The 72,089-nt window shown below is 45.7% G+C and overlaps 1 protein-coding gene across 5 annotated transcripts; it reads left to right on the top strand.

Moving 5' to 3' along the window:
* Positions 1 to 16,516: 16,516 nt before the first annotated feature.
* GOLM2 (golgi membrane protein 2) lies at positions 16,517 to 70,694 on the top strand. 5 transcript variants are annotated; one of them, XM_040414365.1, is made up of 10 exons: positions 16,517 to 16,921; positions 39,005 to 39,059; positions 40,272 to 40,374; positions 40,821 to 40,905; positions 41,420 to 41,555; positions 46,602 to 46,682; positions 46,770 to 46,865; positions 47,945 to 48,076; positions 61,709 to 61,795; positions 69,089 to 70,694. In XM_040414365.1, the coding sequence occupies exons 1-10, from the start codon at positions 16,595 to 16,597 to the stop codon at positions 69,154 to 69,156; spliced, it is 1,170 nt and encodes a 389-aa protein (XP_040270299.1). In that variant the 5' UTR covers positions 16,517 to 16,594; the 3' UTR covers positions 69,157 to 70,694. The 5 variants fall into 5 exon arrangements, with proteins under 5 accessions (XP_040270299.1, XP_040270298.1, XP_040270302.1 ...); XM_040414364.1 differs by having other exon boundaries at positions 61,709 to 61,876; XM_040414368.1 differs by lacking the exon at positions 47,945 to 48,076.
* Positions 70,695 to 72,089: the final 1,395 nt, after the last annotated feature.

The following is a 72,089-nucleotide window of genomic DNA, read 5'->3' as shown; positions in this document are numbered from 1 at the left end:
TTATAAAAGTATCTCCAAAAGCCTTGCTGTTCACCAGTCCACGGTAAGACAAATTGTCTATAAATGGAGAAAGTTCAGCACTGCTGCTACTCTCCCTAGGAGTGGCCGTCCTGTAAAGATGACTGCAAGAGCACAGCGCAGACTGCTCAATGAGGTGAAGAAGAATCCTAGAGTGTCAGCTAAAGACTTACAAAAGTCTCTGGCATATGCTCCCATTCCTGTTAGCGAATCTACGATACGTAAAACACTAAATAAGAATGGATTTCATGGGAGGATACCACAGAGGAAGTCACTGCTGTCCAAAAAAACATTGCTGCACGTTTACAGTTTGCACAAGAGCACCTGGATGCTCCACAGCAGTACTGGCAAAATATTCTGTGGACAGATGAAACCAAAGTTGAGTTGTTTGGAAGAAACATACAACACTATGTGTGGAGAAAAAGAGGTACTGCACACTAACATCAAAACCTCATCCCAACTGTGAAGTATGGTGGTGGGGGCATCATGGTTTGGGGCTGCTTTGCTGCGTCAGGGCCTGGACGGATTGCTATCATCGAATGAAAAATAAATTCCCAAGTTTATCAAGACATTTTGCAGGAGAACTTAAGGCCATCTGTCCACCAGCTGAAGCTCAACAGAAGATGGGTGTTGAAACAGGACAACGACACAAAGCATAGAAGTAAATCAACAACAGAATGGTTTCTTGAGTGGCCCAGTTAGAGTCCTGACCTCAACCCGATTGACATGCTGTGGCATGACCTCAAGAAAGCGATTCACACCAGACATCCCAAGAATATTGCTGAACTGAAACAGTTCTGTAAAGAAGAATGGTCAAGAATTACTCCTGACCATTGTGCGCGTCTGATCTGCAACTACAGGAAACGTTTGGTTGAAGTTATTGCTGTCAAATGAGGTTCAACCAGTTATTAACCCCTTAAGGACTTAGGACGTACCGGTACGCCATGTTTGCCGAGTCCTTAAGGACCCAGGGCGTACCGATACGTCCTAACTTTAAAATTACATTGCGGCGTGGCGGGGGTTAATCGGAACAGGATGTCCGCTAAAATCATTCAGTGGGCATCCTGTCACAACGCCAGGGGGGGTGCATGTGACCCCCCGCATCGGCGATCGCCGCAAACCGCAGGTCAATTCAGACCCGTGGTTTGCGGTTTTACCTTATCCGGCGGGCGGCGGTGCCATCGGGTCCCTATGCGGCTGTGGGCGGGACCCGATGGCATGGAAAGCAGCGCGATGCCTTCCTTAGGCACCTGCGCTGCCTTCCGGTGACGAGCCTGTGAGATCCAGCCCCCTGGATCTCACAGGCCGGAAGCTGTATGAGTAATACACACAGTATTACTCATACAGCCAATGCATTCCAATACAGAAGTATTGGAATGCATTGTAAAAGGGATTAGACCCCCAAAAGTTAAAGTCCCAAAGTGGGGGGAAAAAAATAAAGTAAAAAAAAAGTTTCAAAAATAAAGTTTTCCCCCCCAAAAATTAAATGTTTCAAGTAAAAATAAACAAAAACGTCATTTTCCCCAAATAAAATTTAAAAAAAAGGGAAAAAATAGGGAAAAAAAAGTTGACTTATTAGGTATCGCCGCGTCCGTATCGACCGGCTCTATAAACATATCACATGACCTAACCCCTCAGATGAACACCGTAAAAAATAAAAACTGTGCTAAATAAGGGTACTTTCACACTTGCGGCAGTGTGATCCGCCGGTCTGCCGCTGACTGAAAGCATTTGTGAGACGGATCCGGATCCGTCTCACAAATGCATTGCAAGGCTGGATCTGTCTCTCCACTTGTCATGCGGACAGACGGATCCGTCTTGTATCTTTTTTCACATTTTTACCGGTCTGCGCAGGCCAGAAGGACGGATCTGGCATTCCGGTATTTTGAATGTCGGATCCGGCACTAATACATTCCTATGGGAAAAAATGCTGGATCCGGCATTCAGGCATGTCTTCAGTTTTTTTCGCCGGAGATAAAACCGTAGCATGCTACGGTTTTATCTTTTGCCTGATCAGTCAAAACAACTGAACTGAAGACATCCTGATGCAAACTGAACTGATTACTCTCCATTCAGAATGCATGGGGATATGCCTGATCAGTTCTTTTCCGGTATAGAGCCCCTGTGACGGAGCTCTATGCCGGAAAAGAAAAACGCTAGTGTGAAAGTACCCTAAACCATTTTTTGTCACCTTACATCACAAAAAGTACAACAGCAAGCGATCAAAAAGGCGTTTGCCCACCAAAATAGTACCAATCTAACCGTCACCTCATCCCGCAAAAAATGATCCCCAACCTGAGACAATCTCCCAAAAAAGAAAAAACTATGGCTCAGAATATGGAGACACTAAAACATAATTTATTTTGTTTTAAAAAAGCTGTTATTGTGTAAAACTTACATAAATAAAAAAAAGTATTCATATTAGGTATCGCCGCGTCCGTATCGACCGGCTCTATAAAAATATCACATGACCTAACCCCTCAGATAAACACCGTAAAAAATAAAAAATAAAAACTGTGCTAAATAAACAATTTTTGGGCACCTTACATCACAAAAAGTGTAATAGCAAGCAATCAAAAAGTCATATGCACCCCAAAATAGTGCCAATCAAACCGTCATCTCATCCCGCAAAAAATGAGACCCAACCTAAGATAATCACCCAAAAACTGAAAAAACTATGGCTCTAAATATTTGGAGACACTAAAACATGATTTTTTTTTTGTTTCAAAAATGATATTATTGTGTAAAACTTGCATAAAAAAAAAGTATACATATTAGGTATCGCAGCGTCCATAATAACTTGCTCTATAAAAATATCACATGACCTAATCCCTCAGGTGAATACGGTAAAAAAATGAAAATAAAAACGGTGTAAAAAAAGCCATTTTTTGTCACCTTACATCATAAAAAGTGTAATAGCAAGCGATCAAAAAGTCACACGCACCCCAAAATAGTGCCAATAAAACCGTCATCTCATCCCGCAAAAATCATACCCTACCCAAGGTAATCACCCAAAAACTGAAAAAATTATGGCTGCAAAAACAGCTATTTCTTGTTACCCTGCCTCACAAAAAGTGTAATATAGAGCAACCAAAAATCATATGTACCCTAAACTAGTACCAACAATACTGCCACCCTATCCCGTAGTTTCTAAAATGGGGTCACTTTTTTGGAGTTTCTACTCTAGGGGCGCATCAGGGGGTCTTCAAATGGGACATGGTGTCAAAAAAAACAGTCCAGCAAAATCCAGCAAAATCTGCCTTCTAAAACCCATACGTATGGCATTCCTTTCCTTCTGCGCCCTGCTGTGTGCCCATACAGCAGTTTAAGACCACATATGGGGTGTTTCTGTAAACTACAGAATCAGGGCCATAAATATTGAGTTTGGTTTGGCTGTTAACCCTTGCTTTGTTACTGGGAAAAATTGATTAAAATGGAAAATTTGCCCAAAAATTGAAATTCTGAAATTTCATCTCCATTTGCCAATAACTCTTGTGGAACACCTAAAGGGTTAACGACGTTTGTAAAATATGTTTTGAATACCTTGAGGGGTGTAGTTTCTTAGATGGGGTCAGTTTTATGGAGTTTCTACTCTAGGGTTGCATCAGGGGGTCTTCAAATGGGACATTGTGTCAAAAAAAAACTGTCCAGCAAAATCTGCCTTCCAAAAACCGAATGGCATTCCTTTCCTTCTGCGCCCTGCCAGTGTGCCCGTACAGTAGTTTACGACCACATATGGGGTGTTTCTGTAAACTACAGAATCAGGGCCATAAATATTGAGTTTGGTTTGGCTGTTAACCCTTGCTTTGTAACTGGAAAAAAATAAAAATGGAAAATCTTCCATAAAAGTGACATTTTGAAATTGTATCTCTATTTTCCAATAATTCTTGTGGAACACCTAAAGGGTTAACGACGTTTGTAAAATCTGTTTTGAATACTATGAGGGGTGTAGTTTCTTAGATGGGGTCACTTTTATGGAGTTTCTACTCTAGGGGTGCATCAGGGGACTTCAAATGTGACATGGTATAAAAAAAAACAGTCCAGCAAAACCTGCCTTGCAAAAACCATATGGCATTCCTTTCCTTCTGCGCCCTGCCGTGTGCCCGTACAGCGGTTTACGACCACATATGGGGTGTTTCTGTAAACTACAGAATCAGGGCCATAAATATTGAGTTTGGTTTGGCTGTTAACCCTTGCTTTGTAACTGGAAAATAATTATTAAAATGGAAAATCTGCCAAAAATTTGAAATTTTGAAATTGTATCTCTATTTTCCATTAATTCTTGTGGAACAAAGTTTGTAAAATCAGTTTTGAATACTTGAGGGGTGTAGTTAATAGAATGGGGTCATTTTTGGGTGGTTTCTATTATGTAAGCCTCGCAAAGTGACTTCAGACCTGAACTGGTCCCTAAAAATTGGGTTTTTGAAAGTTTCAGAAAAATTTCAAGATTTGCTTCTAAACTTCTAAGCCTTCTAAGCCTTGTAACATCCCCAATAAAATATCATTCCCAAAATGATCCAAACCTGAAGTAGACATATGGGGAATGTAAAGTATTAACTATTTTTGAAGGTATTACTATGTAATTTAGAATTAGAGAAATTGAAACTTGGAAATTTGCATTTTATTTTACAAATTTACAAATTTTTTTAAAATTTGGTATTTTTTAAAAAATAAAAATGATATTTTTTTACTTCATTTTACGAGTGTCATGAAGTACAATATGTGACGAAAAAACAATCTCAGAATGGCCTGGATAAGTCAAAGCGTTTTAAAGTTATCAGCACTTAAAGTGACACTGGTCAGATTTGCAAAAAATGGCCAAGTCCTTAAGGTGAAATAGGGCTGAGTCCTTAAGGGGTTAAATCCTAGGGTTCACATACATTTTCCACCTGTACTGTGAATGTTTAAATGGTGTGTTCAATAAAAACATAGTAACATTTAATTCTTTGTGTGTTATTAGTTTAAGCAGACTGTGATTGTCTATTGTTGTGACTTAGATTAAGATCAGATCACATTTTATGACCAATTTGTGCAGAAATACATATCATTCCAAAGGGTTCACATACTTTTTCTTGCAACTGTATATAATACAGATAGTTAGTGGGAGATAGTCAGTGTAGGTTATATCCTGATATAGTGTAGCTGATAGGTTCCAGTGCAGGGTGTTAGGTAGTGTGATAGGTTCTGCTGTCCATACATACAGTACATTCTACAGACATAGTGCTGTGATGTCACAAGTTCACAACAATACTTAGTGCACCAATCAGTAATATGTAGTCAGACCTGCTAAAATGTGAAGTTGCACGTATTGCGCCAAAAAATGTGCTTCATTAATTGCCGATTTGCGCAATCGCAAATATATTGGGGCACTCTATCTGCATATAAAGCTATTGTAATGTTCTGCCGTGCCAACCATTTTCTCCAGTCTCAGGAAACTTCTAGCAGCTTGAAAAATGTAGCAACGGTAACCCACGCCTGTATTGCGCACGCAATACGCGCATATTACAGTGGCGAATTCTCGAATTCGCGAATTTATGACATATATTCGCCCAAATATTCGCAAAGTATGGCGAATTCAAATAATGCCCCTGACGCTCATCACTACCTGTGATCCCTGCATCTGAGGCCTGAAAACTAGGGAATGAAGATGGACACCTCCTAGTGAAAACCCTAACCAAAATCCTGACTGACTACCAGTATGGACAGACCCCAAAGGTAGGTGAGTACATACGCAGGAATACCTAGAGTCCTATCTAGCTGTCACGAGGGTGTCAAGAGCCACGCCTGACTCCGTTATACCCGGGGTCAGGAAGTCGCAGCGGGTGGCTGCGCGCTCGATGTACAAAGACAGTGCTGTTTCGTAATGGTAGCTTTCTGGGTTTGCCTTGCAACCCTTTTGGCTCACTCAGGGATCCGTAGCTTCTCCTCCTCAGCTGTTTCTTGTCCAGCAATCCCAACCTCCTTATATTCCCATCTCCCACTTCTCTGGTTGCCAGATATAGAGCTTCCTGCCTTGACTTCTATACTGACCCACTGGAGCTGTGTAGCCGTGTTCCCTGGTTGTTGTTCCAGAACATTACCCTCCGGATCCCTGTTGGGCCTTGGTGGTCTGTTGTTGTCGCCCACCTGGGATTATATGTTTGTCTGTATTGTCTGTCCTCTCCTTGGTGTTTTCCTCTTAGTGTCAGTGGTGCGAACTAGTGATCCCACCGCCCCGTTCACTACTCAGGGCTCATCCTAGGGAAAGCCAGGGTTTAGGCACGTGATCGGCGTATGGGTGAGGAACCCGTCTAGGGACGTCAGGGCAGTCAGGTGCCAGACGCAAGGTGAGTCAGGGGTCACCACCTTTCCCTCTCCCTTGGACAGGGCCTTCCCATTTCCCTCCCTTTGCGTGACGCCGGTCATTACATTATATCTGGCCCTTATTTTGTGTAGGTAAAAAAAACAAAAAACTTTTTCTTTCTACCTACTTAGAATCCAGTATGGATCCAATTGCTGCTTGTCAAAGCAATTTCAAGGCCTGTCTTTGGAGGTGGCAGGATTGAAGGCGTCGTTCCTCAGCAACAGCAGCAATTGCAACAGACCGCAAGCCCAGCGGTTGCTACAGGTAACCAGGTTGTTGCGGAACCCAAGGTTGCTCTTCCTGACAGATTTTCTGGAGGAAGGGACAAATTTGGGACGTTCCGTGAGGCCTGTAAATTATATTTTAAACTGCGCCCTTACTCCTCTGGTAATGAAGAACAGCGGGTGGGGGTTGTTATTTCCCTGCTGCAGGGGGACCTGCAATCCTGGGCGTTCTCTTTACCCACTGATTCCCAGGCTCTCCGGTCAGTGGATGAATTTTTTGGGGCCTTGGGTCTCATATATGACGACCCTGACCGAGTCGCACTGGCTGAATCAAAATTACGGAGACTCCTACGGGGAGAGCGGCCAGTAGAGGAGTATTGCGCAGAGTTCCGTAGGTGGGCTACGGATACCCAGTGGAACGACCCAGCTCTCAGGAGTCAGTTTTGCTCCGGGTTATCGAAAGGATTAAGGAATGCGCTTGCGCTGTATGAGACTCCCTTTTCCCTTGATGCGGTGATGTCCCTTTCTATAAGAATAGATGGACGTCTTAGGGACAGATTGAAAAATCCGGAGCAATTGGTAACCCCTCCCAAGCAGCAGTTAGTCTGTACGGACTTAGACGAGCCTATGCAGCTCAGGAGGAATACTCGTTCAGGTCCGTCCTCCTGAGGCTCGCCGTAGGCGTGGGGTTTGTTTTTTCTGTGGGGAGAGGGGTCATTTTATTAATGTCTGTCCTTCCTTCCTTCCTCAAAAAACAAAAGACCCGTCGGAAAATACTAACCCAGGCTGTGTGGAGGATGTCAGCCGGGGGTCCCGGGGGTATACGTTTTCCTCCATACGAACATCGCAATTTGTGTTGCCAGCGGTTGTTGTTTTTGGCGTTAAGACGGAGACTATTTCTTTTTTACTAGACAGTGGAGCAGGAGTAAATTTGATAGATGCCCATTTTGCCCACACTATGGGTTTGTCTCTCTGTACGCTACCAGAGACCTATTCCCATATTCGCTATTGATTCTGCTCCTCTGTCTCAGAGAAACCTCACTCACATTGTCCATAACTTACACCTTCGGGTAGGGGACCACCATAACGAGTTGCTTTCATGTTATGTTCTGGAGGGGCTTCCCACTCCGGTGGTGTTGGGTCTTCCCTGGTTGGTAGCACACAATCCAGTGGTGGATTGGCAGGCCAGGGAGATATTGGAGTGGAGTGAGCAGTGCAGAGAAAATTGCTTAAATAGCAATTGCTTAGTCGCCTCCATAGCTACCCTACCCACATTTGTTTCGGACTTTGAGGACGTCTTTTCTGAAAAGGGTTGTCAGAAGTTACCACCTCACCGTCCGTATGATTGCCCGGTTAACCTGATTCCTGGTGCAAAATTACCCAAGACCAGGTTTTATAATCTTTCGGATCCAGAGAGACAAGCCATGAAAGATTATATCTCCGAGAGCTTGGCTAAGGGACACATCAGACCCTGCTCTTCACCCGTGGCTGCGGGTTTTTTTTCGTTAAAAAGAAAGATGGGGGCTGCGTCCTTGCCTAGATTTTCACGAATTAAACCGATAACCATCCGAGACCCATACCCTCTTCCTCTCATTCCTGACCTGTTTAACAGATTGCGGGGTGCTAGGTGGTTCTCCAAACTTGGATCTTAGGGGGGGCCTACAATCTGATTCGTATCAAGGAAGGGGATGAGTGGAAGACAGCTTTTAACACCCCTGAGGGGCATTATGAAAATCTAGTCATGCCTTTCGATCTGACCAATGCTCCTGCTGTCTTCCAACATTTCGTTAATGACATTTTTAGTCATCTTATCGGCAGGTTTGTGGTGATATACCTAGATGATATTTTAATTTATTCGTCGGATCTGAAAACACATGAGGTGCATGTCAGACAGGTACTGCAGGTCCTACGGACGAATAAATTATATGCTAAATGAAAAGTGTGTTTTCGCCGTTCAGGAAATACAGTTCCTAGGGTATTTATTATCTGCTTCAGGTTTCCGTATGGATCCTGGGAAGGTCCAGGCAATTTAAGATTGGGATCTTCTGAGAAACTCAAAGCACTGAACGGTTCTTGGGCTTCGCAATTTCTATAGAAAATTCATTAAAATTATTCGGTGATTGTAAAACCCTTACTGACATGACTAGGAAGGGGACTGATTTTTCTAAATGGTCTGACGCCGCTAAAAAATAGCTTTTTCCTCTCTAAAAGAGAGGTTACCTCGGCAACTGTACTTATTCCAACCTGATGTCTCCCAGCCTTTATTGTTGAAGTAGATGCGTCAGAGGTGGGAGTGGGGGCTGTGCTGTCTCAGGGTCCGTCTCCTGGCAAATGGCGTCCTTGTGCTTTCTTTTCTAAAAAACTATCTGCAGCAGAGAAGAACTATGATATTGGCAATAGGAACTATAGCTATTAAACTAGCGTTTGAAGAATGGCGTCACTTTTTAGAGGGGGCAATCCACCCCGTCACTGTGATTACGGACCACAAAAACCTTCTGTACCTCGAATCAGCTAAGCGTCTCACCCCTAGACAAGCTAGGTGGTCACTATTTTTTACCAGGTTTAACTTTGTTATTACCTATCGTCCTGGGGCAAAGAACACCAAGGCTGATGCACTATCTCGTTGTTTCCCTGGAGGGGGTAATGTGAGTGATCCGGTACCCATTCTACAAAGAGGAGTGGTTGTCTCTGCGGTACACTCTGTTCTGGAGGGGAAGGTGTTAGAGGCCCAGGGGGACGCCCCGGTCTCTTGCCCCTCAGAGAAATTGTTTGTACCGTTGAACCTGCGTCTCGAATTATTAAAGGAACATCATAATTCGGCACTTGCTGGGCACCCGGGTAGTAAAGCAACCTTGTAGCTATTGTCTCGTCGTTTTTGGTGGCCAAGGTTGCGTCAGGATGTAATGGATTTTGTGTCTTCTTGTTCTACTTGTGCGCGCGCGAAAGTCTCTCATACATGTCCTGCAGGGTCTTTATTGCCACTTGTCATTCCCAATAGGCCATGGACACATCTGTCAATGGATTTTATCACTGACTTACCTTTGTCTGCGGGTAAAACAGTTATCTTGGTAGTAGTGGACAGGTTTAGCAAAATGGTACACTTCATTGCGTTACCCGCACTACCTAATGCTAAGACTCTTGCTCAGGTATTCATCAGTGAAATCGTGAGGCTTCACGGGGTCCCTTCCGATGTTGTTTCGGATCGGGGAACCCAGTTTATTTCTAAATTTTGGAAAGCTTTTTGTTCCCGTTTGGGGGTACACTTATCCTTTTCCTCAGCTTTCCATCCTCAGTCGAATGGACAGACTGAGCGTACCAACCAAAACCTTGAGACATATCTAAGATGTTTTGTGACTGAAAACCAAGAGGTGTGGTCATCATATTTACCGTTAGCCGAGTTTGCCATAAATAATCGCCATCAGGAATCTACTGGTAAGTCACCATTTCTTGGTGCATATGGTTTTCATCCCCAATTCTGTACTTTCAAAGAGGGGCAGTCTTCTGGGGTTCCCGAAGAGGAACGGTTTTCATCATCTCTTTCATCGGTATGGCAGAAGGTGCAAGCTAACTTGAAAAATATGGGAGGTAAATATAAATGCATGGCTGATAAGAGACGGTCGCCAGGTCCGGACCTAGGAGTGAATGACTATGTGTGGTTGTCTACTAGGAATATTAAATTAAAGGTTCCCTCTTGGAAACTGGGTCCTAGGTTCATTGGCCCTTACAAAATAGTAGCCATCATTAACCCCGTGGCTTTTCGCCTGGAGCTACCTCAGACTTTTAAAATCCATAACGTCTTCCATAAGTCGTTACTCAAGAAATATGTTCCACCTCTAGAACCGTCACCGCTGCCACCCCCTCCTGTTGTGGATGGTAATCTAGAGTTTTTAAATATCCAAAATTGTTGATTCTCGTCGGGTCCGCCGCTCTCTTCAATATCTGGTGCATTGGAGGGGTTACGGTCCCGAGGTAAGAATGTGGGTTCCAGCATCTGAGGTAAACGCCGACAGGTTAGTTCGGGCTTTTCATGCCTCTCATCCTGAGAGACCTAGTCCTGAGGCCCCTCGTAGAGAGGGGGGTACTGTCACGAGGGTGTCAAGAGCCACGCCTGACTCCGTTATACCCTGGGTCAGGAAGTCGCAGCGGGTGGCTGCGCGCTCGATGTACAAAGACAGTGCTGTTTCGTAATGGTAGCTTTCTGGGTTTGCCTTGCAACCCTTTTGGCTCACTCAGGGATCCGTAGCTTCTCCTCCTCAGCTGTTTCTTGTCCAGCAATCCCAACCACCTTATATTCCCATCTCCCACTTCTCTGGTTGCCAGATATAGAGCTTCCTGCCTGGACTTCTATACTGACCCACTGGAGCTGTGTAGTTGTGTTCCCTGGTTGTTGTTCCAGAACATTACCCTCCGGATCCCTGTTGGGCCTTGGTGGTCTGTTGTTGTCGCCCACCTGGGAATTCTATGTTTGTCTGTATTGTCTGTCCTCTCCTTGGTGTTTTCCTCTTAGTGTCAGTGGTGCAGACTAGTGATCCCACCGCCCCGTTCACTACTCAGGGCTCATCCTATGGAAAGCCAGGGTTTAGGCACGTGATCGGCGTACGGGTGAGGAACCCGTCTAGAGACGTCAGGGCAGTCAGGTGCCAGACGCAAGGTGAGTCAGGGGTCACCACCTTTCCCTCTCCCTTGGACAGGGCCTTCCCATTTCCCTCCCTTTGCGTGACGCCGGTCATTACACTAGCCCTATAGGACCCTGATACTAATGGCAGGGACGAGACTACCTGTTCCTCCAAAAGGAAGGACGAACAAGAGTCTCCTTCAGGCCTAATACAAACAATAGGGAAATGCAACACACAGAACCCAAAACAAAATACAAAAGGGAAAGGAAAGACTTAACTTCAAAGAGGCTATGGAAGCACCAGGAACTCAGCCGAAATCCAACCACAAACAATCCACGGGCACAGAAGCTATAAACCACACAGCATAGTGGGAGACGCAACTATAAATAAGTAAGGTTAAATGACCACATTAGCAACACCTGGAGGCAAGGGGTGTGGCCATTACCAGAAACAACACGGACGCCTATTGATCCACAAGGAAAATCTGTTAGATCAAACCACGTGTTGCCAATCTCACAGATCTCCTGCCACTCACTGTCGCCGGGACATCCGTATGTCTCGGTACGTCCGTGACACATGCCCACTTTTTTTTACCTGGCGTGAGTGGGGAGAAGTCGCAGATTGTGGCGCAAAGCACCTTTGCGCCGCAATCTCGATCAGAAATATGCCTAATTTAAGCTTTTTTTTGTTTAATAAATGACCCCCAATGTGCGAAGGGAGGCAGTAGATTTAGGTCTCTTTCACACTTGCGTTGTTATGTTCCGGCATAGAGTTCCGTCGTCGGGGCTCTATGCCGGAAGAATCCTGATCAGGATTATCCCAATGTATTCTGAATGGAGAGAAATCCGTTCAGGATGCATCAGGATGTCTTCAGTTCCGGAACGGAACGTTTTTTGGCCGGAGAAAATACCGCAGCATGCTGCGCTTTTTGCTCCAGTCAAAAATCCTGAACACTTGCCGCAAGGCCGGATCCGGAATTAATGCCCATTGAAAGGCATTAATCCGGATCCGGCCTTAAGCTAAACGTCGTTTTGGCGCATTATCGGATCCGAAGTTTAGCTTTTTCTGAATGGTTACCATGGCTGCCAGGACGCTAAAGTCCTGGTTGCCATGGTAAAGTGTAGTGGGGAGCGGGGGAGCAGTATACTTACTGTCCGTGCGGCTCCCGGGGCGCTTCAGAGTGACGTCAGGGCGCCCCACGCGCATGGAGGATGTGTCGCATGGATCACGTCATCCATGCACATGGGGCGCTCTGACGTCATTCTGGAGCGCCCCGGGAGCCGCACGGACGGTAAGTATACTGCTCCCCCGCTCCCCGCTACTACTATGGCAACCAGGACTTTAATAGCGTCCTGGGTGCCATAGTAACACTGAACGCATTTTGAAGACGGATCCGTCTTCAAATGCTTTCAGTTCACTTGCGGTGTTACGGATCCGGCGGGCACCTCCGGCAAATGGAGTGCACGACGGATCCGGACAACGCAAGTGTGAAAGAGGCCTTAGGGGAGATTTCTCAGGGTATTTATGCCAGTTGTATTTATACAGTATATTTATGAAGTGCATGTTTTCTACTTTTTCCAACACAGAAGTTAGATAAAGTTGGTGAGGTGGTGGGCAATTTTTATTTTATTTATTCCACTTCAAAAACTCTTAAAGGAGTTTTCTGGTAAAAATGATTTTGGCAGTCTGCTCCCTGAAACAGAAGATTCATGCTTACCTGCCCCTTGCCGCTCCAGTCCTCCACTCTCTCCATCTTCCCGTCCCCGCACTGTTTGTATCTGGCGTTACATGGGAATGGTCACATGCACCACTTCAGCCAATGACTGGCTTTAGCGGTGCCAGTCATTGGCTGGAGCGGTGCATGTGACCATTCCCATGCATCACCCAGTTGTAAACAGGGCGAGGACCGGAAGATGGAGACAGCGGAGGACTGGAGCGGCAAGGGGCAGGTAAGTATGCATCTTCCTTTTCAGGGCGTTGGCTGTAGGCACTTGCTTAAAGAGGACCTTTCACCTTGAAAAACATTGTGAACTAAGTATGCTGCCATGGAGAGCGGCGCCCGGGGATCTCACTGCACTTACTATTACCCCTGGGCGCCGCTCCGTTCTCCCATTCTCCCCTCCGGTATCTTCACTCACTAAGTTATAGTAGGCGGTGTCTGCCCTTGTCCTGTGGGCGTCTCCTTCTCCTAGGCTGCAGCGCTGGCCAATCGCAGCGCACAGCTCACAGCCTGGGAGGTTTTTTTCTCCCAGGCTGTGAGCTGTGCGCTGCGATTGGCCAGCACTCCAGCCTAGGAGAAGGAGACGCCCACAGGACAAGGGCAGACACCGCCTACTATAACTTAGTGAGTGAAGATACCGGAGGGCATAGCGGGAGAACGGAGCGGCGCCCGAGGGTAATAGTAAGTGCAGTGAGATCCCCGGGCGCCGCTCTCCATGGCAGCATACTTAGTTCACAATGTTTTTCAAGGTGAAAGGTCCTCTTTAAGGGGCTGTCCTATCTTGGACATTGGGGGCATATCGCTAGGATATGCCCCCAGTGTCTGACAGGTGCAGTTCCCACCTCCGGAATCCGCACCTGTCTCTATAACGGAGCCCTCAAAGTGATAAAGGTTGCGCCGCGTATGCGCCGCCGCCATCCATTCATTTCTATTGGAGTCCCGAAAATAGCCGAGCGCTGGCTCAGCTATTTCTGCCAGCCTCATAGAATTTAATGAAGGCTGCGCTTGTGTGGTGCACTTCCAATTCATTTCAATGGGACTTCTGAAAAGTGCCCCCATAGAAATAAATGGAGGGCGGCCGCTCCTGCGTGGTCCAATGTCCTTCACTTTGAGGTGGGACTCGCACCTATCAGACATTGGGGGCATATCATTGCAATATACTCCCAATATCCAAGATGGGAATACCCCTTTTAATGATCATTATTACTGGAAAACCCATTTAAATTTGTCAGAAATCTTGGGAGTGGCGCTTTGTGTTCTGGGAGTGTGTGGCACAGTAAGGCCTCTTTCACACGGGCGTCGCGTGTGAGGGCCGGATAGGATGCGGGTGCGTCGCGGGAAAATCGTGCGAGTAGGTACGCAATTGCAGTCAGTTTTGACTGCGATTGCGTTCCGATGTTCAAGTTTAAAAAACTGACTGTGGTTCTTCACTGAAGTTCGGGTTTGGAATCGGTGTTGTGTAGATTTTATTATTTTCCATTATAAAATGGTTATAAGGGAAAATAATAGCATTCTATAATACAGAATGCTAAGTAAGGGTACTTTCACACTTGCGGCAGAGAGATCCGGCAAGCAGTTCCGTCGCCGGAACTGCCTGCCGGATCAGGCAAAACGTATGCCAACTGATGGCATTAGTAAGACTGATCAGCATCCTGATCAGTCTTAAAACTGCCTGATCAGTCAAAAAAATGCATTGAAATGTCGGATCCGTCTTTCCGGTGTTATCCGGCAAAACGGATCCGGCATTTATTTTTTTCACCTTTTCTTCAGTCTGCGCATGCGCAGACCGGAAGGACGGATCCGGCATTCTGAATGCCGGATCTGGCACTACTACATTCCTATGGGAAAAAATGCCGGATCCGGCATTCAGGCAAGTCTTCAGTTTTTTTTGCCGGAGATAAAACCGTAGCATGCTGCGGTTTTCTCTTTTGCCTGATCAGTCAAAACGACTGAACTGAAGACATCCTGAACGGATTACTCTCCATTCAGAATGCATGGGGATAAAACTGATCAGTTCTTTTTTGGTATAGAGCCCCTGTGACGGAACTATATGCCGGAAAAGAAAAACGCTAGTGTGAAAGTACCCTAAAAGGTCCATTGTGGGGTTAAAAAAATAAATAAAATGTAACTCACCTTATCCACTTGATCGCGCAACTGGGCTCATCTTCTTTCTTCTTCTTCTTGCAGGACCTGGCTGGAAAAGGACCTTCGGTGACGTAATTGCGCTCACCAATTTTATTATATATTTTTTAACACCTCAATCTACAATTTAGGCTACTTTCACACCTGCGTTTAGGTGCGGATCCGTCTGGTATCTGCCCAGATGGATCCGCACCTATAATGCAAACGCTGGTATCCGTTCAGGACGGATCCGTCTGCATTACTCTGTTAAAAAAAATCTAAGTCTAAGTGTAAGTCAAACGGATCCGTCCCCATTGCACCATATTGTGTCAATGTAAACGGATCCGTCCCCATTGACTTACATTGTAAGTCAGGACTGATCCGTTTGGCTCCGCATCGCCAGGCGGACACCAAAACGCTGCAAGCTGCGTTTGGTGTCCGCCTCCAGAGCGGAATGGAGGCTGAACGCTGCCAGACTGATGCATTCTGAATGGATCCTTATCCATTCAGAATGCATTGGGGCTGAACTGATCCGTTTTGGGCCGCTTGTGAGAGCTCTGAAACGGATCTCACAGGCGGACCCAGAAACGGCAGTGTGAAAGTAGCCTTAGTGAGCATTCTGTATTCAGAATGCTATTATTTTCCCTTATAACCATGTTATAAGGGAAAATAATACAGTGAATAGACTTTAATGGGGTCTGGAGTTGCTCATCCGTATCATGTCCTAGCAACCATGCGTGAAAATCACACTGCATCCGCACTTGCTGATTTTCACGCAGCCCCATTCATTTCTATGAGGCCTGCATTGTGTGAAAAACGCTGAATATTTTCACACAACGCACAAGTGACTGGTGAAAATCACCGCTCATGTGCACAGCCCCATTGAAATGAATGGGTCCGGATTCAGTGCGGGTGCTATGCGTTCACGTCACGCATTGCACCCGCGCGGAATTCTCGCCCGTGTGAAAGAGGCCTAAGTCTTGCTATGTGGTCCTATGAAAACAGTGTACCCTCAGGACTTCACTGTCTCCAAAAATCCAAACCTGAAGTTTTTTTTTTCTACACCCAAACTACACCTGTAAAAGAGTCACGTGACAGACCACCAGGTGTTTGGTCCTACAACCATGGAGCCCTTGACGGAGTGTCAGAACACAGCAACAGGGAATGACAATGATGAATACACCTGCTGACACCCATCTCCTGGAGCTGCCAAAAACTTTTCGTAACATCCCCATAGTAACCGGATGGACGACCACGCCCCCCGGAGACATGCAACGCGGCCATGACAACGAATGCGGAACTGTACTGCGCATGCGTGCATTGGTGATGCTCTTTCCCAAACACTTAGTTCCCTTTCAGTTCAACCCAACAGTGTGGGCGGGGTCTCTACAACCTCTTCGGCCAATCACTGCTTCCCTGAAGCTGGGCTCCTCTCACCCTATTGGAGCATTGTCTTTCGTTCACCCCTTGAGCTGTCACAGCAGGTTTGGCAGCGGCGGAGAAGGGAGAAAGACGGTGTGAGATCGGACAGGGCTAGGCCGAGGGGGCGATCATGGTGGGCTTTGGAGCCCCGCGGCGTACAGGCCGGCTGCCCCCCTTTGTGTTGGTGGCGTTGTTAGTGGTAATCGCCCTCCTGGCTTTTAACTACTGGAGTGTGTCCGCCCGCCAGGCCGCCTTGCAGGGGGATCTGGCGGCTCTGCAGGAGCAGGTTCAGCGCACGGAGGTAGCCCGGAGCCGGCTGGAGAAGCGCCATTCTGAGCTGATGGTGCAGTCGGAGGGCAACCGGCGGCAGCTGGAGCAACGGCTGGGCGAATTTCAGAACATAGGGGATCGACTGCAGGCCCGGGACCTGGAGGCCCAGCGCTGCGAGACGGACAGGGTGAGTGCCGGGGGCTGACGGGGTGAGCGAGGGGAGGCCGGGGGCAGACGGGGCGAGCGAGGGGAGGCCGGGGGCAGACGGGGCGAGCGAGGGGAGGCCGGGGGCAGACGGGGCGAGCGAGGGGAGGCCGGGGGCAGACGGGGCGAGCGAGGGGAGGCCGGGGGCGAGCGAGGGGAGGCCGGGGGCAGACGGGGCGAGCGAGGGGAGGCCGGGGGCGAGCGAGGGGAGGCCGGGGGCAGACGGGGCGAGCGAGGGGAGGCCGGGGGCAGACGGGACGAGCGAGGGGAGGCCGGGGGCAGACGGGACGAGCGAGGGGAGGCCGGGGGCAGACGGGGCGAGCGAGGGGAGGCCGGGGGCAGACGGGGCGAGCGAGGGGAGGCCGGGGGCAGACGGGGCGAGCGAGGGGAGGCCGGGGGCAGACGGGGCGAGCGAGGGGAGGCCGGGGGCAGACGGGGCGAGCGAGGGGAGGCCGGGGGCAGACGGGGCGAGCGAGGGGAGGCCGGGGGCAGACGGGGCGAGCGAGGGGAGGCCGGGGGCAGACGGGGCGAGCGAGGGGAGGCCGGGGGCAGACGGGGCGAGCGAGGGGAGGCCGGGGGCAGACGGGGCGAGTGCGGGGAGGCCGGGGCAGCACCCTCACTAGGTCTTTGTGCTGATGATGACACCCCCTGGGCCACAACGGGTTATTGATGGGAGCTATGACATCAGAATCCACCTGTCTGACTGCTATGTGACCTCATAAGTTCACACTAACCTCTGGAGCTTTACATGAGATTTATCTATTATCCACCTTATATGCACTGTGACCCCCAGCTTCTCACTCATCAGAAATTGCCAGAAGGGTGCCAATATACAAAAAATTTTGTTGTCTTTTTTTTTTTTTTTTTTGTCAGCTCCCTAAAAAAAAAAAGAGATTTATTTTTTTGTACCAGTTTCTGGGATGTCTTTGCTTTTTCGCCTTGGTGTGTTTTACCACCTGGCGTTTTCTCACGCTGCAGGAAAGTCCCAAACTCCCCTTCCTCCCCCGTGATATCACTTCCTCTGTAAGGCTACTTTCACACTTGCGGCAGAGAGATCCGGCAAGCAGTTCCGTCGCCGACACTGCCTGCCGGATCAGGCAAAATGTATGCTAACTGATGGCATTAGTAAGACTGATCAGGATCCTGATCAGTCTTAAAAATGCCTGATCAGTCGAAAAAATGCATTGAAATGCCGGATCCGTCTTTCCAGTGTCATCCGGCAAAAACGGATCCGGCATTTATTTTTTCACCTTTTTTTCAGTCTGCGCATGCGCATACCGGAAGGACGGATCCGGCATTCCGGTATTCTGAATGCCGGATCCGGCACTAATACATTCCTATGGGAAAAAATGCCTGATCCGGCATTCAGGCAAGTCTTCAGTTTTTTTAGCCGGAGATAAAACCGTAGCATGCTACGGTTTTCTCTTTTGCCTGATCAGTCAAAACGACTGAACTGAAGACGTCCTGATGCAAACTGAACGGATTACTCTCCATTCAGAATGCATGGGGACATACCTGATCAGTTCTTTTCCGGTATAGAGCCCCTGTGACGGAACTCTATGCCGGAAAAGAACAACGCAAGTGTGAAAGTAGCCTAAAGCAGTATGGGGAAACACTTTGGTACACAGAACACTAGCGCACATTGTACCTGTGTTTTTTTTTTTTTTTTTTAAGCTACAAAAAATGCCAATGGAGGTGTAAGGGAGAAAACCGCCAGAGCATGCCGCAAATAAAAATAAATAAATAACATTGGCCCCAAAAAACGCACCTCAAGAGAGGGAAAACAAAATTGCTGCTTTGTCTTGTTCGATATTTCCCATGTAACTGGAGCTAAAAAAAGCTGAAAAACACACCAGCCAAAAAAATTCACAAAAGCCACAAAACCCGTCAGACCGACTGCGGCTCCCCTGACCTGAACTGACGGCATCATGGTGATATATGATATATTCTGTTCCTATCTGATTGCGGCTCTATTGTGCTGACAGACCTGCGATCAGACTGGAACTGACTGTATCATAAATCACTATGATGGAGTCAAGTCAGATCAGGGAAGCCGCTGGTGGTCCGAGAGATGACACGTGGATTGTGAGCGCGGTCATGTGTCGATTTTGCGTCAACCTTTGGGGCATTTGATCCCATTCTTATGTGTGGGCTTGGGTTTCCCTGCTTAGTTCCTATGGGACCTGATACCGTTCTTGGCTCTTACAAGGTAGAACTTGCAGGCACCAGTGAAAGAGGTTTTCCAGGGCTAGAATATTGATGACCTATCCTCAAGATAGGCTCCGGTGAGCGCTGCAGTCCAGGCCATTTATTGGTCACGTGGCCTATGTGCAGCTCCATCCCATTCAAGTGGATGGACTGCAATACTGAGCACAGCCACTATACAATCTGCGGCGCTGTGAGGAGGTCGCGGGGCTCACCAGAGCACAGCAGCCTCTTCAAACAGCTGATCGGCAGGGGTGGCGGGAGTTGGACCCCCGCCGATCAGATATCTGGCTGTGAGGAGAGGCATCCTGTGTGTCAGTTCTCGACTCAACTCTCATTATCTCACCGACAAACGGGCAAAAAATATTTTAGGTGGAAACCCCTTTATTAGGGGGAGGCCCGTGTCAATGAATGCAGTTTCCGCTATTCATTCTATGAAATGCGTCGTGTACCAAAAACCTATCCGCCATCCGCATGTCAAGTATCTAATTGCTGGGACCCTCTCTGATCAGGAGTATAGGGGTCCCATGCCTACTTCTGCATGGAGCTGCCGCCCTGTTCACACTGGGACTGCCAGAGATGGCTGACACGTTTCTCAGTTTTATGCCTTTAAAGCAGGGGTGCACAACCTTTTTCTGGTTGGGGGCCACATCAGACTGAAGGAATCCCAAGGGCCGAAGATAAAAGTTAGAGGTGTTACCAACTGACATACTGTATTTATGGCGTGTTGTACACACAGTATATATCATAAATGTCTGGTTACACCTCCAGGATTCCCATTGTAACGCATACAAGGGAATGCTCCGAGCTCCGAACGGAACCTCACGAATAGCTGCTAGCAGACGAATAGGAAACGCACCCAAGCGGCTTACACTCCTAGCAATCAGTCTCTAACCGCATACAGTGAATCCCCCCCAAGAACGAGACGAGGCTCCGTGTTGAGGGTCAAGCAGTGGTCAGCCAGAGCTGTGTGTTTATTGTTCTTATATAACATTGGTACACATCAGTACCACCCACAGGGTTTTGTAAAAACAACCAATAAACACGTACAATACAGTAAAACGCTCCCACACAAAATCCTCCCCTCTGCCTGTGATACAATTACCTTACACAATGGGTTGATGTAATTATCACAGGCAGGAGAATACACAATGTCTTCTGTCCTGGAGACAACCGAGGAGTAATTCAATTATCTCTCAGGACAAAGGGAAATCGCCAATACACACGTGGGGACAATAGGACAGACATCACTATTTAAATATACAATGTCCCAACCATTACAGTAACATAGACATTTAACATATCTCCAGATGGCTTGGATCTAAGCGCTCAAAATATCCAAACAGTGCTCAGATGCCACAAACACAGTCAAATCGCCATGGGGTTTTTGTTTAGCATGGGCTGATGAGAGGGCCCATAATCCTGGGGCAAGAGGCTGGCAACCAGGCCCCTCCAAAAGCCAGTGGCGGGTTTAGTTTCGCCACACCTATCTAATGGGAGAATACATGTGAGCAGCCACAGGACATACATGTCTGGTACCAGATGGTTGGGGGCCGCACAGAATGATATCGAGGGCTGTATGTGGCTCCCAGGCCGCAGGTTGTGCACCCCTGCTTTAAAAGAAACCTATCATCAGTTTCTTGCTACCCTAACCACAGGCAAAATAAAATGGCGATTGTACTCCTCTTTTAAAGGGGTTTTCCAGGCTCCTGATATTGATGACAGATCCTCAGGATAGGTCATTAATATCCAATCAGTGAGGGTCCGACACCCCGCACCGATCTGCTGATCCCTGCCGCCTCCAATGCTGGAACTAGTGAAGTGGACAGAACAGGAAGCACAGCTCCGCTCACAGTGTAGTGGCCGTGCAGAGTACTGCAGCTCAGCTCCCATTGAAGTGAATGTAACTCTGCATGACCTCTACACTGTGAGCGGAGCTGTGCTTCCTGCTCCACTCACAGCTCTAGTTCCAGCATCAGAAGCTGCAGCAATCAGCTGATCATGGGGGTGCGAGGTGTCGGACCCTCCTGAGGATAGGTCATCAATATCAGAAGCCTGGTAAACCCCTTTAAATATAACTACATTGTGCTGATGGGGCAGCTTTCTCTGTCTTCTCACCACCCCGCTGAGGCTACTTTCACACTTGAGTTTTGGTTTCCATAATGGTTGTTTGATTTAAATCATCAGGACTCATCCGTTCTGTTAGGATGCAGTTGTATTAAATCGAAAGGGAACAAACCGGATCCGTCACTAAAAACAATGTAAGTCAGTGGGTGACAGATCCGTTTTCTTTACATTAGGATCTGTAAAAAAAAAAACGGACCTGGCACCATTGTTTTTCTGACCGGTCACAAAACAGAATGCTACCTGAACGGAGCGTACCCCATTCACAATACATTGGTCCTTAATGGAACTGTTTTCGCCCGGTTTTTAGATCCTCTGCCAGATCTCAGAACCAGAATGCCAAAACGCTGATGTGACAGTAGCCTCAACTTGATTGATGTCTCTGCCTGTTTGTGTATCGGCAGAGATCTGTCAGTCTACTGAGCTTGCTGGGGAGGAGGAGGAGGAGGGATCCACCGTGGACACTTCACTTTTTCCATTTTTCCTCCTTCCAGTAGATGTCTGTAATTGTGTCTTCAGATTCCCAGGAGGGAGGTAAAGCGGTGATAATAGGTTATTACACTGCAATTAGTTTCTCTCCTGCCCTAATTGACTAATAACAGGGAATTATAGATCGTATGTAACTGCCCCGCCCAGGGAGATGAGATTTATTTTCCTTTACCTATACCAACTTTAGAATAAGAATGTACTTTCACACTAGCGTTATTCTTTTCCGGCACTGAGTTCTGTCCTAGGGGTTAAATACCGGAAAAGAACTGATCAGTTTTATCCCCATGCATTCTGAATGGAGAGCATTCTGTTCAGGATGCACACGGTTTTATCTCCTTCCAAAAATCCAGAACACTTGCCGGAATTTTTTCCCATTGACATGCATTAATTCCAGATCCGGCCCCGAGTGTTCCGTCAAAACGGATCCGGCATTGCAGTCTGCGCATGCTCAGACTGAAAAAAATAAATGCTGGATCCGTTTTTTCCGGATTACACCACAGAGACGGATCCGGCATTTCAATGCATTTGTCAGACGGATCAGGATCCTGATCAGTCTTACAAATGCCATCAGTTTGCGTCCGTATTGCCGGATCCAGCGGGCTGCCTGCCGGAATCCTCTGCCGCGAGTGTGAAACTACCCTGAGTCTTATCTACAGAAACCATGAGAAAGTTTCTCCTGAGCTTAATTAGTTACATCCTGGAAAGTTTTGTATCTATTCTGTGCCTGACCACAATTCTGCGATGTGAAAGTGGCCTTATGCACAGATGTAGCAAACGTTAACTTGACACTTAAAGAGGACCTTTCACTAGAATAAAGCATCTAAACTAACTATACAGACATGTAGAGCGGCGCCCAGGGATCCCCCTGCACTTACTGTTATCCCCTAGGAATGAATGGGGCCGAGCTGTAATACCAAGCACGGCGCTATACAATGTACGGCGTTGTGCTTGGTGAGCAGCGAGAAGGCCGCAGTGCTCACGGGAGCGCCAGTGCCTTCTAAAAACAGCTGATCGGCCGGGGTCCCTGGTGTCTGATACCTACTGATAAGATACTGATGACCTATCATTTCATATCTGATCCATGTGGGGCCGACACCCAGCATAGCCCACCTGTTCGAAGAAGCCATGGAGCTCAGGTGAGGATAAGTTTTCAATATTCTGCTCCTGGAAAAACCCGTAAGTTGCAAACAAAAGCCGTGGACAAAGTCACATGCTGTATGTGTGCATTTAATGTGTTAAGAGTCAAGTTACTGTTTGCTGCTTCTGTACCATTCTTACCCAGAGCTGGAATCACAATTCTGTAGAGGTAGATTCTGGTAGCCACAATTTTTTTTTTTTTACTAAAGTGAATGCACCTGGGTTTGGCGTAAATAGGTTTAGCAAAATTATGTGCACTTAGCTCAACGTGATTTAACGGAAAAGAGGTGTGGTGTCATGGGAAAGGGGCAGGGCCTAATATGCAACATTTTGCACGACAATTGTAACGTCAAATTCTGTCTCATAGTAAGCCAAGCAATAGTGGGTATAGAGTCAGAGAAAAGTGTCTCTCCCTGAGAATCACAAAAAATCCAACCTTGCTGGGGTGGCAGTCGCTGCAAACGTGCAAATCGCACTGTGATTCATTTCTACGGATGCCCTGCATCCTTGGGTGTGACAGGTGCTCTGAGACCAAGATCGCCGGGTAGCCGAACCATAACACACAAGACGTATTGTTCACTTGTACACCTTTTAATTATACAGGGTGAGTCGAAAGTCCCAGGACACCCTTTTATTGCAGAAACGAAAAATAAAATCTCTGAATACCCCAGCAAGTAATGTGTAAGGGGGGCCATCTTTTAGGCTATGTCTGGAAAATGGTTGCCATATTGGATCAAGGGCAAATTTTTCCAATGGGAAGGGAGTCATGTAGCATATTAAAGAAGACCAGAATTTTCTCAGAAATCGATTGCAGCAATCAGATTGTGGTTCAAAAGTTAACAACCGGGAACGTTCCCTGTGATGCACAGCTATTTGACATGTTCAGTGTATTGTCCATGGTGCTGAACACAGAACATTTCACTTTGGGCTTGTTCACACAACCGTATGGCTTTTTCAGTGTTTTGCGAGCCGTTTTTAACGGATCAGTTTTTCTGTTTTTTGTTTCAGTAGTGTTTCCGGTTCCGTTCCATTTTTCCGTATGGCGTATACAGTAATTACATAGAAAAAAATTGGGCTGGGCATAAAATTTTATAATAGATGGTTCCACACAAACAGAACAGATACGGAAGACATATGGCGTACATTCCGTATGTGTTCTATTTTTTTATTTTTTTTGCGGCCCATTGACTTGAATGGAGCCACTATCTTCGAACGGAAATATGGAAACGGAATGCATATGGAGTGAATTCCGTTTTTTTTTTTTTGTTTTTTTTTTGTGGAACCATTTAAATGAATGGTTCTGTATATGGACCGTATACAGATTGCAAAAAATGTTCATGTGAACGAGCCCTTTCTGCGCTGATAACTTTTGAAGTACACTGCTCAAAAAAATAAAGGGAACACTTAAACAACACAATGTAACTCCAAGTCAATCACACTTCTGTGAAATCAAACTGTCCACTTAGGAAGCAACACTGAGTGACAATCAATTTCACATGCTGTTGTGCAAATGGGATAGACAACAGGTGGAAATTATAGGCAATTAGCAAGACCCCCCAATAAAGGAGTGGTTCTGCAGGTGGTGCCCACAGACCACTTCTCAGTTCCTATGCTTCCTGGCTGATGTTTTGGTCACTTTTGAATGCTGGCGGTGCTTTCACTCTAGTGGTAGCATGAGACGAAGTCTACAACCCACACAAGTGGCTCAGGTAGTGCAGCTTATTCAGGATGGCACATCAATGCGAGCGGTGGCAAGAAGGTTTGCTGTGTCTGTCAGCGTAGTGTCCAGAGCATGGAGGCACTACCAGGAGGAAGGCCAGTACATCAGGAGACGTGAAGGAGGCCGTAGGAGGGCAACAACCCAGCAGCAGGACCGCTACCTCTGCCTTTGTGCAAGGAGGAACAGGAGGAGCACTGCCAGAACCCTGCAAAATGACCTCCAGCAGGCCACAAATGTGCATGTGTCTGCTCAAACGGTCAGAAACCGACTCCATAAGGGTGATATGAGGGCCCGACGTCCACAGGTGGGGGTTGTGCTTACAGCCCAACACCGTGCAGGATGTTTGGCATTTGCCAGAGAACACCAAGATTGGCAAATTCGTCACTGGCGCCCTGTGCTCTTCACAGATGAAAACAGGTTCACACTGAGCACATGTGACAGAGTCTGGAGACTCCGTGGAGAACGTTCTGCTGCCTGCAACATCCTCCAGCATGACCGGTTTGGCATTGGGTCAGTAATGGTGTGGGGTGGCATTTCTTTGGAGGGCCGCACAGCCCTCCATGTTCTCGCCAGAGGTAGCCTGACTGCCATTAGGTACCGAGATGAGATCCTCGGACCCCTTGTGAGACCATATGCTGGTGCGGTTGGCCCTGGGTTCCTCCTAATGCAAGACAATGCTAGACCTCATGTGGCTGGAGTGTGTCAGCAGTTCCTGCAAGACGAAGGCATTGATGCTATGGACTGGCCCGCCCGTTCCCCAGACCTGAATCCAATTCAGCACATCTGGGACATCATGTCTCGCTCTGTCCACCAACGTCACGTTGCACCACAGACTGTCCAGGAGTTGGCAGATGCTTTAGTCCAGGTCTGGGAGGAGATCCCTCAGGAGACCGTCCGCCACCTCATCAGGAGCATGCACAGGCGTTGTAGGGAGGTCATACAGGCACGTGGAGGCCACACACACTACTGAGCCTCATTTTGACATGTTTTAAGGACATTACATCAAAGTTGGATCAGCCTGTAGTGTGTTTTTCCACTTTAATTTTAAGGGTGACTCTAAATCCAGACCTCCATGGGTTAAAAAATTTGATTTCCATTTTTTTATTTTTGTGTGATTTTGTTGTCAGCACATTCAACTATGTAAAGAACAAAGTATTTCAGAAGAATATTTAATTAACTCAGATCTAGGATGTGTTATTTTTGTGTTCCCTTTATTTTTTTGAGCAGTGTATTACAAATCTGATTGCTGCAATCGATTTCTGAGAGTTTTCTATGATATGCTACATGACCCCCCTTCGCATTGAAAAAAATTTGCCCTTGATCCAATATGGCGGCCTTGAATTTGGAGGCCATGTTCCGGACATAGCTTACGATAAGCACCTGTTACTTGCTGGGGTATTTCAGATATTTAATTCTCCCTTTCATTTTTTAAATAAAAGGGTGTCCTGGGAGTTTTGACTCACCGTGTGAAAAGAATAAACTGAAGTCAGAGTATCCCTTTAAGCTCCTGAACTCAGCTCTCCGAGTATCACCAGTCGGTTCACGCTGCACAGAACTTGTTTGTAAAACTCCTTAGGGGGCATTTATCAAAGACTGGCATTTTACATCAGTCTTTAATAGCTGCTGCGCTGCCACAGCATGAGCCTAATTTATGAGGAGGCGCGTCTCTTTTTAAATTGGGCACATCCTCGGGCAGTCTGTGTACCTAGTTTAAAGGGAACCTGTCATCAACTTTATGCTGACCTCACAGAAATGGCAAGAATGCTGATTTCGGCGGTATGTCACTCATGAGCTAAAAGTAAGTGGTTGCTGAGAACCAGCATCATAATCATTTCAGCCCAGGCCTTGAAAAGAGTCAAATCTACCTGAGAAGAGTCCTGGTTATTATAATCTGCTGCTGATTGGCAGATCTCTCCTAGAGAGAAAGCGAGAAAACTAGGTAGAAGACTGTCAGCCATCAGCAGGTGGGCGGGAGAGCAGGAATTCATGAATAACCAGGACTCTTCTCAGGTGGCTGTGACTCTTTTCCAGCCCCAGTCTGTAATGATTGTCATGTTGGTTCTCGGCAACCACTTACTTTTAAATGACAGACCTCTGAAATCAACTCACCTGTCTCTACTTTATGCTGCCGTTAGTATGGGTAGCGTAAAGTTGATGACCGGTTCCCTTTAAAATCTACTCCAGTCAGGAGCTGGAGTCTCAGATGTCATTTACACCTGTAAACAGTGATTTTGCCGGGGTTGATGGCACGGGCAATAGAAAAAATCACAAAAGGTGGTCTTGTGACTTTTATTTATACCAAAACTGGTCTTAGTAAATGACCCCCAGTGTGTGTAGTCTTTCCATTAATAGCTGTGCATCTGAATGCAGTACAGTACGCATTATTGTAATTTAGGAACACCGCTAACAGATAGCGGTGTATCTGTCAACAAAATCTCGAATGGGTCTGAGCGCGATACCAAGCACAGCCGCTATACAATGTACGACGAGAGAAGGCAGCGGCTCTACTGCGAGCAGCGGTGCCTTCTGAAACAGCTGATCGGTGGGGGACCTGGGTGTCGGACTCTCACCGATCTGATACTGATGACCTATAGAACGGGCTGCGAAAATGAAGCAGAAATGATGCATGAAAAACGACACTCATGTACACAGATGTACTGAAATGAATGGGTCAGGACGGAAAACTCGCTCGTGTGAACGAGCCCTAGCACAGGCTGCTACTTGGGATCAGCTTGGGAAGAGCAAATCAAAGTACAAGGTACAAAATAGCTCCATATACTATAAAGCGTTTCTGCGTTGATCACGAGCTTTCGTGGGAGGGATGTTGTGTCATAAAGACATATTCCTGCACTAGTCACGTTTAATTGTCGATATCCAGAACACGCCTTAGGAATAGGTAAGTGCCCCAGTAATTGGACCTCCAGTGATGTAGCTGTTACAGCAGGCAGTAAAGTGAGTCACGGGAGATGACCTATAGGCTCGTAGCCAACAATTTGATTTTAATTGCCACCTGAATAGACGTTCTGTTCTTCAATCAAAGAGGATTTCCTGCGGTAAATGTGGATGACCTGTCCTTAGGGTAGACATCAGTGTCACATCAGTAAGAGCTCTTATGCTTGTGATAGACTTCAGGTACCTGACTGCTGAGTGCTCGTTATGCTGACGGCTATCTCTCCTGACCCCCCCCCCCCCCCCCTATATGAGTGCTGCCTTCTCTTCAAACAGTTGATTGGTGGGGGTGCCGATCTGATATTGATGACCTATCTTGAGGATAAGTGATCAATATAAAAAAAAGTGGATTATCCCTTTAAAACGCCCTATCTGCAGGGTAGGCTCTAAGTGTCAGACCGCTGGTGCCCCATTGATCACTTACACAGGAGCCCGTGTTTCCCTATTTGACTGGAGAAGCAAACGCACATTCTTCTTAATGGGGCTGATAGCTGAGCGTCTGCACTTGGTTGTCTTCACCAGTCCCATGGCGTTGGAGGGGATAAGTTACAGTGGGAAAAACCCTTTAGTGTGATATCTAGGGCCCCTTTTATTTCTGCCCAGTCAGCAGAATAAGGGGAGCGCCATGTGCCCACCATTGTTTGAGGCACAGTGGCTGGTATGTGCTGCTGCCACCTCTAAAATCCATTCTATCAGCGGGACTTCTTCACCTGTGGGGGGTTGAGCTCCCACCTGCCGCAGGGCTGGACATTTAGCTCCACGCTGACAATTTCCCGCCTGCACCGCTGCCCTTGCTCTGCTAATCGGAGCAGCTTGACTTTTTGTTTGATGTTTTTTTCGTATGCACACCGCTTTTATCTCGGACCACTGCCGACAGGTTCCTCAGCGTGTGCAGCTCTCGTGCTATACAGTGTTAGCAGTCTGTGAATGGTGTATAAACCGCCAGGATCCCCTCTCGTTGGGGGTCATTTCCACTGGTCTTTGTTTCCTTTTTGTGCTGGCGGAGGATGTGAATTAGGCGCATCTTCCTGCTGCGTGCACCTGCCGTGAAAAATGTTTTTTAGCTATTTTTACGACTAAAACTGTCATAAATGTAAGTAAATATGCCAGTACCAACTTTCGGCGGCTTTAATTTTTTTATTTTTTTTATACCAGAATTTACGTGGTGCTGATGGTAAATGACCCCATAGTCTTACATCCACATAGGACGTAAAATTCAGTAGAAAAGTCCACCGTGGATCTGTGGTAGGAACGGCAACAAAAAGAACGGCCTGAATTACACGTGGTTTTTGCAGCGGAGGTGGCTGTGGTTTTCACCCTCTGTGTTGCAAAGGGTGAAAGCTGCAATGGAGATCCACTGCATGAATTGGCGCACTGCAGAATTCATATCCGCGCTGTACACTGCATGTACAGTGCTGCCCATAATTATTCATACCCCTGGCAAATTTTGACTTAAAGTTACTTTTATTCAACCAGCAAGTAATTTTTTGACGGGAAATGACATAGGTGTCTCCCAAAAGATAATAAGACGATGTACAAGAGGCATTATTGTGGGGAAAAAAACATTTCTCTGCTTTTTATTTACATTTGAGCAAAAAGTGTCCAGTCCAAAATTATTCATACCCTTCTCAATAATCAATAGAAAAGCCTTTATTGGCTATTACAGCAATCAAACGCTTCCTATAATTGCAGACCAGCTTTTTGCATGTCTCCACAGGTATTTTTGCCCATTCATCTTTAGCAATGAGCTCCAAATCTTTCAGGTTGGAGGGTCTTCTTACCATCACCCTGATCTTTAGCTCCCTCCACAGATTCTCAATTGGATTAAAGTCTGGACTCTGGCTGGGCCACTCCAAAACGTTAATGTTGTTGTCTGCTAACCATTTCTTCACCACTTTTGCTGTGTGTTTTGGGTCATTGTCATACTGAAATGTCCACTGGTGCCCAAGGCCAAGTTTCTCTGCAGACTGCCTGATGTTGTCGTTGAGAATCCTCATGTATTGCGCTCTTTTCATGGTGCCGTTTACTGTGATTAGGTTCCCTGCTCCATTGGCTGAAAAACACCCCCAAAGCATTAGGTTCCCATCACCATGTTTGACAGGGGGAATGGTGCTCTTTGGGTTGAAGGCTTCTCCTTTTTACGCCAAATGAAGGAAACATCATTGTGACCAAACAATTAAATTTTTGTTTCATCTGACCATAACACAGAAGACCAGAAGTCTTCTTCTTTGTCCAGATGAGCTTTTGCAAAGGCCAAGCGAGCTTTTGTGTGCCTTCTCTGGAGAAGTGGCGTCCTCCTTGGTCTGCATCCGTGGAACCCAGCAGTGTGAAGTGTCCGTTGGATTGTCTACCTTGAGACATTGCCACCAGCAGAGCCCAGATTCACCAGGATGGCCTTGGTGGTGATCCTTGGATTCTTTTTTACCTCTCTAACTATCCTCCTGGCCAGCACAGGTGTCACTTTTGGCTTTTGACCACGTCCTCTGAGATTTTCCACAGTGCGGAACATCTTGTATTTTTTGCTCAAATGTAAATAAAAGCTGAGAAATGTTATTTTTTCCACAATAATCCCTCTTGTACATCGTCTTATTATCTTTTGGGAGACACCTATGTCATTTCCCGTCAAAAAATTACTCGCTGGTTGAATAAAAGTAACTTTAAGTCAAAATTTGCCAGGGGTATGGATAATTATGGGCAGCACTGTAGATGAAATGTGTTAAAATCTCATCCACTTTGCTGGTACTGAACTATGCTGCAATTTCAAGGGAATTTACCCTTTGGTCTCATTCAGATGAAAGTAAGGCCTCCGTGCCCGTGTTGCGGACCACATAGACACGTGACAAAAATAAGGACATGTCCTAAACCACACCAAATCTGCGAGTAACACGTGTTTTTTGGTGTGGCAGTGGTGCAAAATTTCTGTAAGGGCCCACATCCGTGTGCAGGCATCCTAAGGCCACCTGCACACGTCGCAGAATAGGTGCGGTTGTTTTTCAGTGCAGATTCCCATGTGGAAAAGCCGCATCGTATGACCGTACCAGCATGAGATTGCACAAATCTCCTGTACACTTTGCGGATTGTTTCCGTGTGGAAATTGACCTGCCTTGCGGATTTCTAAATCCGCAGCATGTCAATTATGTTTGGTTTTAGCTGCGGATTTCACCCTTTTCCAATGAAAGGCAAGATCTGCGGCAAAACCGCATCTAATCCGCACCATAAACCACTGCTAGAAACTGCCTATTTGCTACAGAAACATTCGTGTTACGTGGCTTTAATGGTCGGGTCTGGAGGAGATTCTTCAGGGGTCAGGGGTGTATAGTAGAAAAACTGTAAGGGCTGTTTCACACGAGCGGATGCCGTGCGTGACATCCGCTCCGTGAATGACAGCCAAGACCCGATGCAGACTGCAGAAGCACGGAGCATTAACATGATTGATAATGCTCCGTGCCTCTCTGTGATCTCTTTACTACGAAATCACAGTGAGATAAAGTTGTCATTGTGATTTCGTAGTAAAGAGATCACAGAGAGGCACGGAGCATTATCAGTCATGTTAATGCTCCGTGCTTCTGCAGTCTGCATCGGGTCTTGGCTGTCATTCACGGAGCGGATGTCACGCACGGCATCCGCTCGTGTGAACTCAGCCTAATAGTGTCAGTGTCATTCGGTATTGTGGCCTATTGACCATACTGACGACCACCTTACCCCAATATTATGTGCTACGTTATATTATGTGGTTGTCAGCCATGCTGAATCGGATCCTCAAAGCTTCTCAGACTTCTCTGTGCTCTATAAAGCAGTGATCAATCAGGACTCCTGACATTTCTAGGACATCCTTTGTTTTCTGTTGCATTGCGTGCGGCAAGGTCACCTTAATAGGTTTTCTAAACTGGTATTTAGCCCATTGCATGAACGTGTCCGTCCAGCAGTGGAGTGTGGAGTGTCGGACCCCCCCCGCCAATCAGACACTGATGGCCTGTCTTGAGGATTGGCCATGGCTTGGGCAACCTCTTTAAAGTGGATCTGTCAAGCATATACTCCGAAGTATATTCTTTACTTAGGAGTCCAGTGGACAGTCCTTATAAATGACTGACAGCCCTCCATGTATTGCTGTGCCTATAGTTATCCATTGCGGAGTTTCCACTGGACTCCTAAGGCTACATTCACACGTCCGTGGTGTGTTGCGGACCCGCAAATTGCGGGTCCGCAACACACCAGCCCGTCACCCCCATAGAAATGCCTATTCTTGTCCGCAAGCTGCAGACAAGAATAGGACATGCTCTATCTTTTTGCGGAGCCAAAATCGGGGCCACGCTCCGCAATTGCGGCTGTAGACAGCACACTGTGTGCTGTCCGCATCCATTCCGTCCCCATAGAGAATGAATGGGTCCGCACCCATTCCGCAAAATTGCGGAAAGGATGCGGACCCATTTTGCGGACATGTGAATGGAGCCTAAGCCTTATAATCATCTTCTCCCATAAATCTCTATATCAGTCTGCTATAACATGTAGATTAGACCTCAGGTTCAGTATGACCGGTTTCCGTCTTAGACAAGCCATGTGACATAAACTGTTCGGGAGCTGAGATTTGGCTATAAACGCCAAAATCGTAGAATAGTTGCAGGCAGCTTGCATTGCTGTGTGATACTAAAGTCATGTGCAGCTTGCAATTGACTTTTTTTTTTTTTACAGCTGGCATTTTGGGGGTCACAATGCGACCCCATTACTGATGATCATTAGATGCAGTGTCATAATGCGACATTATGATCTTCGTGTTGTGCGACGCCTGTAGCCCTAGCTTTAATGATCATCTGCCACATGGGGATATTCTCTGGCTCACTGTTCACATCTGCGTTGCGTTAAAGAGGTTATCCAGAGAAAGATAATGACTTGTCCTAAGGATAGGTCATCATTACCACGTCAGCGGGGTCCAAGTCCCAGAATCCCCACTGATCAGATGCTTCAGGGAGCCGCTGTGCTTAGTGAATCTCTGGTGAGCGATGCGTCTTTCCGTACACCCTCTAGTGGCAGTGTTTGGCATTGCAGCTCAGCCACATTGACTTGAATGAAGCTGCGCTGTGCCTAGGCCATGTGACCGATGTACAGTGATGTCACTGGCCTGGGAAGAGGCTGCAGCACTCAAGGCCTTTTTCTTACAGCTGATCAGTGTGGGTCCTGGGTGTTTCACCCTCGCAGATCTGATCCTAATGACTGATCCTGTGAATAGGGTCTCGTGCACTCGACCGTTGTTTTGGTCCGCATCCGAGCCGCAGTATTTGCGGCTTCGATGCGGACCCATTCACTTTAATGGGGCCGCAAAAGATGCGTACAACACTCCGTGTGCTGTCCGCATCCGTTGCTCTGTTCCATGGTCCGCAAAAAAAATATAACCTGTCCTATTTGTGTCCTTTTTGCGGACAAGAATAGGCAGTTATATCAATGGCTATCCGGGCCTAGACGCACCTCAGCGCCATAAAAGTGAATGGGACAGCGCTTGATACCAAGCACAGCCGCTATATGTATGGCACTGGTGCCCTCTCAAACAGCTGATCGGCGGGGATTCCTGGGTGTCAGACAGCCACCGATCATATCAGTATTACAATTTTAGAAAACCTTTTAAAGGGGTTATCCCATGATTAATATTAAAAAAATTACGGTAAATCAGACATCATATAGTACCTGACAAATCGATTTCAAGCAAGGCTAGAACCAGCCCTGTACCTGACATAAATCCAGAGATCTCCCCATTCATTGCTCCATTTGCTCTGCTAGATTATTTTCAACCTGGGAGCTCAGAAGGCATGCCCTTTCTTCTTCAGCTCTTTCTCCCCATGACAGCTCAGGGGGCGTGTCTTTTCTGGTGCAGTTCTATCTCCCTATGACAGCTCAGAGGGCACGCCCTTCCTTCTGCAGCTCTCTCCCTATCGCAGCTCAGGGGGCGTGTCTTTTCTGGTGCAGTTCTCTCTCCCTATAACCGCTCAGAGGGCATGCCTTCCTTCTGCAGCTCTCTCCCTATCGCAGCTCAGAGGGGTGTCTTTTTCTGGGGCAGCTCTTTTCTCCCTGTGACAGCTCAGGGGGCATGTCTTGTTTGCTGCAGCTGTCTTCCTGTCACAGCTTAGAGGACATGTCCTTCCTGTTGCATTTCTCTCTCCCTGTGACTGTGGCAGCTTCTAACAAGATATTTGTTGTCAGTTGAAGGATGAAACGGAGCATCTAAATCCAGGAAAAGAACAAACAGCAGGTGGCGCTATACAGATCCATTTTATTGAATAACTTGCTGGCTATACTACATTTTTTTAAAATTAGATGCAGTGACCGAGTAATTCAGATCCAGGAACTTGTTTGAAGTATGTGAAATATTTTTCTTGGGACAACACCCTTTAACTTTTAATAACTTCTAAAATACCTATAGACGGTCTGGTTCAACAGCAAAAGCCAGCAAAACGAAAGAAATCAGTATTGCCAGGTCCACACAAAGTGTACATGACCATACAATACCGCTATTAAGGGAAGAAGGGGTTGGTCTCTCATACATTGGAGGCATATCGCTAGGCTGTGCCCCCAAATTCTGATAGGTGCAGGTTCCACCTCTGGGATCTACACTTATCTCTAGAACGGAGCCTGCAAAATGAAGGAGAGCGGATCGAGCATGCACAGCCAACCTCCATTAATTCCTATGGGAGTGTGGCGTGCTTGGCTATTTTCGGAAGTCCCATAGAAAAGAGTGGTAAGCGCAACGGGCGAGTGCGACCACCGTCTCATTCACTTCTATGGGGCTGACAGAAATGGCAAACCCAGCTCCCGGCTGTTTCTAGCGGTTCCATAGAAATTAATGGAGGACGGCTTTACATGAACGGTCTGCTCTCCTTAAATTTCTAGAGATAGGTGCGGTTCCCACCTCTGGGACCTGCATCTATTAGATATTGAGAGCATATCCTAGTGATATACCCCCCATTGTATGAGATGGGCCAACCTCTTCAAAGGGTTTGTCCCACAAAAAAAAATTCTACAGTTTTCAAAGCAGCTTTGGGATCTGAATACTTTTCTACTTGCATGTAATTAAAAATTTAGTAAAGCCACTGAGTTATTCAATAAAATGTATCTGTATAGCGCCACCTGCTGTTGTTTTTTTGTTTTTTTTCCCCTTATTTCTTTGTCCGGCTTACTGATATGGCCGCACATGCTCAGTTTCATTCTTTAACTGCCTCCTGAGCTGTGATAGGGAGAGCATGGACACGCCCCCTTAGCTGCAGCAGAAAAGACACTCCCCTTGGGCTATCCAATCAGCTTGATATAAATCTAGTAGAGCAATGAATGTGGAGATCTCTGGATCCATGTGAGGTACAGGGCTGGTTCTAGCTTTGTTAGAAAGAGATTGTCATGTACTGTATGATGTCTGATTTTCATTTTTTACATTAGTCATGGGATAACCCCTTTAAGCGGTGCCTGGAGGCCAATGGGAAATTCTGCAGATTTTTCCGTCCACAGCGCAGTGTAAATGCCCCATGTGAACGTGCTCTGAAAAAAATAAGTCAAATGTATATTTTACCTATTTCTGCCGTCATTGCTGCTCAGTGACTGTTGCCTACCTTGCGGAGTTCTATAAACTGTAGGGATTTATCAAAAGTGGTGCAAAGGAACGCTGGCTTAGTTGCCTATAGCAATCAATCAGATTGATCCTTTCATTTTGTTAAGGAGCTCTGAGAAATGAAAGGTGGAATCCGATTGGTTGTTATGGGCAACCAATCTAGTTTTCCTTTGCAGCACTGTTGATAAATCTCCCCCGTGAGGCTGTTACAAAACCTACCTCCATGGTGGTCAGCCATAAATCCCTTGAAATGACTGTCGGCCTGAGGTTTCTGCTCCTCCTTATGATATAATGCATACATCAATAGTTCATGACTCCGAGCTCATCCCGCAGAAAGCCGTCTTCTCATCCTTAATCTTTCTTCTCCCAGCCGCACAGTAAGAAGATTGAGTGGCTTGTAGATTTGCTTTTCCGTGCAGTTTTCCTGCTTATTTCTTATGGTGCGCCATAATATATTCGATGGCCTAAATTAACTAGTTACCGATTCTAAAACCAGGGCACTGTGTCTGCTACTAAAAGGGGTGGATAATATTATTATTATTTTTTTTAAAGGGGTTGTCAAGGGGTTAGAAAAACATGGTTTGTTTCTTCCAGAGACAGTGCCCCCTACCTGTCTATGGCTGTTTTTTAGTATTGCAGCTCAACCCGATTGACGTGAATAGGGCTCTGAGTTGCGGTAAAACCTTTGTACAGGTATGATGCTGTGTCTAGGAGAAAGCAGCCATGTTCTACTCTCTTGGACATCCCCTTGCCAGCATCATGCTCCCTTCACGGTGCTGATCATTGAGGGTCCCGAAGGTCCAACCACCACTGATCAAACATCTCAAGAGTAGGCTTTCTGTGTGAACGTCCTGTAAAACCCCTTTAAGACCCAGGTCCCATGACTGTATGAAAAATCAGTACTATTTGGCAGTGATCTACTGACCCTCCATGGTGCTCTGACTGGTGATCCAGTGACTTCCAGAAGTCCAGAGATTGCTGGATTCTTTGATCTTGTATTTGAGCTAAAAGTATTGAATTGGGTTGGGTTAGGTTGAGTACAAAAACGAATATTTGTACAGGACACACCTCATCATTAAGCTGAAGGCTCTGCCCTTTACGTAGGCTATATCAGTGACGTACACCATGTAGGACAACTTTTGAATAGTAAAGTCCAAAGGTGTAGCCTTCTTTTTGAAAGCTTTATTGTATTTAAGGTAAAGGAGCTAAAATTGGACATTGGAGGCAGTTGTGCATACTTTACACATCTAACCAACCTATATGAACTGGTCACGCACGCAGACTAATAATAGATTAGGGTGAGGTCACATCACCGTTATTTTTCCGTTCTTCTGATGTCAGAAGAACAGAAAAATAAAGACAAGTCCTGCATGCAGGTCCAAATAATGGACCTTTTACAGAAATAATACCAAATGTGCATAACTGATGCTCAGGATAATTATTATTTTTTTCTTTATTTTACTGTTCCTCTGACCTATCAGAAGAGCGGAAAAATTAATGGTGATGTGAACTCGCCCTTACCGTCATAGGCTTTGTAGGGATTTAAAGGGAACCTGTCACCTCCAACAAACATCCCAAGCCGGCAGCAGTACCTGAGAGTAGCCAGCAGCGTGTTTGTAACCATCATTTTCTTCCTGCAGGCAGATAAAGCAAAAGCTGTAAAAACGATCTTTAATCCCCTGCCGGCGCGCTTCTCTAGTCAGGCTTGAAGTCATGGAGGCAGCGGCCTCCTTGCTTCAAGTCACGGTAACCATGCCCCCTTCCCTGTGACTGACAGACGGCAGTTGGGCAAAGCCAGCCGAACTGTCGTGCATAAGCGATGTCAGTCACAGTGAAGGGGATGTTTGTTGGAGGTGACAGGTTCCCTTTAAAGCTGGCCATACACCTTGGATAGCTGTTGGCCGACTGCTCGTTCGGCCAACAGTTATGACGTCCAGGATACTCGGCCCATAGACTGCATCATAGATGTGAGTACAGTACAAGAGACCCACTATCAGATAGGAAGAGACTGTATCATAAATCCTGCAGAAGTGGTAGCTGCAAATACAGTGAAGGAGTTTAAGCATGCATGGGATAGGCATAAGGCCATCCTTCATATAAGATAGGGCCAGGGGCTATCCATAGTATTTAGTATATTGGGCAGACTAGATGGGCCAAATGGTTCTCATCTGCCGACACATTCGATGTTTCTATGTTTCTATGTCAGTTTGGTTTAAGGGAACTGCAGTCGGTCCAGGAGATGTGGCCGACACACGGACAGTATTTCCCAGACTGAGCACGTCGTAGTGGGTGAAGTCATTTTGCGCCATCATCCAGTATTACAGGGGGCTATTTGCGTTACTATGTATCTTTAAAGAGGTCTGGGCTTTGTTATATTGATAGCGAGCTCCAAATTCCCTGCTCCGATCGCACAGATAAAGTGGCTTTATCACTAAAGTGATGGAATAATGCTAGGATATGCAGACCGATCCTCCCAGGTTCAGTATGCATTGGTCTTTTTTAATCAGGCCGAGCGCTGATGGATGTGTTCTCTTCCATTGGTGCTCACGCTGCTCAAAGATTTGGCAGTGTAATACCACCCTTAAAGGGAACCTGTCACCTGGATTTTGGGCATAGAGCTGAGGACATGGGTTGCTAGATGGCCGCTAGCACATCCGCAATATCCAGTCTCCATGGCTCTCTGTGCTTTTATGGTGTCAAAAAAAAGATTTTATAGATATGTAAACTAACCTTAGATGAGTCCTGTCTCCTCCATGCATGAGAGATGAGTCCAGCGTTCTCTGACTTTGAGCCCAGCACCGCCCCGCATCCTCCGAATCTCCTCCTTGCTCCCCGACGTCACAAAGCTAGTGCCGCAAACTTGCAATGCGCATGCGCACAGGGAAGGGACACTGTGCATGCGCTAGCTCGTGCATCGCGAGATTACGGCGCTCTAGCTTTGTGATGTTGGGGAGCAAGGAGGAGATTCGGAGGATGCGGGGCGGTGCTGGGCTCCAAACGTGTATATTTGTATGTATATGTGTATATGTGTGTGTGTGTATGTATATATATATATATATATATATATATATATATATATATATTATATTATTATTAGAGGTGCAACGTTTCGGTCCTCTCAATAGAACCTTTTTCAAGCAACAATGATACAGTGGTGCACTTGTGAGGTATAAATACTGCCAATATACATAATTGAATAATATGATAATTAACATTCAATGTGCAAATGTGTACAAAAATGTTTTTGTACACATTTGCACATGAATGTTATTAATTAACCTTAACGTATCATTAGAATACAACATCGTTTAAGCCATATTCTTACCGGTTAGATAAGTGTATCTATAATGAGTGTTTACGAGGTCAGGAGATAAGGCTTCACATAAACCATCAGCTGACAGACTGAGAAGCGATCATCTGCAAACAGACTGATTTTTAACCCTTGTATCTCAAAAATGGCAATGAAAATAAGTGAAAAAATTATTTTAGCCCAAAATGAGTCAAATGCAGTCATAAAAAAATTGCCCCCAAGGTGTCCATAGCCTTTAACCTCTTTTATAGCATATCCCTTTCATTTAATCATTTTAATGGTTGCATATTTTTGTTAATGTTATACAAAGCTACTGAAAGCGCAAGATCTTGGTTTGTCTGGATCCGTCATCTGCCCAGTCCTGGCTATCTGCCTCCGCAGGATGTGCACATTTCTCAATAATAATAAGCCTTTGTATGTTCCCGTATTTCTCACATTTAACAAGAGCCCCAACCATTCTGTAGCAGCTTTGTGCGTTTTCCAGCAGACTATTGTGGTGGCTTCATCACGGCGGAGTCTGTATAAATATGATCTGTCTGTTTTACAGGAGAAGCTGCTGGGCAACGTGTCACTCCAGATGGTAGACATCACTCATCTGAAGGGTAAGAGAGATTTGTGTACCCTGGCACTGCGGTATGAATGTCTGTCCCATAATATAGTGTGGGTTTACAGGACGCTGACATATTTGTCACTGTGTCAAACTTTTTATTTTATTTTTTAACATTATGGGGGAGATTTATCAGAACTATTGTAAATGAAAACTGGCTTAGTCGCCAATAACAACCAATCAGATGTCATCTTTCATTTTCTAATGGAGCTCCGATAAATGATAGGTGGAATCTGGTTGGTTGCTATGGCCAACTAAGCCAGTTTTCCTTTACATCAGTTTTGATCTCCCCAATGTGCTCCAGTCACTGAAGTTTTACGTCTTGCTGCTTAAAGAGGACCTTTCATCAGTTTAGCCCTAGTCTACTGGTAATTATGGTCTTACCTTATAGAGCGGCCCCCACTGATGCCATGGCATTTTATTTTTCCCAAAGATCCCCCCCCCCCCCCCCCGGTTTGTCCACACTTGGCCCTGTTGATTTTGACGCCTTATATTATAATGAGCCGACTCTGTTATACTAGGCGGAGACTCCCAGTTTCGCTGGGGGCAGTTCTCTTCTCCCTGGCTGTGAGCGCATCCAATCAGAGCGCACCGCTCTTAGCCAGGGAGAATGAGCTCTTTGGGAAAAAAAAAAAAGTGCCATGGCATCAGTGGGGGCCACCCTATAATGTAAGACCATAATTAGACTAGGGCTAAACTGATGAAAGGTCCTCTTTTAAAGGGGTCCTCTGGGAATTAAGAAAATAAAATTAATGAAAATACTTAAATATTACTATATTATAAATACAATCCTAAATACCTTTTATTACTTATAATGGCTTGTTTTGTCTTGGGAGCAATCATTAGGAGAAATAAAATGGCCGCTGTCCTATTAGTACACACAAAACCTGTTACTTCACAACACTGAGGTAAAGAGCTGCCTCATCCTCCTCTCTGCTCTGCTTGTCAGGGATTATGACCCTGAATACAGATGATAAGATCTTCAGCTGAATCTCTGTAGGAATGGAGTTCATGAGGAGACATGAAGTACAGAGAGGAGGTGGGGATGTGACTGATGAACAGCAGCACTTGTAATGCAGTCTCCATTACTGCAATCTGTTCTGTCCACTGTTCGACATTTCTTCTTACCCCATACCCATTTGATTTATCAAGCTGTCACCTTGCCTCGCTATACCACCCCCAGTATAATCTATTCCTGCCTTTACAGAACAGTTGCATGAACTTCATCAAGAATTTTTGCGACAGGAGAATCAGCTACTTGAGTACAAGAAAAATAATACCCTGCTGCAGAAGACACTGAAGGAAGAGAGGTAGGGGCTAGGCTTATATGCAACCATATTGGCTAATGGGGTTCTCCCCGAGACTTTAATATTGTTGGCCTAACCTCAGATGAGAGGGGGTCCGACACCCAACACCACCACCACCAATCAGCTGTATGAAGAGGCCGTGGCACTTCACGAGTGCTTAGTCCTCTTTCTAGGTCATATGAAGTCGCGCTCATTGGTCACATGGTCTAGTCCCATTGAAGTGAATGGGGCCGAGTTGCAATACCAAGCACAGCCACTATTCAATGGACAGCACTGTGCTTGGTAATCTGCGAGGAGGCTTCCTCGAACAGCTGATGGGCAGGGGTGCTGGGTGTGGGACCCTCGCCGAATTTATATTGATGACCTATCCTGAGGAGAGTCCATCAATATGAAAACCCCTTTAACTTGTAAACTGACTAGTTCATTCATTCTGTAATGTTCCTGTTTAGTATACAGTGCGCAAAGCAACTAGCGGATCAGAAGCGTGAACATGAGGAGAGTATAAAGAGACTGCAGCAGACAGACAAAGACCAGGTGGGTGCATTATGATAAAACTAGATATTGACTTGCACATACCCTACATTTTTCTATGGAGGGTATTTCCAGCTTTAAAATGGTTCTCTCACTTCAACAAATAGCATTTATCATGTAGAGGAAGTTAATACAATGCATTTACTAATGTATTGTGATTGTCCATATTGCCTCCTTTGCTGGCTGGATTCACTTTTTCCATCACATTGTACATTGCTCGTTTCCATGGGTTACGACCAGCCTGGAATCCAGCAGTAGTGGTCGTGCTTGCACGCTATAGGAAAAAGCACCAGGGGAACGTTCCCTGCGAAGGATGTCATTCATCCGAGACCGCTTCTGATGAATGGCTGTTCATATATGATATGAATGAGCTGCTCTCTCTTCTGGCTCTTAGAAAGGGGTGGGGGGGGGGGGGGGGGGAGACCACCATCTGTTAACCCTATAAAGCCTACTGCTATAGGGTTCAACCAACCTATTCATATTCTGAAGATCATGAATTTTGTATCCTTCTGTGTAGGAGGAGGTAGAGAAGTCACCCAACAATGTGGCAGCAGGTGAACCTGGATCTGACAACAAGATGGACACGATAACCGCCATAGCCAGAGAGGAACGCATGGAAGAGCCTTCAAGTAACCGCCTACATTTTGAGAGAGGTAAAAGATTTTTCAGCACTCTTAGGCCTTTTTCACATGGGCGAGTATTCCGCACGGGTGCAATGCGTGACGTGAACGCATTGCACCCGCACTGAATCCGGACCCATTTATTTCAATGGGGCTGTGTACATGAGCGTTGTTTTTCACGCATCACGTGTACATGAGCATTGCGTGAAAATCGCAGCAGGTTCTATATTCTGAATGGGGCTGCTTGAAAATCGCATAGCATCCGCAAGCAAGTATCGGATGCGGTGCGATTTTCACGCATGGTTGCTAGGAGATGTTAGTAAATAGGGATGAGCAATCCCAGACCTCATTAAAGTCAATTCACTGTATTGCTTTCCCTTCTAACATGGTTATAAGGGAAAATAATAGCATTCTTAATACAGAATGCTCACTAAAATGTCCATTGAGGGGTTAAAAAAAATAAAAATAAACTCCCCTCATCCACTTGATTGCGCAGCCGGTATGGTCTTCTTTCTTCTTCCTGCAGGACCTGCGATGACGTCATCGCAGGTCCTGCAGGAAGAAGAAAGAAGACGATACTGGCTGTGCGATGAAGTGAGTTTATTTTTTATTTATTTTTTAACCCCTCAATAGACATTTTAGTGAGCATTCTGTATTAAGAATGCTATTATTTTCCCTTATAACAGTGTTAGAAGGGAAAATAATAAAATCAACTGAACACCTAACCCGAACTTCAGTGAAGAAGTCCGGGTTCGGGTCTGGGTACCACATTCAGTTTTTTATCACGCGCGTGCCAAACGCATTGCACTCGCGTGGAAAAAACTGAACAACGGAACGCAATCGCAGACAAAACTGACTGAAATTGCGTGCCTACTCGTGCGGGTTTACCGCAATACACCCGCAACACATCAGGACAAAAACCGTGACGCCCGTGTGCAAGGGGCCTTATAGTGTCTGACTGGTGACTTCCTTCTTTAACCCCTTAGGGACGCATGACGTACCGGTACGTCATGTGTTGTTCCGATCACTTCCGCTCGGCCGGCTGTGATCGGAACAAGGTGCCTGCTCAAATCATTGAGCAGGCACCTCGGCTAAATGCGCGGGGGGGGGGTCCCGTGATCCCCCCCATGTCGGCGATCGCAACAAATCGCAGGTCAATTGAGACCTACGGTTTTCTGCGCTTTCTGCAGTTTCTGATCCCCGCGGTCCCTGACCGCGGGGATCAGAAACTTTTATATGCCTAAATTATATATGTGTCACCCCCCCCTGCACCCCTGAATGATGATATGGCGGCGGGAGGTGCAGGGGGGGTGTTGAAGGCGGTGCGGCAGGCGGGATCGCGATCCCCCGCCCTCCTCCCCTTGAATAATCGTTGGCGTCTAGTGGGTATACCAGGGTGTCAGCACATTGCTGACACCCTGGTATAAATGGCTGACATCTGTGATGCGATGTCAGCCGTTTAACCCTTTCCATACCGCGGTCTGTACGGACCGCGGTATGGAAAAGCACAGGTTAACAGTCGGGAGCTCCCTCCCTCTCCCATCGGGGGGCTGCTGTGCCTTTACAGCCCCCCGACAGGATGGGGTGACAGAGGGAGGGAGCCCCAGTCCTTACCCTTCCCCGTCTGCGCAGTTGTGGCCACAACTGAGCAGACGGGGAAGGCTCCCATGGCAACAGGACGCCTTCTCAGTCATCCTGCTGTCCATGGTGCTGAACAGATCTGTGCTAAAGGCATAGATCTGTTCAGACAAAGTGTAAGTAAAATACAGTACGAAACACTATATAGTGTACTGTACTGTATTATACAGACATCAAACCCACTGGGTCTTCAAGAACCAAGTGGGTCTGGGTCAAAAAAAAAGTAAGAAAAAGTGAAAAAAAAGTAAAAATCAAAAAACACATTTATCACTGATTAAAAATGAAAAAAAAAATTCCCTACACATGTTTGGTATCGCCGCGTCCGTAACGACCTGATCTATAAAAATGGTCATGTTATTTTACCCGAACGGTGAACGCCATAAAAATAAAAAATAAAAAACTATGATGAAATTGAAATTTTGCCCACCTTACTTCCCAAAAAAGGTAATAAAAGTGATCAAAAAAGTTGCAAGTACGCCAAAATTGTAACAATCAAACCGTCATCTCATCCCGCAAAAATCATACCCTAACCCAAGTAATCGCCCAAAAACTGAAAAAAACTATGGCTCTTAGACTATGGAAACACTAAAACATGATTTTTTTTTTTGTTTCGAAAATGAAATCATTGTGTAAAACTTACATAAATAAAAAAAATATATAAATATTAGGTATCGCCGCATCGTATAGACCGGCTCTATAAAAATATCACATGAGCTAACCCTCAGATGACCCACCGTAAATTTTTTTAAATTAAAAACGGTGTAAAAAAAGAAATTTTTTGTCATCTTACGTCACAAAAAGTGTAATAGGCAAGCGATCAAAAAGGTCATATGCACCCAAAATAGTGCCAATCAAACCGTCATCTCATCCCGCAAAAAATGGAGACCCTACTTAAGATAATCGCCCAAAAACTGAAAAAAACTAGGGCTCTTAGACTATGGAGACACTAAAACATGAGTTTTTTTTGTTTTAAAAATGAAATCATTGTGTAAAACTACATAATTGCATAATAAAAAAAATTGTATACATATTAGGTATCGCCAGCGTCCGTGACAACCTGCTCTATAAAATTACCACATGATCTAACCTGTCAGATGAATGTTGTAAATAACAAAAAAAAAAAAAAACTGTGCCAAAAAAAGCTATTTCTTGTTACCTTGCCGCACAAAAAGTGTAATATAGAGCAACCAAAAATCTATGTAACCCTAAACTAGTACCAACAAAACTGCCAACCTATCCCGTAGTTTTCTAAAATGGGTCCCTTTTTTGGAGTTTCTACTCTAGGGTGCATCAGGGGGGCTTCAAATGGGACATGGTGTCAAAATAAAAACAGTCCAGCAAAACCTGCCTTCCAAATAACCGTACGGCATTCCTTTCCTTCTGCGCCCTTGCCGTGTGCCTGTACAGCAGTTTACGACCACATATGGGGTGTTTCTGTAAACTACAGAATTAGGTCCATAAATAATGAGTTTTGTTTGGCTGTTAACCCTTGCTTTGTAACTGAAAAAAAAAATATTAAAATGGAAATTCTGCCAAAAAAGTGAAATTTTGAAATTGTATCTCTATTTTCCATTAAATCTTGTGCAACACCTAAAGGGTTAACAAGTTGTAAAATCAGTTTTTGAATACCTTGAGGGGTGTAGTTTCTTAGATGGGGTCACTTTTATGGAGTTTCGACTCTAGGGGTGCATCAGGGGGCTTCAAATGGACATGGTGTCAAAAAACTAGTCCAGCAAAATCTCCTTCCAAAAACCAAACGGCGCAACCTTTCACTCTGCGCCCCGCTGTGTGGCCGTACAGTAGTTTACGGCCACATATGGGGTGTTTCTGTAAATGTCAGAGTCAGGGCAATAAAGATACAGTCTTGTTTGGCTGTTAACCCTTGCTTTGTTAGTGGAAAAAATGGGTTAAAATGGAAAATTAGGCAAAAAAATGAAATTCTCAAATTTCATCCCCATTTGCCAATAACTCTTGTGGAACACCTAAAGGCTTAACGAAGTTTGTAGAATCAGTTTTGAATACCTTGAGGGGTGTAGTTTATAGAATGGGTCATTTTTGGGTGGTTTCTATTATGTAATCCTCGAAAGGACTTCAGAGCTGTAGTGGTCCCTAAAAATTGGGTTTTGTAAATGTCAGAAAAATTTCAAGATTTGCTTCTAAACTTCTAAGCCTTGTAACATCCCCAAAAAATAAAATATCATTCCCAAATAATTCAAACATGAAGTAGACATATGGGGAATGGTAAGTCATCACAATTTTTGGGGGTATTACTATGTATTACAGAAGTAGAGAAACTGAAACTTTGAAATTTGCAAATTTTTCCAAATTTTTGGTAAATTAGGTATTTTTTTTATGCAAAAAAAAAGATTTTTTGACTTTCATTTACCAGTGTCATGAAGTACAATATGTGACGAAAAAACAATCTCAGATGGCGCTGGATAAGTCAAAGCGTATTAAAGTTATCAGCACTTAAAGTGACACTGGTCAGATTTGCCAAAAATGGCCAAGTCCTTAAGGGGTTAAGGCATCATTGCTCCAGCGTTTCTCCCTGTGGTCAGGGCTCCTGCAGGGTTTTCCTCTCCAACATTTCTCCTACAATCTCGGGGTTGTTGAGGTATTCTCTTCTGGTGGGTTAGTGTACCTCCTCTGAATCTCTCGCCCATGCTCTTCTGTCCAGTTGGCTGATATTAGTGCTCTCACCAGATGTTGGATGTTTGTGTCCAAGACCGCCGCAGCCAGCATGCAGGAGCGTTTCTCCAAGCCCAATGTCAAGTTGAGTAGGAAAGATCTGGGCACATTTTACAAACACTGATGAATGCTGATTAAACCAGACGATGAATCAAAAATGTTGAAAGTAAAAAAAAAAAAAAAGAAAAGAAAAGTATCCTATTATTTAAAGATAATAATAATAATTGCAATACGTTGCACTAAACAGTACAGAACAATGGGGTGAGTCGAAGAAAACAGAATTCTTTTCTATGCTTACTATGGGTCATTAAAGGGGTTGTACACGCTAGGGGGGGGGGGGGGGGGGTTTAGCAGACCTGGGAACACAAGCATACTTGCCATCTTTCCAGCATTGGCTCCTAGCGTCTGTGTTCTCCGGCCTCTGCCCCCCCCTCAGGTCTGGTGTGACCTGCTCTGCTTGCGTCACATGACCCGCCGCTCCGGCCAATGATTGCCTGCAGCAGCGTCATGCTGGAAGTTTACATTCAGAGACCCAAGCGGAATAGCGGAGAGCATAGGAGCCAGTATTGGGAAGCGGGGAAAGTATGCTTCCCTTGCAGTTTGCCAACCCTCCCCCACAAAACAAGCACAACCTCTTTAAGGTTACTTTTATTTTTTCAAGACGTAATCAATGCCCTTACTATATCCACCCTACAGTAAGAATGGATCTAGTACGGGTGGTGAAATCTCTATAATTCTGATTTGGAATATTAGATGCTGCCAAAGCTGGAGGAGATGCAGGAATGCCAGAAATAGAAGACAGTGAGCCGGCGAAACCAGACACGGTGCCCACTGGTGAGTCTAAAGAGAACATGGTGACCACCGAGGTATTTTATTGTGTTCTGCATCGTAGTCATTTATTAATGCATGTTTCTTATGTAGTTAAAAAGAAGGTAGACTTTGGTGCTCTGACAAATGAAATTGGGGAGTCTGAGAAACAACCTTCATTGCAGCCGGACTCTATGGCAAATGCCCAAGGTAGGTCGTTTTCTCGGCCAGGGAAACTTGCTGTCATATGGTGTGGTTAGCTGTCTTGTATAGAAATCCCCTATTTCCTATTAAATGAATTATTTAATAGGACAGTTTAAACAATTTGCGAAAGACGAATCATTCTCATCTCGCCGATCCCTCATCACTCCCGTGCCAGCGCTTCCCAGTTCCCTGCTTCCTCTGAACAGGCAGGGAATGACGTCTCGCCGTCACTGGCGATAGTATTGACCCTCTTCCGCCAGTGATTGGCTGAGCAGTCACTTCCTGTGCGGCGAGAGGGACCACATGAAATAATCATTCTGGAGCATCTTTTCTTAGAATTTAGCATTGTGCTGTTCCTCTGTTATTCCTCTTTGTCGATAGATTTTCTCCTTGCACACTTCGACACTATCCCCCATTTCCTTAAGAGGGCGCCTGTCAGCAGATTCTTACCTGTGACACTGGCTGACCTGTTACATGTGCAGCTGAAGGCATCTGTGTAGGTCCCATGTTCATATGTGCCCGCACTGCTGAGAAAAAAGAGGAGGCGCCACGGGGGCACCTACGAGCTCTGCTCTCTGCAACTGCCGCGCCCTCTGCACTTTGACAGGACCAAGCAGTGAATACCTAATGCCAGGCCCTGTCAGAGTGCAGAGGGCGCAGCAGTTGCAGAGAGAGCAGGGCCTCTAGGTGCAATGGCAACGCCCCCGTTGCACCTAGATGCTCATTTGCATAAATGAAAACATCATTTTCCTCAGCAATGCGGACACATATGAACATGGGACCAACACAGATGCCTTCAGCTGCCAAGTGCACATGTAACAGGTCAGCCAGTGTCATAGGAACAAATCTGCTGACAGCTGCCCTTTAAATCTTTGTCTTTCCTCTATTATTCCTTCTGAAACTACCATATATGAATATACTGACAGTTATTTACTAGGGCAACAGTTCAGTAGAGCTGGCATGTCCTCTGTAAAATGACTGTACAGGTAAACCAGGGGTGCAGCAATGAACCGATATGGGAGGTAGTCTGGGTTAGGCCACGTTTTAGGGTAACGTTGTCATTTGTCTCTTCACTTCCACCATAGCCAAGTACCTCCCTCCTGGTGCCAAAAAGGATTCTGCCTCCCCCATAGAAGACAACGCTCTGCACTTTGGGCAGATTCAGAAGCAAATCCCCAAAGAGACCAAGTCCATGGTATTTCCAAATATAAAGCAGAGTGAGTATAACATTAGGAATTGCTTAAGAAATCCGTATCACAAAAGCATTCCTTTCATCGTAAAAAGGACCGCAGAAGTATTAAATGTGAAAATGTCACTGCTAAGGCCTCATTCAGACGGCTGTGTGCTAACCATGTGTGTAATGGAAGTAAATGGTGAGATTTATACCCTCGGCCTAAACGTAGAAACTCAGGACATGCACTTCTGTGTCTCGCTGAACATGGGCCTGGAGACCATTGGAGACGGTCCCTTCCAACCCTCGCCAGGTCCTTGTTCAGGGGAGACCTAACAAGGCATGGCAAGACATTGCATCCTGTGGTGTGATCTGGGTATTACAGCTAATCTAGATGTACAGATCTCACATTTCTCTTGTATGTAATTAAACGCGTTTTTGTCATTAAATGTGCTGGCTTTAAATTCCTTAAGTACGGGGCCCATCTTCGCTTTTGTATTTTGGTTTTTTCATCCCCATAACTTTTTTCATTTTCCGTTCACATAGCCATATGAGGGCTTATTTTTTATGGGACGAGTTGTATTTTTTCAGGGCACCATTTAATTTACCATGTCTTGTATTGGAAACGAGAAAAAAATTCTGTGTATTTTTATTTTTTTTTCAATTTAACCCCACAAAATTCCGCCAAGGTTTTTGGGGTTTTGAGGTAACAGCCTTCACTTCACGCTAAAAAATGACAAGACGTCCTAATTCTGCAGCTTAATATAATTACGGCGATAATTAAAAAAAAAAAAAAACTTTGTAATTGTGCGCTTTCATATTTTTTTTCCCTGTTATGGTGTACACTGCGCAGGAAAAATATATTTTAATAATTGAGACATTTTTAAGAGTAGATACCTGTTATGTCTATTTTTTATTGTTTATATATTTTTATATGTAAAATTGGGAAAGGGTCCCTTGGTTGAACTTGATAGACTTATGTCTATTTTCAACCGTATTAATTGTGTAACTGATATAACCTTTTTTAAATATATATTTTTTATTTTTGTTTTACCCGTAACATTTAGCCCCCCCTTAAGGGGCTAGAACCTGGGATCTTTTTATTCCTTGTCCCATTCACCCTGAGGCCTTCTTTTTTTTTTTTTTTTTTTTTTCGTTTGCATCCCGTTTTGGGTTCTGTATACAGAACCATTCATTTCAACGGGTCCGCAAAAAAACGGAACGGCAAAACGGAAGCGGAACGGAAACACTACTGAAACAAAAAAAAAACTGAAAAACTGATCCATTTGAAACGGACCGCAAAACACTGAAAGAGCTATATGGTCGTGTGGAAGAGGCCTGACAGATCTATTTAGATGAATGGGATGTTGACGCAATCACTGCTGAGCTGTGCACCAGCTGTGCACCCTGACGGCCGAGCGAAGTCTTGCGCGAGCATCGGACGTCACGGAGCTCGGCGCATGCCCAGTGACGACAATGAAGCTCCTGCCCTCAGTCTCCAGCAAATCGCACTGGCGCAGCCCTCAGTGGGTACTGCGTCTGCGCGAGACTTCGCTCGGCCGTCAGGGAGGAGAGGGATGAGACGCTGTGGGCGGTTAGGGATTCTGGAGGAAGGCGTTTTGGGCACTGTAAGAGGGGCGTTACTGGGCACACAAAGGGGAACATAACGCCCCTCTGGGCACCTTCAGGGTTTTATAAAAGTCGTTTTTCTGCAAAACTACTGGACGGATTACAATATAGAACAGCACAGCCGATTCAAGGTAAGCTGTGGAGCATGACTGGTTTAAAATCTGAATTTGTGTTATACGAGGTGACAGAATCCCTTTAACCTATGAAAATCAGCAATTAAGGCCACATTTCCAGATAAAAAAATCACAGGTAACTACAAGTTGAGTTGTCCTTTCATGGAAATCCACTAGTTACATCAGGTTGGGGACAGCTTTGGTGACAGAATGTGGCCGCCATTATGCCACTGGCTTTGAGTGATGTAATAGTCGCACTATTGGATATCGCCCAGTTTCTCCAGTTATTTCTGATGTTCATGTCCAGTTAATTTAGTGCCGCTTATCTGGTCTTAGGAACATAAAGACCATACAGTCACTTATCAAAGCTGGTGTAAAGTTGTCCACAGCAACCAATCAGATTCCACCTTTCTTTTTCCAGATCTCCTTTGAAAAATGAAAGATGGAATCTGATTGGTTGCTATGGACAACTATGGCAGTTTTCCTCTACGCCGCATAGAAGGGGTGTATTGTGTATACCAATACACACAATGTATGGCGCTGGGGGAAAGCGGTTTCCGTTCACATAGCCTCATGAGGGCTTGTTTTTTTGCAGGACAAGTTGTACTTTCTAATGGCCTTATTTTAATATTGCCAAATGAAAACAAACGCTGATTGTGAGAAAGGAACCGTCCGTGCCTCTCACAGATAACTGCACAAATTGAGGAACTAAATGATTAAATGGGGGGCAGTATCACGTAATAAAACGTAACATTTAATTCAGATGCGAATAAAATGGCCCCTACAAAGACCTAGGCCAGACAGTAAGTGTACTAGCCAGAAAAAGGGCCCAAAGCAAAAGCGTTCTATACGGTCCCAAATGCCGCGCACGTTTCAACACTAGACTATCTTGAGGTAGGTCACAAATTAGGCAAGAAAAAGGATAGATCTTACCAGTCTAGTAGAATCTCATCATGCGGATGTGGTGAAGGCAGGTACCGGGGCAGAATTGACAGTAAGGCCTCCTGCGCACGAATGGGCGAACACCATCAGTGGGGCAGCCGCAGCAGATCGCAGACCCATTCACCTAATGGGTCCGCGATCCGGCCGTTCCGCAAAAAGATAGAACATGTCCTATCTTTTTGCGGAACGGAAGTATGGGACGAAACCCCACGGAAGCACTCCGTAGTGCTTCCGTAGGGTTCCGTTCCGTGCTTCCGTCCCGCACCATTCCGCACCTCCGGATTTGCGGACCCATTGAAGTGAATGGGTCCGCATCCGTGATACGGAATGCCCATGGAACGGCACCCATGTATTGCGGATCCACAAATGCGGTCCGCAATACGGCAACGGTAAGCACACGTTCGTGTGCAGGAGGCCTAAGAAGAATATACTGCCTGGTATATATTAACTTATCACAGGGTAAGATATAAGGACGGGTAGGGGTAGGAAGCCTGGTACTATCCCTAGTTTGCCCTAATCTTGGCTAAACAAACCCTAAAGACCTAATACGGAGTCATCGTCCGAAAGGGGCGGCCCCGACTGGAACCTTACCCTATTATCCAGGCCCTACGGAGCCCTAATGCTGATGGTTGTCCTGGGTATCTTTAACCTTGAGGGTTAAAGTATTCTATTCCAAGGGTTCACCCAGAGGAGAAACTCTGTCCCGATGCGTTTCAACAGTTGAGCCCACGGATAATCAGGGACACGGGCTAGGATGTCTTCAAATGTAGAGACGTGCGTATGGCAGGGCTCTCGGCGACATCGGGGTAACTTGGTGAAATATAGTGGAGACGTGTGTAGCACAGCTCCAATGTGCAGGGAGGTCTCCCCACTCGCTTGGCTAGTACACTTACTGTCTGGCCTAGGTCTTTGTTTGTCTTTGTAGGGGCCATTTTATTCGCATTTGAATTAAATGTTATATGTTATTACGTGATGCTGCCCCCCATTTAATTATTTAGTTCCCCTATTTAATATTGCATATGATGCAGTGGGCAGCTGGAAAATAATTCCAAATAGGGTGAAATTGGTGGAATTGCAAATTCGCCACTGTTTTTATGTTTTTTTTTTTTTTCGTCGTTCCCTATACAGTAAAACTGACATGTGCCCTTCATTCTCCGGTCTGTACGATTACAGCAATACCACATTATGTTGTTTTTCTTGTGTTTTAATACTGACTTTTTTTTTGTTTTTGTTTTAATCCCCAAATTCTGACCCCCATAACTATTTTATGTCTATGAAGCTGTGTGAAGACACATTTTTACAGGACAATCTGTAGTTGTTTTTTTTATACCATTTTAGAGTGTTCAGCACTTTTTGATCACTTTTTATTAAATTTATATTCGAAAGTGAAGCAATGATAAAATGTCAAATCATCCATTTTGGCTTTTTTTTCTGTTACAGCATTCATCCTACAGGATAAATATGTTTATTTTAATAGTTTGGGCATTTTTGCACACAGCAACGCCCATTAACTTTTTTCTTTTTTACCTAATTTTTTATTTAGTTTTTATTCCCCCCCCCCCCTCTTTCCCAGGAGGCTAGAATATGCTATCTTCAGATCTCTTTTAGCTTCCATTGCACTATATTAGCACTGTATTGTAATCCATATTTGCTGTTATCCTATGGAGCCCTACCGCCTGCAGGCCTCCATTGGAACTCCAGCTTTACCCCATTTGAATGCAGGGGCGATCACGCATATATGCACTGCTACTATATGGACTGCCACAGATGGCAAGGTACAGAGCTCTACTGTCTCCGAGCAGCAGTGCGGATGCTTAACCACCTCTCCACTTTGGATAGGTCAACAGTTGAATTTCTGGGACGGCTCTTCTAAGAAAGGCTTGTCTTCCTCGGGAGTTTTTGACTGCTAGAATGGTGTAGTGTGTGGCGGTATTGTTCCTGTAAAAACACCAGAGCCCTGAAGTCAATGAGACGACGTGAGCCTCGTTACAGTTCCTGTGTGATGTATGGCGTCACCCCGTCCACTGCTCCTTCCCCCTGTGCTGGGTGCCAGGCTACCCCAGTTTAATCAGGTCTTGATTAAAGCCGCTTACGGTATGTATTACATGCTGTGAGCTGGTTAATTAAACTTTTGACTTCTTTGCATTAATAATTTACCGATGTGGAATAATATATGAAGTGTGGAGTCACAGATCTACACTGCAAATACCTGCGTGGCAGATGGATGGAAACTGCAGCCACGGGTACCGTGATGAGGGTGATTTTGTTTTAAAAAAAATTGGATGCTGCTGATAGGACGGTTTATCTTGGGCTTCTCGCACATTTACCATTATTGTAATTCGGAGCAACAGTGGTTGTAGAAGTATGAGGGGAGTGCATTCTGTCAGATTTGGTAATATACACCTAGTATATCTACTTAGTGCATAAAAGCAGACACTTCTCAAGGGACACTTAGGGCTGATCGGCCTGGGAAACACAGTCCGTGCCCGCCGCATCTCCAGCGCCAATTGTGGCTCCACTGACCCAAACTGACTGAATCAAAGTAATTTAATGATATAGTTAAAGGGGTAATCCAATTTCTCAAAACCCCTCCACATATGCCGGGCCCCTCACCGGCAATATACTTACTCCGCTCCACATGCCGCTCCTGGTCCCCGCACCACCAGTTCTCCCTGCACACTGATGAAAACATCCGTGGGGGGGAGCAGCCAATGGGGGACAGGGACGAGCCTCCCTAGCGTCACCCACGATGCTAGGGAGGTAGGGAGGCTCGTCCCCATCTGCCATTCACCTCTTCCCCCGACACTGGATGTTTTCATTCGTGTGCAGGGAGAATTGGTGGTGCGGGGACCAGGAGCGGAGCGGGGTAAGTATATTACCGGTGAGGGGCTCAGCACATGTGGAGGGGGTTTGAGAAAATGGATAAACCCTTTAATTCCTATCTGATCATGGGTCTATTCTACTGTACTTCTATCATGTCATGATAGACACATAGGAACTGACTGTATTATAAATCACTGTGATGCAGTCAGTTCAGGCCAGGGGAGCTGCATCCAACACATGGACAGGGTTTCCCAGGCTCACCAAGGTCGTGTGACAACCATAAAGGTAAACTTCTGTCACAAAGGGGTATTTTTTTAAGGTGGGCCTGTCACCGCTCCTGACAAGCCTGGTTTAATAGCTACATGCATTCCCTGTGTAATAACAATTCTGGAGCATTTATTCTTATGGCTCTATGTTGTGCCGTTCCTGTATTATTCCTGTTACAAGTATGAATGAATTTCTAGCAGTCTGCAGTAAGGGTACAGAGGGGTGTAACCAGTTCGGGGGGGTGTACCTGCACAGTCTGACAATGGCAGCACTGATTTGGATAGAGTCAGACTGTGCAGGTACACCCCCCCCCCAACTGATTACCTCTCCTCTGTACCCTTACTGCAGACTGCTAGCAACTCATTCATAACTTCTAGTAGAAATAATGCAGGAACGGCACAACATAGAGCAATAAGAATAGATTCTCCAGAAATGTTATTACATGGGGAATGCATAAAGCTATTAAAACAGGCATGTCGGGAATGGTGACAGGTCCTCTTTAACTTGAAAGTATTTATAGAAAGCTATTTTATTTTTTTTGATTTTTCATCTCGCCAGTACTGTGCCATTATAGAGAGTCTTTCACCTAAACTGACCATTATAGAACACTAACACCATGATCTGCATTTATAGTCCCCATATTGGAATGCTACTTACCGTATAGCTGTCCGTCGCTTATTTTCGCTAAAAAACACTTTTTTATTCAATATGTTTATTAGGTTCTGAAGGTGCCCAGGGGCGGCGTTAAAGCGGCCGGTGCCCAGGCCCCTTCAAAATGAAAGAAAAAAATTGCGTAGCTGTTAAACCTAGAGGCTCTGCTCTCTGCAGCTGCTGCACCCTCGGCACATTGACAGGGCCAGGTGTGATCACGTTTTTACTGCCCAGCCCTGTCCATCAAAGTGCAGAGGGTGTGGCAGATGCAGAGAGAGTAGAGCCTCTAGGTGTAGTGACAACGCCCCCGCTGCTCCTAGAGGCTAATTTGCCTATAGTAAAACATCATTTTTTTCAGCAATGTGGGCACATATGAACATGGGACCAACACAGATGTCTTCAGGTCAGCCAGTGTCATAGGTACCAATCTGCTGACAGGTGCCCTTTAATGCAGCTAGGGTACATTCCAGCAGTGGTGGTGTGCTTTAGGTAATATTCAGCACCAGACCTTGAACCACCCAGTTTTTGGCACATTGTGATGTAAAATGCTGTACACCAAAATGTGATAATTTGCCAAAATATGGCAAAACTGCAATGTGAAGGAACTCATAAGATGGAGAACGCCATAAAAGCCTTGATGGACAGGAAGAGGATGCTGCCCAACAGTTCTAATCATAGTCATTCTGATCGAAAGACTAAAATGACATTTTTATAGCACAATTTTTTTTTCTTTCTCTTGCTTTGGCGGACTCTGCCTGCCCACCGACTACTTGATCAGAATTTTAAACACAGTGCTACGATTTTATCGTATTGGTCCCAGATACACCTGGCAATATCGACTATTGGAACCACAGCAGTCATGCTTCATTATAAAAAGGGTTATCTTGCTGGAACAATCCCTCTTAAAGGGGTTCTCTCACTTCAGCAAATGGCATTTATCACGTAGACAAAGTTACTACAAGGCACTTACTAATGTATTGTGATTATCCATACTGTTGCCTTTTCTAGCTTTATTTCATTTTCCAGTGCATTATACACTGCTAGTTTCCATGGTTATGACCACCCTGCAATCCATCAGTGGTGGTCGTGCTTGCACACTATAGGAAAAGGCACCGCCTCTCTGGTGGCTGAGACTGCGGGAGTGCGCATAGGATGGCGCTTTTTCCTATAGTGTGCACACACGACCACCACTGCTGGATAGTAGGGTGGTCATAACCATGGAAACAAGCAGTGGTAATGCAACGGAAAAGGAAGCAATATGGACAATCGCAATACATTAGTAAGTGCCTTGTATTAACGTCCTCTACATCAGTGGTCCCCAACCTTTTTTGCACCAAGGACCGGTTTCATGCAAGACAATTTTCCCAGGGACCGGTTGGGGGGGGAGGGGGCGGAGTACTGGGGCGGGGCTTAGGGGGTGGGCGGGACCGACTGATTCACGCGCATAACAAAACACAAATGTGCATATTAAAATATATAACACTATATAATGACTATATAAACTGACTATGGTCTCTGCTGCACTGGTCTCTGCTGCACTGGACCGTTTTTTCGCCCTATAAGATGCACCTAGTTTTAGAGGAGAACAATAAGAAAAAAATATTTTTCATTACACCTCAGGTCAGACCAGCAATCAGACCCCCAATGTTAATCAGACCTCAGATTAGACCCCCAATGGCTCAGATCAACCACCAAACCTTTAGCCATCTATCAGCCCCCAATGTCAGCCATACCCCCCCCCCAAGTCAGCCATACCCCCCCCCCAATGTCAGCCATACCCCCCCCCCAATGTCAGCCATACACCCCTCCCCCAATGTCAGCCATAAACCCCCCCCAATGTCAGCCATAAGCCCCCCATTAGCCCCTCATGTCAGCCATAAGCCCCCCATTAGCCCCTCATGTCAGCCATAAGCCCCCATTAGCCCTTCATGTCAGCCATAAGCCCCTCATGTCAGCCATAAGCCCCCATTAGCCCTTCATGTCAGCCATAAGCCCCTCATGTCAGCCATAAGCCCCCCATTAGCCCCTCATGTCAGCCATAAGCCCCCATTAGCACTTCATGTCAGCCATAAGCCCCTTATTAGCCCTTCATGTCAGCCATAAGCCCCCATTAGCCCTTCATGTCAGCCATAAGCCCCCCATTAGCCCTTCATGTCAGCCATAAGCCCCCATTAGCTCCTCATGTCAGCCATAAGCCCCCATTAGCCCTTCATGTCAGCCATAAGCCCCCCCCATTAGCCCCTCATGTCAGCCATAAGCCCCCCATTAGCCCCTCATGTCAGCCATAAGCCCCCCATTAGCCCCTCATGTCAGCCATAAGCCCCCCATTAGCCCCTCATGTCAGCCATAAGCCCCCCATTAGCCCTTCATGTCAGCCATAAGCCCCCCATTAGCCCTTCATGTCAGCCATAAGCCCCCATTAGCCCTTCATGTCAGCCATAAGCCCCCCCCCCCATGTCAGCCAGCCCATAAGCCCCCCATGTCAGCCAGCCCATAAGCCCCCCATGTCAGCCAGCCCATAAGCCCCCCATGTCAGCCAGCCCATAAGCCCCCCATGTCAGCCAGCCCATAAGCCCCCAGGTCAGCCATCAGTGCAAATCAAATAAAATAAAAAACACTTACCTCTCCTGCTCCTGGTCACCATCGCGATCCTCTTCATTCTGCTGTCGGCTGGCTGTGTATAGCGGCGCACAGTGGGAGGTCACAGAGCGACCTCACGCTGTGCGCAGCCATGCACAGCCGATAGCCGAGCCGAGGACCAGGAAGCGGTGAGTACAGATCCTTCACCGCTCCCTGGTCCTTCTGTACTAATGAAGCGCTTCCATAATGGAAGCGCTTCATTAGTACAGAGTTAAAGACTGCCCTGATCGCCGCGGCCCGGCTAACAATCCTCCACGGCCCGGTCCTGGGCCGCGGCCTGGCGGTTGGGGACCGCTGCTCTACATGATAAATGCCATTTGCTGAAGTGAGACAACCCCTTTAAGAAACTGTTTAGCGTTCTGTCACTACGCTGTACAGGTTTCCAGGTTCAAGGCCTCATGCACGTGACCGTATGTATTTTGCTGTCTGCAGACCATGGATCGGCAAAATACAGATACCAGCCGTATGCATCTCTCTATTAGAGAAATGCATATTATTGACCACAAAACGGACAAGAATAGGACATGTTCTATAATTTGCGGACAGCACTTGGATGACATCCATGTGCTGTTCACATTTGTTTGTGACCACGTAGAAATCAATGGGTCCGCGTGCGACCTGCTAAAAATGCGGATAAGGCTACTTTCACACTAGCGTTCGGGGCTCCGCTTGTGAGTTCCGTTTGAAGGCTCTCACAAGCGGCCCCGAATGGATCCGTACAGCCCTAATGCATTCTGAATGGATGCGGATCCGCTCAGAATGCATCAGTTTGGCTCCGTTTGGCCTCCGCTCCGCTCAGCAGGCGGACACCCGAACGCAGCTTGCAGCGTTTTCGTGTCCGCCTGGCCGTGCGGAGCCAAACGGATCCGTCCAGACTTACAATGCAAGTCAATGGGGACGGATCCGTTTGACGTTGACACAATATGGTGCAATTTCAAACGGATCCGTCCCCCATTGACTTTCAATGTAAAGTCAGGAGTCCCTATTAATATACTATCAGATCGGAGTTTTCTCCGATCCAATGGTATATTTTAACTTGAAGTGTCCCCATCACCATGGGAACGCCTCTGTTAGAATATACCATCGGATTTGAGTTACATCGTAAAACTCAGATCCGACAGTATATTCTAACACAGAGGCGTTCCTATGGTGATGGGGACGCTTCATGTTAGAATATACCGAGAACTGTGTACATGACTGCACCCTGCTGCCTGGCAGATGCTGCCAGGCAGCAGGGGGCAGACCCCCCCCCCCCCCCCCCCCCCCCCTCCTGTAATTAACTTATTGGTGGCCAGTGCGGCCCCCCTCCCTCTATATTCATCGGTGGCCAGTGCGGATTCCCAGTATTAAATATGACCAGTGCTGCCTCCCCCTCCCTCTATATTTATTGGTGGCCAGTGCGGATTCAAAGTATGGCCTCCCCAGTGCGGTCGTGTTTATGATGCCTAAATCGTAGCTGGATTTACTAATGGAAGCACTACAATGCAAACAGGAATGTCTGATCGGCAATGGAAATGGAGATTCCAGATCAACCTCCCGATGGCTGTGTGGCCATCCATCTGCATGTAGCTTCCATTGCTGATAATTGTTGAGATCTGGGATGAAGAACGTGCTGCTCTTTTCAGATTAAAAAAAAAACTTAAGGCGCCAAGGGCTGATCTTTAAAGGGGTTGTACCATCTCAGACATTGGGGGCATATTGTTAGGATATGCCCCCAATGTCGGATAGGTGCGGGTTCTACCTCTGGGACCCACACCTATACTTAGAATGGAGCCGGCAAAGTCCCAGAGGGCGCACCGCTCATGCGTGGCCGCCCTCCATTCATTTCTATGGGAGCGCTGAAAAAGCAGAGCAGCACACTCTTTTTTTTTTTATTTTCGGAAATCCCATTAAAATGAATAGAACGCGCACCTCTCCATTCACTTCTATGGTGCTGACAGAAATGGCCGAGCCGGTGCTTGGTTATTTTTGGCGCTCCGATGGGAATGAATGGAGGGTGGCCAGTGGGAACTGCACCTATCAGACATTGGGGGCATATCCTAGCCATTTGCCCCCAATGTCTGAGATGGGAATAACCCTTTAACATCCCCAGTCTTATACACCCCATCTGTCACTCTACTATAATATAGTTGGGATACTCCTCACCCCTTTCCATCCAGCTGTGCACACCTTTTCCTAGCTCACACACACTTGCTGGTATACTTATTACCGAGGACCAGTTGGATCTCCTTACATGCCAGTTTAGTAAACTACTTGTAGTCTGCATTGTGCAGTTCCTTTGTTATTCCTCTTGGAAATGTATAATCCATTGACGGCTGATTGCCTCCCTACACAGTCAGCACATACTGGACAGCATCACACTGTGTGGGACACAACTCCGCTGGTAAGACCCAGTTGTGAATTCATTCATACTTTTCCAGGAGGAATAACAGAAGACTGATACAAGGCAGTCTTCTAAGAAGACACGGATTTACTACAAAAGGTTGCTGACAGATCCTCTTTATGTACTTTTCTGCTTGATGTTCAGCATCATTCTTGATTGTAGAATACTTTTGGTCTTACTTTTATTTTAAGTAACATTCGGGTTTGGATCAGGATATTTTCCATTACTTATAGCCAGGGATGGAACTGTTAGGGGCCGTTCTGAGTATTTTGACACCGCAAAAACTGCCAGGTGGCAGCGTGGAAGCCGCTAGCCATATTACAGATTTTGAATTGTGGCCCAGGAGCTCCAAGTTACCCCTACAGAAGGGAATTTAATGTCCTTGTGTCCCACAGGCTTACAATTTGAGTCCCTCCTGCCTGTATATGGGGGGATTCTGATACAAGTATTATGTTGGCTTGTATAGGAGCGCACTATGCTCAGTGGCTTCCAAGTAGATCTCCTTAAAGGCAGTGCGTCACCATGAAATTCACTGTTAAACATCTTGTAGGTCTAGCTCAGCTGAATGTAAGGATACCTTTCACTTGGCGATCCGCTGCTTCATTCTGGAGAAAAATAAATCAATATAACCATTAACAAATGAGCAGTTAAAGGGGTTATCCTGGAAATGGAAATAATATTGATGATCTATCCTCAAGATATGTCATCAATATCAGATCGGCTCAGCTGTTGGGAGAGGCCAGGTGGTCCGTGAGTTCCGCGGCCTCTTCCCAGGCCATGTGATGTCACCGTACATCGGTCACATGGCCTAGTTGCAGCTCAGCCCCATTGAAGGGAGCGGGGCTGAGCACGATACCCAGCATAGGCCCTATACGATGTACGGCGCTGTGCTTGGTTTGCTACTGGGAGCCTGCCTTGGCCTTGATCGGTGGGCGTGCTGGGACTTGGACCCCTACCGATGTGTGAATGATGACCTATCCTGAGGTCCAAAACACCTCTGTGCACCCTTGCTCCTCCTGCTTCCTTCGCCAGCCCCTCCCTCTCCTTCCTGGTTAGCAGGGCCAGGCAAGATGAGTATGTAGGAAGCTGGTCTTGTTGATCAAGGTGAGGGAGGGGCTGGAAGAGGAAGCAGGAGGACCTAGAGGACCCACCTTTGGTGCACTTCCCATCTTAGACATTGATTGCATGTCTCTAGGATATGCCATCAGTGTCAGATAGGTGCAGGTCCCACTTCTGGGACCAACTCCTATCTCCAAAACGGGCCCCCTGAAGTGAAGGAGCGCACATTGCACAAGCTTGGCCACCCTCCCTTCGCCAATATGGGAGTTGTGGCTCACCTATTTCCGACAGTCCCATAGAGGTGAACAAACAGGTGGCTGTGCATGAGCAGGGCTCTCTCCAAGAGGTGGGACTCGCCCTTATCTGATATTGATGGGATATCTTTAAGATATACCATCAACGTTTGAGATGAGAATACCCCTTTATGTGCTCCCCCTGCTTCCTCTGCCAGCCTCTCCCTCATCTTGATTGACAGGGCTAGGTTCGAGCATTCTCATTTTGCCTGGCCCTGCTAATCAGGACTGACAAATGAAGCAGGAGGAGCAAGGGTGCACAGAGTGGTTTTGGGCCAGCCCTCAGTGCACTAAACGACTCATTTGCATATCTATTAAAAGTACTTTTTCTCCAGAGTGAGACAATGACTTGCTAGCTAACCTTCCATTGTTTCCCTGGCTTATTGGTGAATTTCCCGGTGACGGTCTGTCCCTTTTTTTTTATTTCAGTAGTTTTTACAGTCATTTTTGACAATCTGCTAGGCCTAATGCCCTTGTTAATTTACTATGCATGTACCCCCCTTCCCCCATCTATAAATGACTGCCCTGCTGTTTCAGATGATATTGCTATAACTTTTTGTTTTCTGAACATGACTGATCACTTTGTGTAATTGATACCTCTGTTTTATTCTATATGTATCCTATTTCATCCCGAGTACTATCACCATACATACTGTCGCCCCCCTCCCCTACGTCAGACCATTCCTCTTTCTAGTATGAAAAGCCGCTATGGATCTCCTGTTCTTCACTTTACTGGCTCATCATTTCACATTTGCAGTGATCTTCAGATGAAGTCCTGTCCTGTCTGTACTGATGTTTCCTAATTCTCTCCCTTTTTTCCTTCCTTCTCTCCTGCTCTTCTATCCCTTTCTGCTTCTTCCCACTCTCCGACTTCCCAGGTCGGTTTTTTGATGAGAATGAGTCTCCTGTAGACGCTCAACATGGTTCTAAAGTGGCAGATTATAACGGGGATGATGGTAACGTGGGTGAGTACGAGGCAGACAAGCAGGCAGAGCTGGCCTACAATGAGGAAGAGGATGGTGATGGGGGAGAAGAAGACGTACAAGGTGAGCCTGGGCTCGTTCTTCACAGTCCAGCTCTGGATTCTCCCAGTCACGTGTCTCCAGCAATGGATCTCAGTACATTTATTGCCGGAGACCTTCGCTGACTGTGGGGTGCTGGGCTTCCTTCTGCATGCCCGATTTCTGTGCATGAATTCTCCACTATAGGTTTTACTATGAGGTGGGATGCTCTGTGCGTTTAGTACTAGTCTGCATGTTTTCCATATTATTCCTTATCTACATCTGTTGCATTTTGCTCACCGTCATCGGTCATGGCTTTGTGCGGTTTGTGGTGTCACAGCCATTTCATCCTTCTTTGCATTCATTATAACCAGCAGGGGGCATCTGCCTTTTGTTGCTAATCATGTTACCTAGTGTCGCTCGTGCCACTGAAAAGTATGTGCATGGTCATGGGTCTGAAGACTTATCCTAATGCATGTGACAAATTGACTATTTGCCTAGTTCAGGGATTGGCAACCTCTGGCACTCCAGCTGTTCTGAAACTACAACTCCCAGAATCCTCCTTTTACTTCTATAGAGTTACAAGAACTGCCAAGTAAGTGAGCCTGCTGGGAGTAGTAGTTTCCCAGCAGCTGGATTGCTGAAGGTTGTTGATCCCTGGCCTAGTTGATTTAGACTTTAGGACCCTTAGACCACTCCAGGAGGAAAGTGGACTTTAGGGGCACAGAAATAAGTAGAACCAAAAACCCCTCAAATCACGAACGGCATTTTCTATGCATTGGCTCCATGGCTGCTGGGATTTGTCCAGCCTGCACGGTAAATGCAATCCAAAGGCATGGTGTACTGGAACTCTTAAAGGGCACCTGTCAGCAGATTTGTACCTAGGACACTGGCTGACCTGTTACATGTGCACTTGGCCGCTGAAGACCTCTGTGTTGGTCCCATGTTCATATGTGTCCGCATTGCTGAGAAAAATTATGTTTTAGTATATGCAAATGAGACATAGGAGCAACAGGGCTCTGCTCTCTCTGCAACAGGAAAAACCCTCTGCACTTTGACTTTGGGAGAGGTCAGGGCTAGGCGTGATGAGATTTATACTGCCTGGTCCTGTCACTGAAGGTACAGAGAATGCGGCAGTTGCAGAGAGAGCAGAGCCTCTAGGTGTAATGACAACGCCCTCGTTGCTCCTAAAGGCTCATTTGCATATAGTAAAACATCATTTTTCTCAGTAATGTGGGCACATATGAACATGGGACCAACGCAGATGCCTTCAGCTGCCAAGCACACATGTAACAGGTCAGCCAGTGTCATAGGTACAAATCTGCTGACAGATGTCCTTTAAAAAGGTTGTCTATTTTACATCAGGACTCCATGTATTGGCCATTAAAATAGTTTTACAGAATTTAGATTTTGATACTTATCCTCCAGGATAGGTCATCATGATCAGATTGGTGAGAGATTAGCTGTTTTGGGCCAGTGCTGGAAACTGTACAGTGGATGGAAGGCTCTGTGCACTTTGTAGATTCCTCCGGCACCAGGACACTGCAGCTCGGATCCCTTTCACGTGACTAGGAACTGAGCCGCAGTACCCCAGCACGGCCACTACATAGTGGATGGAACTTTGTGCCTCCAGCTCTGTCCACTCTAACTGCTTTGTGAACCCGCCAGAAACAATGATGATGGGGGTGCTGGGTGTTGTGAAATCAGACAATGAGGGCATATCACTAGGATATGCCCCCATTGTCTGATGGGTGCAGTGCGCCCTCGACCACCTTTCCCTGCTCCGTTCTCTGTGTAGGTGTGGGTCCCAGAGGTGGCACCCGCACCTATCAGACAATGGAGGTATATCCTAGTTCTATGCCCCCATTGTATGTGATGGGAAAACCCCTTAGCATACCCCATTGATTTAGGTCCTAGTCATGATGAGGAAGAGAGGGGGAGAAAGAGTCCGGATGCTGTACGTAATTCTATCAAGAATCCCACAAATTTACAAAAATAGATTAAGGGCTTGTCCACACGTAGCAGTATGGCTGCCTATTTGTGGATGGAAGATCTGTAGCGCATTATACTAACGGCAAAGTGAATGAGTTATGTGCAAATCTCGTCTACGTGCTACATATATTTCCCATGTGGAAAACCAGCTTTGTATATCCACAGCATGTTAATTTCCTGAATGAAAGGCAATTGTTGAAAATTTTGCCAATTGTTGAAAATTCGCAAATCCTAAATGGGAAAAAAAAAACTTAATAAAATAAAAATAAAGCATATATATACAGTCAGGTCCATAAATATTGGGACATCGACACAATTCTAACATTTTTGGCTCTATACACCACCACAATGGATTTGAAATGAAACAAACAAGATGCTTTAACTGCAGACTGTCAGCTTTAATTTGAGGGTATTTACATCCAAATCAGGTGAACAGTGTAGGAATTACATCAGTTTGCATATGTGCCTCCCACTTGTTAAGGGACCAAAAGTAATGGGACAGAATAATAATCATAAATAAAACTTTCACTTTTTAATACTTGGTTGCAAATCCTTTGCAGTCAATTACAGCCTGAAGTCTGGAACGCATAGACATCACCAGGCGCTGGGTTTCATCCCTGGTGATGCTCTGCCAGGCCTCTACTGCAACTGTCTTCAGTTCCTGCTTGTTCTTGGGGCATTTTCCCTTCAGTTTTGTCTTCAGTGAAATGCATGCTCAATCGGATTCAGGTCAGGTGATTGACTTGGCCACTGCATAACATTCCACTTCTTTCCCTTAAAAAAACTCTTTGGTTGTTTTTGCAGTATGCTTTGGGTCATTGTCCATCTGCACTGTGAAGCGCCGTCCAATGAGTTCTGAAGCATTTGGCTGAATATGAGCAGATAATATTGCCCGAAACACTTCAGAATTCATCCTGCTGCTTTTGTCAGCAGTCACATCATCAATAAATACAAGAGAACCAGTTCCATTGGCAGCCATACATGCCCACGCCATGACACTACCGCCACCATGCTTCACTGATGAGGTGGTATGCTTAGGATCATGATCAGATCCTTTCCTTCTCCATATTCTTCTCTTCCCATCACTCTGGTACAAGTTGATCTCCTTCTCATCTGTCCATAGGATGTTGTTCCAGAACTGTAAAGGCTTTTTTAGATGTCGTTTAGCAAACTCTAATCTGGCCTTCCTGTTTTTGAGGCTCACCAATGGGTTACATCTTGTGGGGAACCCTCTGTATTCACTCTGGTGAAGTCTTCTCTTTATTGTTGACTGACACACATACACCTACCTCCTGGAGAGTGTTCTTGATCTGGCCAACTGTTGTGAAGGGTGTTTTCTTCACCAGGGAAAGAATTCTTTGGTCATCCACCACAGTTGTTTTGCGTTCCTTCCTTTTAAGAATGTTCCAAACAGTTGTTTTGGCCACACCTAATGTTTTTTCTATCTCTCTGATGGGTTTGCTTTGTTTTTTCAGCCTAATGATAGCTTGCTTCACTGATGGTGACAGCTCTTTGGATCTCATCTTGAGAGTTGAAAGCAACAGATTCCAAATGTAAATAGCAGACTGGAAATGACCTCTGGACCTTTTATCTGCTCATTGTAGTTGGGATAATGAGGGAATAACACACACCTGGCCATGGAACAGCTCAGAAGCCAATTGTCCTATTCCTTTGGTTCCTTAAAGCATAACTGTCGTATTATTTTATAATTTTTTTTGGAGTATTGGATTGTGGTGATTAATATCACCTTGGTGGCCCTATTTCAAATTTTCACTGTGTATTCAATTACCCTTTAATTCCACATTTTTGTTCCCTGTACTGCCTATTTTTACCTGTGCTTAAAATAGGGTTGCTAGGCATGTTCCGTCTATCTGTTGAAGGACGGAGCAAATTACAGACAGCCAGGGACTGTAAGTAAATTATTAAAGCCAGGTCCTCCCCAGCAGCTGATAACAGTGCCTGGGCTGTGTGCACTTCTCCCTGTCCCTGCGCTTGGCAGACGCTCCCTCACTCAGCAGACTTGGAGGATGCAGAGTTGAAGCAGCGCACAACAGGGAAGGGAGATCTGCCGTCTGCTCAGAGTATAAATGAAAGCAACATGTGGTAAGAGGACCCCTTTGTGCTGCAGGAGATTAACCCTTTAGGGGGAGGGCTTTGGTTACTGACACTTTTGGGGGGCTATTGTTACTGGCTAGTGAGGGCAGGCGGGATTAGCCTCAGGGTGAGGGCAGTGGCGGCCATCTTAACTGAGTAGTGAAATTGCAGTTTTATGCAGACTGGTTGCTAAGGGCTGAATCTCATTAAATAAGGGGTAAGTCAGTCTAATAGTAACTGATTCTGGAATATCATGTTATTAGTAACTACATATATGAAAATTGAAATTGGGGTCTAAATGTGACAGTTATCCTAGTCAGAGGTTCAGCATTTGTGGAGAGATGTACTTATGTAGAATATCAGTCCATCTAGAATATTAATCTGTGGAACATAGATGAAAATTATGATTTAGCAATGTCGTTTTTCCATAGTCGAAGGCTAGCCCCCCCCCCCCCCCCCACGACCACATCTCCCTCCCATTATAGACTGACCTGTGTGAACTATTTTCTGTGGAAGGACCTTTGTCTGGTGCTTTATGGATATATTTGGGAAGGGGAGGGATGATGTCATTTCTCCTGTCTTATTTTCTGTACAGCCTAACATGGGCCAGGTGTTCATCAGATGCTCCAAAAGACCTATTTGGCTGTCGGGGTACATTATACCATTTGTCTCCTTCAGATCTATTGAACAGTATCATCCTGGACTTGTTCCGGTTGACTTTTAGCCCTGGTTCCATATTGAGAGAGGACATTGAAGGGTTTGTTTGGGATTAAAAAAATAATTTGGGCTAGCAGCAGTAAATATGGTATGTTTTTAAAAAAAATAACCAATACACTGATTCTTCGGCGCTCCTCACTGTCTTCATTTACGTGCCGTATATCCATATGACCGCTGCAGACAATCACTGGACTCTTGTGAGGCCAGCAAAAATGGCATAAGACCATCGAGGCCAGTGATTGGCTGCAGCAGTCACATGGATATATAAGACCATCATTGCTGCAGCAAAGTAAAAGACCAACGGGGGCCACCAAAATTGATGGTGCTGAAACTCTGGGGATTCACCAGTATTGGGTATTTTGTTTTATAATTTTATCACATTTACTGCTATTTAGCCAATTCATGTGTAATCCCAGACAATGACTTTAAAATATACATGTAATGATAAAGACCCCACAAGTCTTCTAAGTCAGAGGTTCTCAGGTATCCTCAACAATTCCTGACGCACTAAAAATAATGACATCACTTATGTAATACTGGCCCCATCACCTGTTGGGTAACTTGAGGGCTGGAATGAAAGTCAAGTGTGGATGGTAAATATGGGCACCCCATCTGGTGCCCGGTAGGGTATTATTGGCGTTTGTGTCCAACCACTAACTGCATGAGATGTGTATAGAGAAAAACTCCTGTTCTCACTCATTCACAATTTTGGCAAACATGCCGGGTCAGGCTTAGAAATTTGGAATGAGCGGTGTACATAATACAAGTCTTGTTCTGTACCCTGGCTATCTAGAAATCCTTTCCTCAGAGAGTGGCTAGAGAGATGATGTCTAGACCATACTTCTTTCTCCATCAACACAGCCGAGGGTCCGGAGATATATATTTTTTTAAAAGAAGCCTGAAATATTTTGTCTTCAGCTATAGATTCCAGATGTCTATGGCTTGTTTGTAACTGTCCTGAGAAGAAGGCCTTTTCTTGCCTTTTATCTACTAGTAGTGTTCAGTAGACCATGGTTTTTACAGCTCCACAGAGATTTTATTTTACTAGGGTTGTTCTGCTTTGGTCACTTTCTGAACAGTGCAGTAAGCCCCTTTTTTGGATAAATGATAGGCAGGGATGGGTGTATTCCAAATACTGTACTCTCGGTTTGTCCTCTTTCCTTGGAAATTTGCCACAAAATATTAGGATTGAAGAATGGCAAGCCAGAATTTGTAGGGTATGTTCACCTATTGGATTAAAATCCAACATTTTGGAGGCTGTACCCTTTGATTTCTACTGTGGTTGTGCAGCAGACCCACAGCACCCTCATGCAAGGATTAGCCCGATTTGTAATTTGGTCAGGCTGATCTTGGTGTTTCCATTTGATATAAGGGACATCATTATGTATTTCCAGAGCTGATTTGTTTCCCACCTTTCTGTCGGAAATGTATTCAGATATTTTTCGATGCATGTCAACAGAGTTGCAGAAGATCCATTCACATGCATGGGATGCAAATTTAAAGGTTGTCCAGCCTAGGAGCCAACAGCCCCAGTGATTAGAACCGGTGCCTAATTTAAAAACAAATTAAACACCTGTCCACAGTTGGTCATGGAACCATGTCCCTTCCGGTCCATTGGAGACCAGAAGCAGGCAAAAAACAGGGCAGCTGTGTGGGAATGGTGGTTCTGCAGACGGTTGAGTAGATATTTTTTTTAATTGGGAACCAGCTTGGACCATTGAGATTGTAATTTCCTAGGTTGGACAACTACTTATTAGAGGGCATGCTATTGTAATGGTTAAACACTGACCTACAAAGATGGGGGGGGTCTGGTAAAATATGTTAAAGGGGTTGTCTAACAAAGACAACCCTTTCTCTGAAGATTGCTTGGGGTCCAGTTCCTGGAGCCCAGGTTAGAACATCTGAGTCTCTTCATACATTTCTCCAGCAGTGGTGGTGGTACATGAATGGATGGCCATGTCACTCTCTGTGGTTGATAGGACATATGCATGGTAGTTGTTTTAAATAACATCTTTATGAACTAGGTGTCTCTAGGATAAAGGTGATAGAACAACTGCATGGTTGGAAATTATATTTGGGAGCACATTTTTATTTTTTGTGTATGCAAGCAATATATTGAAGCCCAGGTAGGCTAGGTGAGGTAGGTGTTTGGGTGAGATCCTGTTCTGTAGTCTGTCCCAGGGGCAATTTTAAAATCCCACAGACACATTGTAAATTGGAAGGGGCATAATCTCTGCTGGCTCTCCATCATGCTCCTCGTTGTTGATTATGGTAGTCCTCATAGGAGCTTGGAGGTCCAGTAAAGTTGCCCACATGCCTCAACAACTGAAACCTTCAGTATCTGCATGCTGCCTGGCTGATTGCTTTATTGTATTGCATGCGTGGCTTTTGCATTTTAAAGCTCGACAGTTATTGCAAGGAAATAACTTTTTCTTTCTTTCTTTCTTTCTTTAGATGATGAAAATGATGGGCAAGTAGATGCAGCCGAATACAGAAAAGATCATTTTGGTGAGACCCTGTAACCTGTGGCCTGGATAAACTGAAGAATGGAGTCAAAAGTGCCAAGTGCTGGGGTCTTTCTCTAGTCTAATAATTTGTACTGTACAAGGAGGCTCAAAGACCAGGAACAGATGTTCATACTGGTGCAGGGGAGTATCAGACCTGTTCTATACTCGCATGCCCCTTACTTTTTTGGATGGGGCATTACATGGTTACAGTAGAGCTGCACCTACAAAGGCCACTACACAGTCTCCTCATGGCCGTGGGAGTTGAGCTTCATCATTGATTGACTCTTTGATCATTTGGTTTCCCTCGGGCTGTAAATATGAACTTTTTGGCTGGAAGTTTTTGCAAATTCACAAACAAACTGCCCAAACATACCTGGATATTGATGACTGTCATATACATATCTTCTTCCCAGGAACGCTGCCTGTGGAGGATCTGCTGCGCACATAATTACATGGTTGGAGAGACATTCAGATTTGATTTCTACTCTCCCAGTACATTATACTATGGATTCTGACTTTTCTGATGCAGGTCCAACCTTATGGGATTTCTTTGACCGGTTCTTGAAGGAGCATATCGTAGGAAGTTTCTGAAGAAGGGTCCAATCTTCCTAGTGTAAGCAGTGTCGCCAAGTACCAGTCTCACTGCAGATATATTTATAAGATATTTGTATTTTGTATGTAATTGGTGTAAATAGACTCACGCACTGTCCTGTGTAACACGTATGTTCTTCAAGCAGATCCTGCACTTTTCACAAATTCTGCATATCATTGAAGGTTACAAAGGGTATTTCTGCCGGCTGATTTACCTTATGGACCGTCGCCATCATCCGGATCTTGTACAGAAAACGCCTACAGAGGGCATTATTTCTATTCACCGTAGTGGTTGGGTGGCACAAGCGGTTTGGTTAGACCTTTTTTTTTACCCCAGTGCATGAATAGGAAGGAATTTAGAAATCTAATACTTAAAAAAAGGAATCAAATTGATAACGTGATTCTGTCCCCCTTAGTGGATATAGGCTATTCTAGTTCTGGAGCCCCGTGCCCAGCTTGCTCTGTTCACATCTGTACATTTGACTGGCACTTGTTGCACACAAGACTTAATCTGAGCTCCGTGTTCTTCTCTGTGGTAATTTTGCGGAACCCACACCTCCGTTTGGTTGGGTTCTATTATTATTATATATTTTTTCCTTTACACCTGAAGGAAAGGCCAAGCTGTGAGTTAGAGTTCATATTTGATCTGACACCTGTGCTCAGTGGAGCCACCTACTGGCCTCAGCTGTTCACCTCAGTTATAGTTTAGGCCCTTATGCATATTTCGCTGTTGGTTTGCCGCAAACTGACACGCAACATACCGGTAAAGCAAATGGACCCACAACGATGGAAGCGCAAAGACATCTTTTATGCAAAGACTTCATCATATGCCTTGTTTTCTAGGATGCTATGACTAGCGAATTTCATGTTATAAAATTCGTTCACGCTTTGTTTGGTGGTCCCGGATCCGTTTTGCAGCCCATAGACTTCTATTATGACGGAATGAATAACGGAATGCCTCTAAAGGCAATTCCGTCATAGAATTGCGTTATGGTCCGTGGTAACTGAATCCATAACACAATTCTGCTTTTACCACCAAACGAAGCGTGAACGAATTTCAAAATATGAAATTCGCTCATCTCTAGCTACGACTCCTGCATCTTAAATTTAATATTGTCTGTCTTTCGTATTAAGTGATTTTTATTTTATTTTTTTACAAAAAAGACATTTCCTGCTGTAAGAAATTTGGAGTTTTAATGGGAAAAGTGAAATATGGCGGCCATTAGAGTTACCTCAGGAGTCGCCCCCTGGTTCTCTTGTTCATAGTTGATAGTTATGTATCACTGTATAGCTTGGCTGACAACCCCCGGGGAAGCTGTAATTGCAGTAATGTCAGTTGTCGCACAATTTGTTTCCAGATACAGATATAATGAAGAGTCGATTGAACACTTTGAAAAACAGGATTTTCTGTGTATTTCCTGTTTTGTCATTTTTCGGAACTGTGATGTGGACGGACAGGACTCCATTGTCCCTGGAAATACCCATTTTAAAGACTTTTTTTTTTTCTGTTAACCTTTCATTTCCAAATCAAAAAAACATGTTAATGGTGGTTTTAACATTTTGTACATTTGTGTGTGTGAGCTGGCCGGCAGGGCATTGGTACTGTCCTACGACTTGACCTCATACCGGTGTCCTTACCCTGCAGTGTGGGAGAGCAACCTGCCCGGGACCTTCTTAATAAAGGTAGTAAAAAGGTTCCTCTTGTGTGTGTATTATTCCTCAGCGCTGATGTATCTGAAGCATTAAAGGGGTTTCTGAGATATTGATATTGATGACCTGTCAGATCAGTGGGGACAACTACCTGGTGAGCGTCGCTGCCTCTTCCTAGACCAATGAATAATGATGTTACATTCATCAGTCACATGGCCTTGGCGCGGCTTAGTCACATCCACAGCCATTATCCACTAGACGGTGCTGTGCTTGGTAAGCTGTTCGGACAGCGCCCGATCTGATGTTGATGACCCATTCAGAGGATCAGAATCTCAGAAAATCCCTTTAAATTGCTTTACATTTCAATAGATGTTGAGGTGTTGGGTTCAGAAGGTGAGTGTCCATCTTCCCTTGTACTGCCCGATACGCAGATGACGATACTTGGCAATAGACTCCTACTTGAAGTGAAGTGGATTACATACTTTTTGCTGGCTTACCTATTTTGTCTTCAGCTATAGATTCCAGATGTCTATGGCTTATTTGTAACTGTCCTGAGAAGAAGGCCTCAGGCTGTCTAGCCATGTCAACTTTCACAAAACGGCTTATGTTTTATCAAATTATAAAATAAGTAATACGCGCCTTCCCGATGCCCCACTGCACCTGTTTCATTGCTTCCCGCAGGTCTGTACTTCCTCCTCCAGTGATGA

Source organism: Bufo bufo, chromosome 1 (genome assembly GCF_905171765.1).
Source record: "Bufo bufo chromosome 1, aBufBuf1.1, whole genome shotgun sequence".
Classification (NCBI taxonomy): Eukaryota; Metazoa; Chordata; class Amphibia; order Anura; family Bufonidae; genus Bufo; species Bufo bufo.
This window is presented reverse-complemented; position numbering and strand designations above follow the sequence as displayed.

What these genes read in the sequence shown, in the direction of transcription:
- GOLM2 (XM_040414364.1), top strand. Translation starts at nt 16,595, where the DNA reads ATGGTGGGCTTTGGAGCCCCGCGGCGTACAGGCCGGCTGCCCCCCTTT. An exon ending in AGCGCTGCGAGACGGACAGG is followed by an intron (nt 16,922 to 39,004) that starts GTGAGTGCCGGG and finishes TCTGTTTTACAG; the next exon opens with GAGAAGCTGCTGGGCAACGT. An exon ending in GGGAGAAGAAGACGTACAAG is followed by an intron (nt 61,877 to 69,088) that starts GTGAGCCTGGGC and finishes TTCTTTCTTTAG; the next exon opens with ATGATGAAAATGATGGGCAA.